Here is a 56,420-nt window from a genome sequence, read left to right as displayed (position 1 = left end):
ACCTATGAAGTTTCAAGTTGATAACTTAAATACTTTTAGAGATATGCTCCGGACAAAAATTTCGGACGGAAGGACGGACGGAAGGTCGGACGGACGGAGACTATTACTATATCCTCCGCCGAAAATTTTCGGCGGGGGATAACAAGTACATGGTATATAGGTCACTTTTAAAGATAAGAGTGATAATTGATTACACTATTTCTGAAATTGCATTTTAGAAAGATAAAACTAGAAATGTGTCATCACCCCATGGATGCTCACGCATGCAGACAAAATTGTAATGTTGATAATAATATTAGTAGTATAATAGTTCCAAATTTGTTTACACAAACCATTAATTTTCATTCTAATAGTTCCAATTTTGTTTGCATACATGATTATTTTTCATTCTAAGTTAAAGGCCCTTAAACTATTCAATGTGAAGATGAAATTTAGTTCAAGGCCTTGAAATTACAAAATTTTCATGTCCAAAGCTTTTACACTTTAGGAGAAATAACCTGAAAATCAATAAAGGGCAATAACTCAATAACTAAAAAAATAAGAAGTGCAGAGTACCAGTTTTTTTTGCACTTTACTTCTTTACTATAAGATCTATCATCCTATGGCCAGGACAAAATTAAAGTATGAAAATTGACAAAGGGCAATTACTAAACAATAGGAAGTGATGAGTACCGGTTTTTGTGCACTGCACTTCTTCTTAATGAGAGCTATCATCCTCAGAAGTTTCAAGTCCATACCTTTTATTATATGTGAGAAATGGTCCACAGACACTTGGGATGTAGAGCTCAAAACGCCTTTAACATCCAAATAAAAAACATATTTGTCAATCCCAGCACATGTACTGATCATATATATCAGACAATTTAATATAAGCCGTTTTGAAAAAAAATCATATAGTACATGTGCTGGGATTGACAAATATGCTTTTTATTTGGATTTTAAAGGCGTTTTGAGCTCCATACCCCAAGTGTCTGTAAAATGGTTTAGACAAAAATAAAGAATGAAAATTAACTAAGGGCATTAACTGAAAAATTATAAAGTGGTAAGTACCGGTGCTTTTGCACTGCACTACTTCTTAATGAGATCTATCATCCAATGAAGTTTCAAGTCAATAGCTTTATTTCTCTATGTTTTATTTATGAGAAATGGCCTGTAAAAAACTTAAGTATTATTGTTAACAAAGGGCAATAACTGAAAATAAAAGAGGTGCAGTGTACTGGTTCTTGTGCACTACAATTTTTCTTAATGAGATTTATCATCCTCTGAAGTTTCAAGTCCATAGCTTTTGTTATATATGAGAAATGGCCCGGACAAAAATTAACTATATAACAAATGAAAATTAACAAAGGGCAATAACTCAAAAATAAAGAAGTGATGAGTACTGTTTCAGTGATGAGTACCGTTTCTTATGCACTGCATTTCTCCTTAATGAGATCTATCATCCTGTGAAGTTTCAAGTTAATAGCTTTTATTGTTTAGGAGAAATGGCCCAGACAAAAAAATATGATAATAAACAAAGGGCAATAACTAAAAAAATAAGAAGTGCAGACTTCTGGTTCTAGTGAAATGTACTTCTTCTTAATAATGTCTATCATCCTATGAAGTTTCAAGTCAATAGCTTTTATTGTTTAAGAGAAATGGCCTGTACAAAAATATAGTATTATTGTTAACAAAGTGCACTAACTCAAAATAAAAGAAGTGCAAAGTAAGGGGTTCTTGTGCACTGCAATTTTTCTTAATAAGATCTATCATCCTACGAAGTTCTAATTTGATTTTGGAATTGGGCTAAAATTCATTCAGATATTGATTTATTTTTGATTGGTAAGGTAATATTATTCGTATGCAAAAAAAGATTATTGATAAAGTTTCAGTTACGACCCTTTCACACAAAAATATAGGAAATTTTGAGCAAACACTGATGCCAGGAGTCAAGTATGCTAGGAGTCAAGTATGCTTGATGTCAAAATAGATGCAATTTTCAAACAGTGCAGGTACATGTACATCTTTATTATATAATGATAAGTAATTATACATGTATATTATTATGCTATAGTAATAGATTGGTAAATATGGTATATAGGTCACTTTTAAAGATAAGAGTGATAATTGATTACACTATTTCTGAAATTGCATTTTAGAAAGATAAAACTAGAAATGTGTCATCACCCCATGGATGCTCACGCATGCAGACAAAATTGTAATGTTGATAATAATATTAATATCTAGTTCCAAATTTGTTTACACAAACCATTAATTTTCATTCTAATAGTTCCAATTTTGTTTGCATACATGATTATTTTTCATTCTAAGTTAAAGGCCCTTAAACTATTCAATGTGAAGATGAAATTTAGTTCAAGGCCTTGAAATTACAAAATTTTCATGTCCAAAGCTTTTACACTTTAGGAGAAATAACCTGAAAATCAATAAAGGGCAATAACTCAATAACTAAAAAAATAAGAAGTGCAGAGTACCAGTTTTTTTTGCACTTTACTTCTTTACTATAAGATCTATCATCCTATGGCCAGGACAAAATTAAAGTATGAAAATTGACAAAGGGCAATTACTAAACAATAGGAAAAATTGACACTGAATATGTACAACAACAAGATCTGTCACAGGAGACAGAGAAGCTCGACTAATTAAATACTGGATGCAGTAAGGAAGACAAAACTATGATAGGAAAATCAATTATAATATAAAATTATTTCTTCTTATGACAAGCAGTTATATTTGTTTACATAAATTCCAAGTTCAAGGGGAAATAATTCTTGAAATAGTCACACTAGAGTTATTGACCTTGCCACAACATGTGTGATAAGAAAAACATTTTTGAAGTTTGAAGAAGATACCTTAACAAGAGGGCAATGATAGCCCTGAAATCGCTCACCTGTATATAGGCCTCACGAGCCAGGCAAATTTTAACCCAAGGGATTTTACAATAAGACACCCATTAGAAGATGTTTCATGCTAAATATCTAAGCCCTAGCCCTTTGAGTTTATTAAAAGAAGAAATTTTTAATTTTTAATATACCCATATAGGGAAAAACAATGACCCCACCCCCCCATCGGAGCAGGGATAATTTTGTACCACAGGGCTTTTATTTGAACAAAATTGGTATAGACACTCACTAGAAGATATCTAAACTCTAGCTCTTTGGGGTTTTTATAAGATTTTTTACACATATTAGGAAAATCAATGACCCGTAACCCCAGAGCCCTTATTTCAACAAACTTGGTAGACACCCATTACAATATTACAATATCTTAGCTCTAGCTCCTTGGGTTTATTAAAGAAGTTTTTACTATACACATGTAGGGAAAAACAATGAACCCCTGGGGCAGGCAAAATTTTGACCCCAGGGCTTTTATTTGAACAAACTTGGTAGACACTCACTAGAAGATGGTTCATTCTTAATACCCTAGCTCTACCTCTTCGTTTTTTTTAAAAGAAGATTTTATAAGTTTTTGCTATACATATATAAGGAAAATTAATGACCCCCAGGGCGGGCCAATTTAAATCCAAGGCCTCTTATTTGAACAAACTTGGTAGACACCCATTAGAAGATGTTTCATGCTAAACATATAAGGTTTAGCTCTTTCGGTTTTTTTTATAGAAGATTTTTTAAGTTTTAACTATACACATATAGGGAAAATCAATGACCCCCTGGGGTGGGGCCAAATTTGATCCCAGGGCTTTTATTTGAACAAACTTGGTAGACACGCACTAGAAGATGAATTGTGCCAAATATCTAAGGTCTACCTCTTTGGGTTTTTCAGAAGAAGAAATTTAAATCTTTTGATTGCCATTGCAACCAGAGTTCTGCATGGAATTTAGTTCTTTGAGGAATTTTTAAAGGTGACCACCAAAGGAACATTCCTGTGAAGTTTGGACGAAATTGGCTCAGTGATTTATGAGATGTCGTGACAGGTGAGCTAAAAAGTAAAGAAGTTATGATATTTCTTAAAAGAAATTCTAAGTTCAAAGGGAGATAAATCTGAAAATATTGCTTTAAGAGTTATGAACCTTGTCACATAAGATTTGGTTGATGATAAGGAATATGTATTTGAAGTTTGAGGTAGATATCTATAAAACTAAAGAAGTTATGGTAAAAAATAACATTTTTCAAGAAAAAAAACTAAGTTAATGGGGAGATAATTCTTGCAATATTGGTGCTAGAGTTATGAACCTTGTCACATAAGCTGTGGTTGATGATAAGGAACATGCATTTGAAGTATGAAGTTGATCACTTATGAAATAAAGAAGTAACAGTCAAAAATATTTTACTGATAAGGAACATATATTTGAAGTTTGAAGTTGATACCTGAATAAACTAGAAATATGTCCATAGGACACGGGTGCCCGCACACTCCACCGATTTGTCAATCTTATGTCTCTATGTCAAATTTTTTTTTGGGCTACATGTGCCCAAGTTGAAAACTAAAAATCTTTTATTAAGTAAAGGGCAAATACTACAAATACTGAATAAATCCACAAAAAAACCCCAAGGTACACATGCTGACCAACATTCTTGTAAACTTTCAGGCCTACAGGTCAAATAAATTTTGATTTACGTGCAACACAAATTGAATAGTGTAAATTGTTACTAAGTCAAGGGCAATAACAATAAAATTACTAAAAATATCCACACAAAAATACCCAGGTGCACAACTACACATGCTGATCAACATTCTTGTAAGGTTTCATGACTCTAGGTCAAATACTTTTTAGCAATGTGCGACACAAGTTGAAAATTGGAAATTTTTACTAAGTCAAGGGCAATAACTCTAAAAATACTAACTATATCCACACAAAAATACCCAGGTGAACAACTACACATGCTAATAAACATTCCAGTAAGGTTTCATGCCTCTAGGTAAAATATTATTTGAGTTACTTGCGACACAAGTAACTGTTGAAACTTGCAAATTTTTACTAAGTCAAGGGCAATAACTCTAAAGATACTAAATAATATATTCACATGAAAATACCCAGGTGCACAACTTCACATGCTGATCAACATTCCTGTAAGGTTTCATGACTCTAGATCAATTACTTTTTGAGTTACGTGTGACACAAAAAGAGAATGGACGGATGGATGGACGTTCTAACAGGAGAGTAATAATGTGGCTACTTTATTGTTCTCTCTATTGTTCTTTTTAGCCACACAAAAGAAAATAGCCACATAAAAGCATAACGAAATGAATGACATCAAAGAGAAAGAACAGTTACCTATTGTCCCTCTAGCCACATAATTACTGTCCTGTGAGTGCGGATAGACGGACAAGGGTAAATCTAAATGCCCCCACCCACCTATAGTGGGGGCACAATAAAAAGTTACAGTCCAAAATATTTTACTGCACCAAAACTTTAATCTGAAATCTTGACACAGACGCCGGGGTGAGTAGGACAGCTCTCTATATACTTCATATAGTCAAGCTAATAAGGAATTCTAAAATGCAGGGAGTTACACTTTATGTCACAGGTTTACTCAAAAATAGCAAAATATACCTTAAAAGTTCTCAGCATCACTTCATCTCCACTTCACATGCTTCTAGGTACTGCAAACAAAAAGAATATATTTTAAAGTTATTCAACTTAACCGACTCACAGACAGCTATGCCTTTTTTGTACATTATCTCCCGACGTATAGATACGCCTTTCTTGTACCTTACCAACTTAATACCTAGAGTGGTTTCAGATATACTGAATATTAATTAGTTTAGATGTTTATTTAATCAAATTCTTTCAGAGACCAAGCTCCACTTTTCACAAGTTCTAGATAGTTAGAAGCAACACAGGAGTTCTAAGCAGGCCTAATTCTAGAAAAGTGCTTGGCAGACTAACCTTTCCTTGATAGTCAAGAAATATTTAATGTTTGTCAGATTAACTTTTGATAGTTTTTGAGAAAAAAAGACAAATATTCTGTCACCATTTTAGGGAACAAAAATGGCTTTCATGTTTTGTTGCCCCTTATTATAAATTAAACAACTGTCAATGTCATCTAAAGATCAAGGTCATATCTAAATCATTGAACATGTATGTTTGGTAACATGTGTTGTTTTGTCCAAATGCAAACAAATTAAAATTTAAAGTTTTAAAGAAATGTTAAAACAGAAATTTTAGAAAAAAGTAAAAAAAAAGCCAAAGTATGCCAATAGTTCAAAATCTAGGAAATCTGATATTTGACAAAAACTGAAATTCAATAATATATCTGAAACTGTGCACACTGACAGGGTCCAAATCTCTTAGCTGTAGTCATCAAAGGACAAGAAGATAGATGACTAGGTCAAAATATAGGTCAGCTGATAACAAAGTTCAATTTTACATCTTAAACTGTGCACATGGTCCAAATTTCATAGCTGTACATTAAAGGACAAGAAAGTAGGTAACTATGTAAAAAAAAAAGGATGGCTGATATTTTACATCTAAAACTGTGCTTGTGGTCCAAATTTCATAGCTGTACATCAAAGGCCAAGAAATTGATCTAGGCCAGCTGATATTGAAGTTCAATTTTACATCTTAATCTGTGCACTTATGATTGAAGGTCAAGGTTAGTCTGGTATACTTGAAGGTCTTGTCCCAAGGGTTGTTGTGGCCAGGTATTAAGACATTTAATTAATGCACCAAGAACTTAAAAAATTATGATCAAGTAAATTTGCGAACGACAATGGCAACCCGACATGACTGTTACTATATACCTCTACTTATCTTTTTTTTTTAAAAGTCGAGCTAAAAATGAAGATTAAAAGGAAAAGTATAATTAATTTTTAATGGACTGTTCTAATTTCAAAACAATAATGTACATGTATTCCAATAATTCAGAAAGGTTACATTATTGTTTACCAAAATAAAATTTAAAGACTTGGATAGTTTTATATAAACTTAAAAGGAAAAAAACACTTACTTATTGATTTCCATTTCTCTATGAAATCACTTCTGGATATCTTGTCTTTATAAGCCCAGCTAGTAAAGTCAAGTTCAAGACAAATATTGTAGCTTCACCTGCAAAAATATAAAATTATTCATTCATGAAAAAAAAAACATGACCATAATTTAAGTACTGTGCTGCTATGAGAATGTGAGAATGACGTTGCATTTTTTTGTGTACACAAAAGTTTACAATCTTTGTCTGAAGGGGTATAACAGGTTCTGTAGAAGAAAATATAGTACAAGATAAACAAGAACTGTCGGAGGACAGTATTGGCTCGACTATTCAAAAAGTTGTCACAAGGGTGTTTTATTAAGTATAATAATGCTAATTACCTATGAATACATAAAATTGACGTTGAAAATGGGGAGAAAAATCAGCCTAAATGCAAGATAGAATTATGGATCTTGGTCAGTGACCTACAATTATGATTCTAAATGCATATATGTGAAGTTTTAAATAAATATCTTTAATAGTTATTGAGATATGTAAAACTTGCATGTAAACATTAACCAAGTGACTAAGTAGAAAAGGGAAGAATTGAATCAGCCTAAATGCGAGTAGAGTTATGGAACTTGGTCAGTGACATACAATTATGACTCTCCAATTATGACCCTAAGTACATGTGTAAAGTTTCAAGTAAATATCTTTGAAGACCTTTAACCTTTAACCAAAATTTCTAAGTTTCAAAGGGGCAAATAATTCTGTAAATATTGCAGGCAGAGTTATGCAATTTTGCACACTGATGTACATGGTTACTATAATAAAGGATTGTAAATTTCAAATGAATATCTCAAGCAATAATTTTACAAAAAAACTTTAGCCAAAATTTCTATGTTATAAAGGGGCATAATTCTGTCAATATTATAGACAGAGTTATCTAACTTGTCAATCTGATGTACATTGTTACTATAAATAAGTATTGTAAGTTTCAAATGAATATCTCAAGCAATAATTGAGATATTTGACTTTACAAAAAACTTTAACCAAAATTTCTTAGTTAAAAAGGGTCAGAATTCTGTAAATATTGTAGACAGAGTAATCCAACTTGTCAATCTGATGTACATTGTTACTATAAATAAGTAGTGTAAGTTTCAATTGAATATCTCAAGCAATAATTGAGATATTTGACTTAACAAAAAACTTTAACCAAAATTTCTAAGTTAAAAAGGGGCATAATTTTGTCAATATTGTAGGCAGAGTTATCCAACTTGTCAATCTGATGTACATTGTTACTATAAATAAGTATTGTAAGTTTCAACTGAATATCTAAAGCAATAATTGAGATATTTGAATTTACAAAAAACTTTAACCAACATAGACGCGGACGCCGGGGCGACTACAATAGCTCTCATATTCTTCGAATAGTCAAGCTAAAAATAGAATTTTAAATGTCTTAATGGCAAATTTTGTAAAATCATTAGGATGCAATTAAACCGACATCTTTAGGAGTTCGAGTATCACAAGTTGTCTAACTTAGAATTGGAAAATAAAAGTAATTTGTAATAGTATCTAATAATTTAAATATACCGGAAAATTATTTTTATCCTGTGTAGTATGCAGTGAGTCAAAGTACTTGTGCAGTGCACAAGTATTTTGTGCCAGGTGAAACAATTTGTGTACATTTATTCATTCCGTTTAGTATTCAGTATAATTTTTAGGTTGTACCAACTTGCCAGATATTACTTTGAAAATAAAGTGAAATGAGAAGTTTATAGAAATTAACACAACACAAATCATTAAAGGAACTCCACTGAGGTTTATAAGCGTAAAACATGAAATTTTAATTTTTTCACAGTCATATACATGAGCACTTAAAACATCAATATTTATAAAATATAACCAAAATTTTTAAAGAAATACATTAAAAATCATATGTTTGCAGGGAATTCCCCAGGAATTTTTTTAAGCGCTACATTTTTTTAATAAGACGGGGGTGGGTGCGGGAGGGGGTTTTGACCCCCATACCGCGTGTCGAAAATTTTTGCCATTTAAGGTGTCAAGATACTGCTGTGGGCTGTTTTAAAACAAATAATGAAAGCTTTTCACTTGATAAACATTTTCTTAATTTTTATTATTTACTTTTTCCATTTCCAACAATTCAAATAAATAAACAATTATATATAAACACAAGTTCACAACATGTGATCAACATTTATATGTATGTGTGTGTCCCATTTAAATGAGTATATTTCAGTTGTTTTTTCTTCATTAACATCATTAAAAGTGGGCCTGTCTTCTAGGTTTGTTGTCATTCCATGCCTTGACTGCCTTCTCAAAGTTGAAAGATTCTAATGGGGGTCCTTAAAGGGAGACGGCAAGAAGATAGTTTAGAACTTTAACAGAGAGACAATTCCTGTTTTCAGTCTTAACTCTCTTCAGACAGCTGAATCCTCGCTCAAAATCTGAAATTAATAAATAAAAGTAATCATTTATGTTAACCTCATGTCGTTTATTTATATTGTTTGTTTGATGTGAATATTTGAAAATTTAAAACTTCCAGCCTGTTTAAACTTTACTAAGTAAAAAAATCATATTTGAAATGTTGAAAAACTTCTAGCAAAGTGTTACACATCTGCAACTGTCATTGGAATTTCATTAATGTTCAAGAATGAATGAATTTAATAATGCTTACCTGCAGTAGAGGTTGGGAGGAGGAGACCCACAGCAGCAATTCTGTAAAGAGCTGGATGACTGGTAGAAAGGTTGCCAGTAATCCAGGTCATGGTCTGGTCGGCTGACTGATCAGTCCCCTCTAGACTGGCATGTACCTGGTGCCAGTGGCTGCTGCACTGCTCCATATCTACACCAAAGTGCCTGGCCAGCTCCTGTATGTCCTGACAAACCAATGCTAAGGGGTAGGACACTAGATTGCACTTCACAAAGCTGTCCATCAGGCTCGATTAAAGAGGGCCTGCAAAGTTAATATTTTTTTTTCATTTTGGGGATTCACTGAACAGAAACAGATTACAAGACATTTTTAATTAAAAAAGAAAATGACCAATTGGCTGTCACTAAGTGGGATTGTTGATGTAAAGTTTTTGTTGTTGTTTTCACTCATTTGCAAGTTGATAATGAACAGTCGTAAATGTTTTCAATGTTAAAGTAGCCATCAACCAAATTTATTTCTGAATATCTATGCAGTTTAACCCAAGAGTAAAAAAAGAAAAAAAAAAGCAAAATGATCCTGAGACAGTTTCAACGACATTGCTCACCAAAAAAAAAATTGATAGTGAACTAGGCTTCCCTTATTCATGTTAGACATATTATTTTTTGAAATCTTAATACTACAGTACTGCTTTAGACGTAACGATCATAAGAAAGTGAAAGATGAAATTGAACATTACACTTATATCAAGACAATTAACCCATTCATCCCTAAATATCAAACTGTTATATCGCATGTCAATTAATGCCAATTATATTATCAAAGCAATAAAAGTTATTACACCTACCTGAAACATGTAAATATCACACATGCCGCGGTTAAATTGCACCCATCTCAATACACGGTAATTGACAACTGGAAGCACAATTCAATTATATTTTTCGCTAGTATGTTAATTAACTGCTATTTGAGCCTCATTATACTTTATTCATGTTTATTACTCCATTATGTCATGTTTGTACATGGAATGAGAGAATTAAATGTTTTTTGACTTGACTTGACTTGACTTGACAACACCTGAAAGTGCACCAGCAGTCGTCTGCAGACATCGATGACAGGTGTCTGTGACGTCACACAGTCTAAAGGCAATCAGTGTATCGGATTGTGTATACGCCTCGGGTAATTATCTACACAGGACATGTATATTGGCTTGTTTATTTGGCTAATTGGGGTTAACTTATAGACACAAAAGAAAGGGATATCGGTCATTTTTTAAAGCGCTATGATAATTTTAAGCGCATCGGGATTTCTTGTTCTGAAATTTTAGCGCATCGGTGCCGATGCGCTAAAAGCGCCTGGGGAATTCCCTGGTTTGTGCTATTCTCAGTCCGATTTATGTGTAAAGCGTTTAAACGCTTTTCAATTTTGGGTCATTTTTCACTATTATAATAATTATTCTGGAAAAATGGAGCAAGCTAAGAATCTGAAATTTTGCACATGTAAGTAATTAGTATAGATCTGCATCAAATAGAGTAATAATCTCAAAAAAATATTTCCAGTTCCGTCATGTCAAAAAACCTCAGTGGAGCCCCTTTAACCCATTACTTCATATGCACGCCTTTTAACGCCTTTTTCCACCCCCCCCCCCCTTTTTGTTGTCTCAAATGATGAAAAAATGCCTTATTTAGGCCCCAAACACTTGTTTTTGTTTGAGAAATGTTGTTAAAAAAAGTGACCTCTTTTTCGGCGCGGCCCCCCAACCAAAAGATACATCAGGGGGTTGCCAGAAGGGGGATGTGCCCCCTTCTGTTTGGGGGGTTTGAAGGGGGGCGGAGTCCCCCTCATCGCCAAGAAAAATTTTGGACTTGTGAGAGGCTGTAAATGACCCCAGATTGATCATAAGGTAACGTGTAACCAACGCTGAAAAGCATTTGACTCTATCTCAATCCATTGAGAAAGTGCAGCACTTTGAAATCAATTTTGATGGAAAAAATCAACGCAAAATAGTGATTTTTGACAATTTTGAGATGTCCCCTCGTTGTCATGGTAACAGAAAATTTAAGCCTGAGCATGTTGTTGCAAGTGCAATGGTCCAGTCAACATTTGTGCCAAGTTTGATTAGTGTTGAAGCAGTTTTTATAGTATTATAGCAATTTGAACTTGTAACGGGAGACTTTTCAATGAAAACAGCCATTTTTCACAAAATGCTCATGAAGTAATGGGTTAATAGTCTTTTGAAATTAACACAACACTAAATATTTCTTTAGGTGAAGACAAAAATAACATGTTTATTTACAGAAACTATTTTTCGCGAGAAAAAAAAAAAAAAAGAGTACAATTCGGACCAGTCTTGCATTGATATTTAACTAGAACATTAACTGGCAACCTTACCTAGTACGTTACGCTGACAGGTGATTAATTTGTCAATATTTTAATTTATATCGCAAGCCTGCATGCCTTACGATGGAAAATCACAATTTGATAACTGTTTTACTGTTATAGTTGACTTGCCTGCTGCGTAACTAAATACTTATCCTAAACACAAGTGTCTTTAAAAAGATACTTGAACTATGTCAAAAAGCTTTTACCTGAACAGGTTATTTTGAATTTTATTGTAGCAGTTAATTTGTAGATATAGGGAACACTGCAAATGGAACTGTAACTGCATGTTGTGTTCCAGTAAGTATTATATCTACTGTAGAAGATGCAGATAATATACTGTGTGTACCAGAAAAATTTGAAAATTTACCATTTTTATTTGGTGTCTAATTTGGTATGCACATGACTGTTACCGGGATCATTATATACATGTGTAACATTATTGTTGTAAATCTCATCGCTTTGGAAAAAACTTATTGAATGTATATTCCGTACAGACTGCAGAATAGTCAGAATGAATGAAAAAATGTGGTAGTTATTATAACAGGGTGGGCATTTAATTATTAAAGAAATAGTGTTCCACCAGAATACCTTAGTTAAGTACAGGACATTATTATTGTTATGCCTTAAAATTACATTTAAAGTGATATTATGCTAATCCTTATAAATGTTAATGTTGAGTGCTGTAACGTGGAAAAAGTCGTAATAACTTTACATTTTGTCACAATGTTTTCAATAGCCCATTTCACTACGATTTCTCACGTAAATTAGCGAAGTGCTACGATCAGATTCTGAGTATATAATCAACTGACCAATCAAATGCTGGTGGATGCATGTACAATCTATTACTAATAATAGTAACATAAAAATAAACAAAGGAAATTTACATGGCGGATTCTTATCACAAAGTTGAAATATTTCGAGAAATATGCCGTTATACTGCACGGTTAACTCATTGACCCCTCACGTCACGATAATGCGTCAGTTTAAACTTCTCGCCTATACCTAACGCCACGATAACGAGTCGATATCGACTTTACACCTGTCCTGCATGCCACATATATGCGGCTAGATAAGACTTGCTTTACTTCCCGGTCGCCACGTTGTAGCGTCGTAAATCATCGGTTGTTTTCAAGGTATTTCCCGAGAATATTTAAATATTAGCCAATCAGAAATCGGGTTACATTTTGAATAGAAAAACCGTAATTTGAGACCGATGCGGAGGATAATCCATTGGATTCTGATAATGAAATGTTTAAATTTGACATCAGAAAGTAGTTTAAAAAATGAAAGTAGGGATTTTGACTGAAGGGGATTATGTCCGTACACCAAAATGAAAGTGTTTGTGGGAGTTTACCAGAAGAATAAGCATTTTTTAATTCAATAAACACTCGCTCGTCAGCCGCTGAATCACACGCCATTATCGTAAATATAAACAATACATGTACACTCGAGAACCAGTATTTCATTGGTCAAACATATTAGCACTTAACCTCCCACGTGATGCGTGTCTACGAATGTTTCCAATAAATTACGAAAGGCTGGTGAAATGGGCTATTGATCATTTTGATATAATCATAATCAGTAATGAGGTTGACACTAAATATGTTAGTATTCATCCGTAGCTGTTCTAACAGAAATTAGAAACATTCTACGGTCGCTATTGCTCCCGTCAAACTCGAAGTTTCTAATTTCTGTAGAACAGCACGGATGTCACATAAAAGTTGGGCAGTCTTTTTTATATTAAGCAATTTTAATTTCACCCTTATCATTTTGTTTGTCATTATAAATTATTGGTCAATCCATGTTTCATTAATTGATCATTTAGAGATTGTAACATTGAATATCGCTAATTCAGCTCAACTTCGACATTAAAAAATGAGCATACTGTCACAGGTCTAAATGTGTTTCCTAGAAAAGTTGGGATTATGTTTGATCTGCAAATTAAGTCATTGAATAAAATGAGTGATTTAGAGTATAATCAATCAATAGTATCTTGACCAGTTGCCCTTATCTGGAACTGATTATAAAGTTTTCCTGACTGACCACCCACTGTTATAAATATTAAATCATATCACAACAAATCCTTTAAATACAATGCAGCTTGTTAACTCAAGCAGGGATTTTTGGCTTATTTTATAGTCGTTATTGGGTCATATTCCCAATTGAAAATAGTATATTATTTTCCCAATCCACATAAAAAATTCCCAATTAAAAGTTACAAAATTAAAGTATTGAATCTTTGCAAATAAGGGCTCCTTCACTGTAATAGTGCTTAAATAATTGAAGATGCCACCATAGACAGAAATTGTTTGCATCCATTTATTTTAATCACTTTAAAATTTCAGTCATGCTTTTTTTCACCATGTGTTGTGTTCCTAAAATCCTGGAAAAAATCCCTGTAACTTTTGTCTCTTTTGTGTGCATTCCATTAATGATCAATAAATTCACTCCTGCTGCATGCACAGTCTAAATAATCTGTATGATTATAATCATTAAAGTATACTTTTTAATACAAATTAGTGTTTGAAATTATTTTCTTTAAAGATTAATTTTCATTATATTTCATCTTTGCCAAATTCCTTAAAGTTTTTATTTAAAGCTAAACCTTTTCTATATAAAACTATTTTTTTTTCCACACTGGTTTGAGGCTAAAATAGGCATGAACGAAGCCAAAAAAAATGAGAATTTTATAGAAAGATAGACTTTTCAGTAGTTTCAGTAATTGCAATTAATTTATTAAATGTTAATTTCCCGTGATATTATGTAATGAAGAAACAGTTACATACCAGCCACTTACCTTCAAAAAATGAAGATCTTCTTCAAGGCGGACACAGACCTGTAGGGCCTACTAGCGCCGATTTCCTCATCGTTATTGTACAAAGTATCCGAATCAATATCTTCTTTCAAACGCCACATCATCTTCACGTTTTAATTTCAAAATTTTTAAAATAAAATATGACCTATACATACTGTTATTGAGTGCGTATCACATCCGAGGCGAGTGTGATCAGTACATTAGCAGACGATGACCCAGATTACTGGACGATTCAATGTTTACGTTTTTATTGGGGTGTTAGCTCTACAACTTTTAAATCATTGTACAGTTTGATTACAATTTTAGGAACATCTAGTGTATTTTTATGAATGAATACATTTGAAGTTTTTATTTTAGTACTTAAATGTTCAATTATGATATAAATGGCGGGAATTTACTGATGAGTTTGCCGTGTATGGTGACTACCCCTAAATTATCGTGTCGATTCGTCCGTCGCCGCATAAACGCTTTGAACTTTTAGCGGGTGCCAAGTAATTAGTGCCTGCATGAGATGAAAGCGGTTTGGAGACCCAATCATACAGCAGTTAATTTTCAACAAATTTTCAAAATATCTGCTTGTTTTATATACTAGTAGACAAGTGAAGTTTATTCTCGTGCATGATGTCCTTTATGCAGTAGATCTATGTGGCGGGCAGTTTGTTGGTAAGTGTTTCTTTTTGCTTTTAACTCTAGTTGTTATTGTACATGTGATTTGACCTCAATTTGAATTTGAAACTAAAGGTCAAATTTGTGAATTTCTCAGCAATAAAATGGCAGTCTATGCCTGCTGCACATGAGTAAATAAATGGGCCAAATATATTAGCATCTAAGTCAAATAATCAAGTTAAACAAGACGATATTTGCTTTTTAATGTACCTTAGGGAAGGTGCCTGTAACATTATTGTTTTAAAACAAGGATAACTTTGGATACTTTTATTTTCAAAATATTATATTACATTGATCTTTGGGGTTAAAGTCTGCATATCTTAAAGTTTATTATAAGGAAATTATTATTTCTCTTTAAAAAAAAAAAAAAAAAAAATTATGTATTCTGATAAATGTTACAAAAAGAAAATTTTGGAAAATTCATCTTAGATATAAAAATATTTGCTTTCTAATTTTCACTATTTTCCCTTGCAAAAATGAAATTTTCAAACATGTTAGAAACGAAGAGAAAAAAACAAGGATAGGTACACCAAATCATTATACTAACTTAAATCAAATAACATGCAAACACATTTCTTGTAAAACAGTAAAATTTATAGGGCTTTCTTATAAATGTATGTTTATTGCCATATAATACAGAACTGAACTGTATCAGGGGGACGAATGTTAGATAATTGGGGGGGGGGGGGGGGGGAACGGATGTTAGTTTGTTACACTAGACGTTCATAGTTTATGCTTGCCTGTTTTTTTTGTTTTAAAATATCAAAATTTCTAAGAGTAAATAAATATGCTTTGTACAGTACTATAAATGTAAAATAATTGGACAAAGAATAAGAAAAATGTATAAATATACCCGACAATTAAAGCTGCGGTATCACTTACACCAGGCAGAGCCCAGGACCACCCCAGTAAGTTACTGGGATGATCGGGGGTAAAATTATTGTTGTGGTCACACTTAACCTGGCAGCACTACGGTAATTTCCAACTAACCACCCAGGATGCGTTCAGACAGAGCCTAGGTGACACTACGGTTTATGCCGGTGCTTTCCCTGATGATGCTGGGAGAGCCCCAGTTGACCTTAGGCACTGAGCCCGGGTCAATCCAGACAGAGCCCATGACAATCCCGATAGAACCCCGGTGGATTGAAAGCACGTGAAAATAATTACGTTGATATATAATTTTCATTTAATATAATATCTATTGTTCCAGAATAGTAATTCATGATGATTTTCGAATAGTCCTAAATATGCAAGATTGGACAGAAGGGAAATGGGGAAGGGTTTTAATACAAACAAGTGCTATAATCATCGCAATTTGTTGTGTTTCTTTTTAATTGAACCGGGCTTTGCCGGGGCTCTGCTTGGATCAATCATAGATCTATCGTTATCCTCTGGGGCTCTGCAGGCATTCACCAGGGCTCTACCGTACCACCCCAGTGATATTAAATATTTTTTTCCATCCGGGCTCGACCCCCTGCGAAAGCATGTTCATCAATTCATGAATTTTCATGAACAGTTCATGAATATTCATGAACATCTTTCAATTGTTCATCATCTTGGCAGAAATGTTCATGAACAAATATTCATGAACATTCAAGTTCATGAATATGTATGTCTGTTCACGATCATGTTGATGTGTTCATGAACATTTTGGCATCATTCTTGCTCTGTTCATGAACATTTTGGTATGTTCATGAACAAGCTGACAATAATCATGAACTTTAAAAACAAATTTAATGTCTTTACAATTTTAACCCATGTGAATACTTTTTAGTGTTAGAAAAAATTTCAGTTCATGAACTGAAAAATTTCAGTTCATGAACTCTCGTGAGTTCATGAACTCACTGATCATCAACAAGAGTTGACTGACCTTGGTAACACCCATAATGCAAAAGTCAACATGGCTGCCAGAAACAAAGCTCTACATGTGTTTTAACAAACTTTCGGTGCAAACTTACTTAAAAATGGAATAAATAACAATGACTTAGCAAAATGAAGAAAAAGTGATGTATTTACATAATGGACTATATAAAATCTTATGGAAAATTGTGTCAAAGAAATAAATTGAAGAGCAAACTGGCAAGTCGTGAATTCTAATGACAATTCAATTTGTACATGGGGAATCAATGAGCACAGTGTTTAACAAGTTTCATTACCTGTGTAATGGGCTTTTGTGTTTTGTATTTGTACTAAAACACTGTCTATTGTGCATTTTATGGCTGGTACAAATCAGCAGTCTTAGAATTAAATGAAAATTGATTGTGATGTCACATTATTATGACCCCTGGGAGAAGTTTTTGAATTGTTCGTGAACATATTCATGAACAATTTCATGAATGTGCATTTGAACAAGTTCATGAATGTGCATGAACAACAAATGAGACTTTTTTTTCTTTCATGGACAATTCATGAATCGATATATTCATGAATGTTAACGAACATATATTCATGAACATGTTCATGAATATCTTGATTCATGAATTGTCCGTGAACAAAAAAAAGTCTCATTTGTTGTTCATGCACATTCATGAACTTGTCCATGAATATGTTCATGAACAGTTCATGAATTATTCATGGAATTCTCGCAGGGGCAATGCCTGATGTACCCAGATCATTCCGGACGTTGCTGGCAGAGTTACGGATGTACTCTGGTTGTTCCAAATTGTACCCTGGTCGTTCCTGGATCAGCCTGGACGTTTTCCGGGCACTGCCAGGATGTAAGTGAGACTGCAGCCGAAGGAGTTTCTTACTTTTCGTGTTTCACAATGAAAAGTTGTATTGGCTTAGTTTTCTTCCCGTTATTTTATATTTGAATGAACATTGAAATGTTTAGTTTTCTTCCAGTTATCTTACATTTAAAGGAACTTAGAAATGTTTGGAATAAAATAAGAACAAAATTGCTAAAAGAATGGTTGTTCCTAGATAATGCATTTACACTGTGTTAAAGATAAAATGTCATACCAGCGGTACCTTTCTATACATGAAATCATTTTCAAAATACTATAGTTATAGGATAAGATTTATCTTTGCAAATGATATGATACAGTACTGTGAAGTAAATGAGAATTTTTCAGATTGAAACATATGCAAGCGTGATTTTCTCATTACTTAATGCACATTAATTATTAACAATTAAAAATTTACATGAAAAAATCAAGATGTTTAATTATTGAAATTAATTTCTATTGATTTGATGAAATTTTAAGTTTATTTATGTGGAATGTCAGCAACATAATCCAAAGATTCATTATGATTCACTGTGTCATAAGCTCATTATTTCTAACTTTAAATAGTTCTCTGTGTAAATATTTCAGTGAAAATGAACTGCTTAACTGTGAATTCATTTGTCATTCAATAAAACTTATAGATTCAAAAACATTTACAGACAAATTGTCACAATTATTCCAACTTTTTCAGTACAGGAATCCTAACCATATCCTTTTCATCCACTTTATTAATAATGTTTAAATGGGTCAAATGGTAAGAATTTTGAAAAGAACAACAACTTGAGTCAGGGTGTTGAATTAAATTTTTTGCTTCTTTTTTTAAATTGACTACATCTTTAGCCAATAAAATTTAAGTTCGATAAATACTGTGACTTAATTGATCTACAGGCGTTCTGTAACACTGATATGGTAGTCCTTCCCAATTTTTTAATGAAGTATATATGTATAACACCCTTTATTGGCACCTCTACTGTTCTGTAATATATTACACTTCCCAATATACAGCTCCCAATAAACAGCTCATTAACTTCCAATAAAGTGCCAGCCCCATCTGTGTGTATATAGTTTAATGGATCCATATCCCATTGTTTTATGAGGGGCTTGGATAGATGATTAGTTTACCTAGTATCTTTTAACAATTGACTAATTTTAATTAAAAAGATACTTTCAAGTTCTCTAACCTATGAAACTCTTTTATATTAAAAAAATTATCCTGTTTTGGATTTTGTATTTGTTTCTTCTAGTTCTTATATTTTTATCAGTATTTAATGTTATGAAACATTCCTAAACAGTTGCAAATTGAGAAAATAAGAACCCCTAAAGAAAGTCAAAAACAGCAAAATTGAAAATGTTGCAGGCTCGGTTTGTCTTTGTGCCTGTTCATGGACGGTACTGGAAAGTGCAAGATAACGTCCATGCCCCGGCTTAAGCAGAATTCAGCACTTAAACATAAGCATACTTCTTCTCTTTCATGCATCATAAGAACAAGATGAGTGTAGGACAAAAGCCCCCCCCCGGACGAAAGCCCCCGTCTAAAAATGACAAGGTGGACAAAAGCCCCCCCCCATGAAATTTTCACATAGGACAAAAGCCCCCCCCCCATCAAAAATACAGGTAGGACAAAAGCCCCCCCCCCCATCTTTTTTCACTGCACAGGTGCTCAAATTCATCAAATTTCACACAAACTTTTAAATAAAAATGAAAAGAATTTGTTTTAATGTTTATTTATAATGTATATATTGAAGTGATAACAAAGTTTATGATAAAAAATTAAATAATGTATGCATGCGATACCAAATTCATAGCTTTTCATATACACAACAAGTGTCAGAAGAGTTAAGTAATGTTTAATCACTTTTGTAAAGGGATCAAATTAATATCCTAAGCACTATGTCACCTACATGTGATGTCCAAACATATCTTTTAAACACATAAAAAACACAACTTTAATACACTTAGTTATATGTAAATTTGATTGACTATGGGGGGGGGGGGGGGCTTTTGTCCTACCTTTACTTTTTTATGGGGGGGCTTTTGTCCTATGTGAAATTTCATACGGGGGCTTTTGTCCATATGTGAAATTTTCAATCGGGGGGCTTTTGTCCACCTTGTCATTTTAAGATGGGGGGGGGGGCTTTTGTCCGTATCCCGAACAAGATAAGTTTAGTATTATTGTAAAAAGAATCATTGGTTATTTCTGTAACATCCGTCACCTTTTGTACCCTTATTTTGAAAACACAGAATAACAAAAGATTATATTAATTTTGTTCAAAATTCCTATAAGCATAAATATTATCCTAATAAACTTAAAGGTCCACTTGATGTTAAAAAATAACATATTAATTTTATTTCAAAATAAATAATTTTGTTTTCATATTAGAAAAATACAGTTTTTTTTCAAAATTAAGGAATTGGTGGTCATAAGTTATAATTTTTTATATAAATACATGATTTTAATACTTTATTTCTTCATTTTTCATTGTAACTTTGGTATCTTCAGGGCTTTTTTTCCTTCTATAACAGGGGCTATTATAAGGCCCCTTCACAATTCAAAATTGCACCTTCCGGTAAAATTAAATTGATTTATGCCAATTGCAATAACACAGAAATAGTTTTAATCAAGTTTAATGATTTTTGCGCATGTTCACCGGGTTAAAGTATCGACTTGAAGCAGATTTTACACAGGTCAGAAATTATAATCAACTGTTTCCAGTTTCAAAATGTTGCCAAATGCCAGGAAATATGTCATTTTGTTTCACAAAATGAACAGGCCCAGGCCCCTCCACAATTTTGACAAAAAATGCCCTGGTCTTAGCTTTAAATTCCCTTTCCAGTTACAGTTTATGTGAGATTTAGTGAGCATCTTAAATAGTTTGATGGAATAATTGTTACAGGGACTTGTGTTTCCTACAACTTTTACATTATTGTATTTTTTCCTCATAAACATATTAATTTTTAATAGCAATTTTTGTAACATTTTCATAGTAAGACTATCAACAAGCACCAGAAACATTATATTTTGGGTAATGCTATCATAAAAAAACTTTTGGGCAAATTTGCTTTATTTTAAGTTCTTTGTAAATACACAAAAATGTAATTGCGAATTCAATATATTTTTTGAAAAGAAAAAAGCCTGCATTACATGAACTTTTGAAAAATAAGAAAGTACTGTGCAGCAGGCACATAACTTTTTTATTAATTCATGGATTTGATTTATACTCGGGCAAAAGAACTCTCATAACAAAACCGACATGTTGAGTATTTAAGATTTAACCTTGATCTTTATTTGACCATGAATGTCAAGGTTAAAATATTGACCTTATCTTAGATTGTCATCACTCTTATTTATTCAAGGATTTGATTTATACCGGGAAAAAAAATCTTATGACAAAACACATATTTTCCATGATTTTTATTTGACCTTGACCATCATAATTTGTCCTTGACTGTCAAGGTTAAGTTATTGAAATTTGCTTTAATTTTTTATATTTTTTTTGTACAGATTTTGTTCATACATGTACTTGGACAAAACGAGCATTTTGAATTATTTAAAAATGACCTAGTCCTTTGAAATTTGCCTAAATTGTATTAACTCTCGATGAATCTCATGTTAAATATGATATTTGTCAGAATTATATTTTGTTTAACACAGTTACATTTTCTAGGAGTATTATGTATGTACTAAATTTTTTTTCCAGCGTGTTTATAATGCTGCAAAATTAAATATAAGAAGAGATGATAGACACACTAACCATAGTGTTTGCAGAAGCGGTTGGTCCATCTCAGCCGTGGTGGTGGAGTATTCGTCGCAGAAGCGGTGGATAAAATATGGCCGTTTGCTGTTGTCAGTAAGTATAGGACTGAATTTTGTTCTATGTTTTAGTGTTCTACTGGAAACACTTAGTGCGACTGGAGCCCACATGTGTACTCTTTCAACTTATAACACGCACACGGTGCAATACATTGCCGTTTATGCAAACACTTCTGTACAGTTTGACGTGGGGACGCCACTTTTGCCTAATTTTGGTTATAACATGTACAAATGTGTGCAAAACGACCCCATAATACAACGGCATCACATCGTATGAATGATACTTTCACAAAATAACCATATATTTTTGGAAATTTGGGAAACTATTTTTGCCTGTTTATAAAAGAAATGGCAAAAATGATTTCAACGCAGACAGCGGTGGATTCGAATAAAACGCAGTGTGGTGGGCCCGATACCATTTATTTATATTTTGAGGGTTTAACTTGACGTATCGCACTTTTCAATTGAGTACAACCCTTTTCTTACTTTGACATCTGAGAAACATGTTTATTTGATGTTATAAACAATATCAATTATTATGCTCCCCGAAAAATTTCGGGGGAGCATATAGTCGGCGCCTTGTCCGTCTGTACGTACGTCCGTCTGTCTGTCCGCACTCACAAGACAGTAATTATGTGGCTAGAGGGACAATAGGTAACTGTTCTTTCTCTTTGATGTCATTCATTCCGTAATTCTTTTATGTGGCTATTTTCTTTTGTGTGGCTAAAAAGAACAATAGAGAGAACAATAGAGTAGCCACATTATTACTCTCCTGTTAGAATGGACATCCGTTCGTCTGTCCGTCCGTTGTTTTGTCCGGAGCATAACTTGAAAACCTTTGGAGATAATTTGTTGAAACTTCATACAGTGGTAGAGGGCATTGAGGGGGAGTGCAGTGTCAAAGAATCATAACTCTATATTGCCTGGTTTTTGAATTATCTCCCCTTATAGAAAAATCTTGTCCGGGGCATAACTCTAAAACTATAAGAGATATTAACATGAAACTTTGTAGGTGAATAGATCTCAATGGGTAGATGTGCATAGCATAAGAACAATAACTCTTTTTGTCCTAATTTTGGAGTTATTGCCCTTTGTTAATTTTATCTCTCTGAACTTTGTCCGGAACATAACTCTAAGACTATAAGAGATATCAAGATGAAACATTATAGGTAGATAGATCTTATTGAGTAGAGGTGCAGTGCAAAAGAACCATAACTCTGATAAGCCTCATTTTTGAATTATCTCCCCTTTTAGAAAAATCTTGTCCAGGACATAGCTGTAAAACTATAAGAGATATCAACATGAAACTTTGTAGGTAGATATATCTCAATGGGTAGATGTGCAGTGCACAAGAATTATAACTATGCCTTGTCTAATTCTAGAATTATTGCCCTTTGTTTATTTTTACTTTTTGAAGTTGTCCGGGACATAACTTGGAAATCATAAGAGATATCATCAAGAAACTTTGTAGGTTGATAGATCACATTGATTAGAAGTGCAGTGCATAGAACAGTAACTCTGTTATGCCTAATTTTGGAATTATTGCAATTTCCTTGTCCAGAGCATAACTTGAAGACAAATGGTTGGAATTCAATACAACTTCATACAATGGTCAAGAACATTCAGAGGAAGTGCAGTGCACAAGAATCAGACTCCATCTTCACTATTTACAGAGTTATTGCCCTTTGTTACTTTTCCTTGTCGAGAGCATAACTTGAAAACTATTGGTTGGAATTCAAAACAACTTCATACAATGGTCAAGCACAATAAGGGGAAGTGCAGTGCACAAAACCATAACTTCATCTATACTAATTACAGAGTTATTGCCCTTTGTTACTTTTTCTTGTCCGGAGTATAACTTGAAAACTACTGGTTGGAATTCAAAACAACTTCATACAATGGTCAAGCACAATAAGGGGAAGTGCAGTGCACAAAAACCATAACTCCATCTTCACTAATAACAGAGTTATTGCCCTTTGTTACTTTTCCTTGTCTGGGGCATAACTTGAAAACTACAAGCTGGAATTCAAAACAACTTCATACAATGGTCAAGCACAATAAGGGGAAGTGCCGTGCACAAAAACCATAACTCTACCTAAAGTTATTACAGTTATTGCCCTTTGTTACTTTTCCATTGCTTCAATTCTTTTGTCCGGACCGTAACTTGAAGACTTATGGTTGGAATTCAATATAACTTCATACAATTGTCAAGCACATTGAGAGGAAGTGTAGTGCATAAGAACCTTAACTCCATCTTCACTAATTACAGAATTATTGCCCTTTGTTACTTTTCCTTGTCCGATGGACCCACAGCTATGCGAAAGCTGTGGCCAGTGTGATAGATAACCTAATTCATATCATTTGTGTGGGTTTTTTTTCAGATCTACCTATCATTTTTACCAGTCGGGCATAAGCATGAAGATAAGATACCTCCTTAAACAAGAAACTTCACTCTACGGATTGTGAGACAAGGCCAGATCTTAAAGTTATTGAAGGATGCACAAATGATAGATGCAATGGCCAACTAAAAAGAATGGATGAACAAAATTTATCATTTGAGGCTTCTCTACTGGACATTTTGCTTGGGTTAGGGCTTTGGGCCTTATATTTAGCGTATGTAGCGAAGACCTACAAAAATAATAGTAATACAAAAACAAATCTGCAACAGAATCACACAAATGTTGTTAAAACTATTTAATAGAGAAAATAGTTCTTTTTAAGAAATTGTGTACATTTTATACAAAGAAAGAACTAATGGAAGGACTAAAAAATGAACATGCCACATGCATATCTCCCAGGTGTTTTGCTTGGGTTAGGGCTTAAATTAATCTTACATTGCTGTAAAAAAGACCTACCAAACTATTGCAATAACAAATCTGGACTCAGACAAATAGTGTTTAAATGATTGGCTGGAGAAAATGGTGCTTTTTACAAAAAATTATACATTATAAACATGTACAGAGCTCAACAAGTAAACCTGACTTAGCACTACAAATTTGTAAAAAGTTATTTGAATATTGTTTTCACAAAGGCAGACTTGGGAAAAAGTAAGCGACACCTGCCCTGATTTAAAGCGGATTCTCTTTTTGGCAGATTTTAGATTGTTGATATTTCAAGAATAGAAAAACGGAAACAAACAGTGAGTTATTTATTATCTGGAAATGAAGATGCAGTGGTATTTTGGAGAAAAACAATATCAAATGAATTATATGTGTTAATTAAAGAGAAAAAACTGATTGATAAGATCTTGCAAGGTTGTTCAGAATTTGTTATACTTCATCGTGCAATAAGTTAAATTTTTGCCAGCAGAACAGAATCATTTATGATTATACATGTATATTTTAACAAGTAAATCAAGAGAAGGAGAGAACACATGTCAAACATCTGGATGGTTTGTAACTGGTACGTTTATTCAAGGATTTACCGGTTTCGGTCTTTCAAGACCTTCATGAGGATAATTTCAATAATAAATGATTATACTGAAGTACTAAAAAAGAGGGAACAGAATGTGACATATGTTACTATAACTAGACATATAAAAGAGTTTTCTTGGCAAAATGCCAAGTTATTGTCCATATAAAATGTTTCAAATGTTGGTTAACCACAGATCATATCTATCATCAATGACCAATTTTACGTCATGGTTAAAGTGTTCATATTCACCTAAAATGATTGTGTCGCAAAAATGTAGTTGAGACTAAGCTTCGCAGTCTTAAAAAGGGACTCCACTGAGGTTTAAAAGCCTAAAAACATAACATTTGAATTTCTTACATAATTGAGCTGGGACACTTTAAACAGAAATATATGCAAAGATAGTTAAGAAATATACTTTGAAATAAATAGAAAATCGTATTATTATGCTTTCCTTAGCCCGAATTGAGTGAAAAGGGTTTAAAACGCTTTTCATTTTGGGTCATTTTTTACAATTTGAATACATTTGTTTTGTTATTATTCTGGAAAAACTAAGTGCGCGAATGATCGGAAATTTTGCACAAAGATTAGTGGTCTAAACCTACATCAAATGGTACATTTTACTGGAAAAATTATTTCCAGTCCAATCATGTCAAAAAACCTCAGTGGAGTGACCCTTTAAGTTGATTGTAGTTACTTAGGAGAAAATTAGTTGGATTCTGTATTAATTTAACAAACTAAATTTCTTTTTTTTTTGTGAGTAAATATATAGATGCTAGTTGTTAGTTGAGACTTCCTTCTGAAGTTGTTTCCTTTATGTAATATTGTAACAAATTTTATCTTAAAATCTAGTATGGTATTTTAGCTGCTGGTTCTTGCAGAAAAGAATCACTTATGGTTATATCCTATGTTTAAATTGTTGTTATCAAACTTATGTTCCGCCAGCAGAACAATTTCAAATTGATTTTATTAAATGATATTCTTTCTGAATTATATTTTTGATTAAACCTAAAAAGGTTAAGAATTTTCTTGTAATAATAAATGTTCCGCCGGCAGAACAGAATCACTTATGGTTATATCCTATGTTAAAATTGATGTTATCATACTTATGTTCCGCCAGCAGAACAATTTTAAAATTAATTTTATTAAATGATATTCTTTCTGAGTTATATTTTTGATTAAACCTAAAAAGGTTGTTAAGAATTTTCTTGTAATAATAAATGTTCCGCCGGCAGAACAGAATCACTTATGGTTATATCCTATGTTTAAATTGATGTTATCAAACTTATGTTCCGCCGGCAGAACAATTTCAAATCAATTTTATTAAATGATATTCTTTCTGAGTTATATTTTTGATTAAACCTAAAAGGTTGTTAAGATTTTTCTTGTAATAAATAAATGTTCCGCCGGCAGAACAGAATCACTTATGGTTATATCCTATGTTAAAATTGATGTTATCATACTAATGTTCCGCCGGCAGAACAATTTCAAATCAATTTTATTAAATGATATTCTTTCTGAGTTATATTTTTGATTAAACCTAAAAGGTTGTTAAGATTTTTCTTGTAATAAATAAATGTTCCGCCGGCAGAACAGAATCACTTATGGTTATATCCTATGTTAAAATTGATGTTATCATACTAATGTTCCGCCGGCAGAACAATTTCAAATCAATTTTATTAAATGATATTCTTTCTGAGTTATATTTTTGATTAAACCTAAAAGGTTGTTAAGATTTTTCTTGTAATAAATAAATGTTCCGCCGGCAGAACAGAATCACTTATGGTTATATCCTATGTTAAAATTGATGTTATCATACTAATGTTCCGCTGGCAGAACAATTTCAAATCAATTTTATTAAATGATATTCTTTCTGAGTTATATTTTTGATTAAACCTAAAAGGTTGTTAAGATTTTTCTTGTAATAAATAAAATAAATGTTCCGCCGGCAGAACAGAATCACTTATGGTTATATACTATGTTAAAATTGATGTTATCATACTAATGTTCCGCCGGCAGAACAATTTCAAATCTATTTTATTAAATGATTTTCTTTCTGAGTTATATTTTTGATTAAACCTAAAAGGTTGTTAAGATTTTTCTTGTAATAAATAAATGTTCCGCCGGCAGAACAGAATCACTTATGGTTATGTCCTATGTTAAAATTGATGTTATACTAATGTTCCGCCGGCAGAACAATTTCAAATCAATTTTATTAAATGATATTTTTTCTGAGTTATATTTTTGATTAAACCTAAAAGGTTGTTAAGATTTTTCTTGTAATAAATAAATGTTCCGCCGGCAGAACAGAATACTTTATGGTTATATCCTATGTTAAAATTGATGTTATCATACTTTTGTTCCGCCGGCAGAACAATTTCAAATCAATTTTATTAAATGATATCCTTTCTGAATTATATTTTTGATTAAACCTAAAAAGGTTAAGATTTTTTTTTTGTAATAAATAAATGTTCCGCCGGCAGAACAGAATACTTTATGGTTATATCCTATGTTAAAATTGATGTTATCATACTTATGTTCCGCCGGCAGAACAATTTCAAATCAATTTTATTAAATGATATTCTTTCTGAGTTATATTTTTTATTAAACCTTTAAAGGTTGTTAAGAATTTTGATATGTTGTTATAAGTAAATGTTCCGGCGGCGGAACAGGATTTTTTATGGTTCTATCTTATTTTTGCATTCATATGGACTGGAATCATATTTTTGTTCTGCTGGCGGAACAATTCCAATGAGTTCTTTTATTTGATTTTTACTTTAAGAAATGCATTTGTTACAAAATCTTGCAAAGGTTGTTTAGAATTGTGGTATGTTGTAATTAATAAATGTTCCGCCGGTAGAACAGAATCACTTATGTGTATAACCTAGTACGTTTTAATACATGTTTTCATACTTATGTTCCGCTGGCGGAACAATTTAAGACTGAACTATTTTGTAAAATAGCTTAATTTATTTTTTATTTAATGTTCCGCCGGCAGAACATTTTAGCATTTTTGGATTCTTGCTATCTCGCAGAAAGAACTGCTAAATGTTCTGCTGGCGGAACAAATCATGATTTATTTGTGATAATATGCTGTATTTTTATAACAAAATGAAATAAATTTTGTGTTAAATATATTTTCAGATGTACTTTTTGTTGTTTTTCCCTTAAAATACATCTTAAAATATCCACTAAAATAGCTGAAAATGGCATTTTTAATTGGGAATCTGTGGATAATCCCTTTTTAAAATGGATGGAGTTCTTTCAAAATCACACAAAACCGCAACCTTAACGTCGTTATTTCGCATTTGAAAAATATTCAAGTGAAAAGTCTATGGTCTACCGATGTGTCTTGAAGTATACACTGTGAAGCACGTAAAATTGTGTTGAAGATGTTTTTTCTAACAGGGTGGTTATGCTTAAAAGGGTGTAATGAAATATAATCAATAAAAAAGTATGTTTTAATGACTCAAATGGTACATAATTTCTTGATAATCAGCTGTGTCTCAATTGCCACAATGACAAGTTGGCATTGGGTTTAAAGGATCTTGTTATACATTATCCATTTATAGTCAAAATTGAAATATGCATTTAATAAATTTCATTTAAAAACTGTTAGATGCATTTAGTAATTTAAAAGTGGATTGGTCTACGATAGGAAGATTTTCTTTAACTATTTCAAATATTAATAAAGAAGAAATAGCAATGTAATATATTGGTATTTTTATAAAATATTTCTGTATTTAAAAATGTTGATAAAGTTCTAAATGATTTAGTATGATAGAAGTAAAAATGAAAGAGATGGAAGAGAAAATATATCAATAAAGCCAATCAATGTTGAAACAACAATGCCTTTTAAATGTGAACAAGCGGCAAAACACAAAGCTGAACCAACAAAGCAATTAACAAATAATAGACAGACACTTTGGCCTGAAACATAACTATGAAATTCGGACGCATTCGTAGTAAAGTCATTCTGGAAACAGTTAGTTAATAATTATCTACTACACAAACTTTTCTATCTCCAACGTTTCGAGGGGTTAAACACCTCTGTTTCAAGGTTTCTGTTTCTTTTTCTTTTTATAAATCACATATTTATCTTATTACATGTCTTATCTTACACTATGTTATCATAGTAAAGTAAAACGGAATGTACAACATGTACCAGAACTAAAACATTTGTTACATTAATGAAAACAGTACAATAAGTTGTTTTGATGAAGTGCAAAAGAAGTTGGCTTAGTGCAAAATTCATATCAATTGCATACTCCGTTTGATACTGTTGATACTGGTACATTTGCTGCTACAACTTCTACATCGTTTACATCGTTTACTACCTCAACTGCTTATGATGCTGCTCCCATTTTTTCACAACTATTTCTTCTAGTGGTATTACACGTTAATTATAGCTGCACTTATTGCTACTACTGCTGTTTTTACTACTGCTATTGCTACTACTATTACTACTACAGTCCGAATTGAACTGCTAATGCTATTAATTTCTTTTTTGCTGCTAAGATATCCTCTTTTGACGAAACCTCTACTTTTGCTGCAGTTAAAACTTTTTTCATTGCTACTTCATCGGTTTCTGTTGTTGTTGTTGCTGCTGCTGCCGTTTGTGCAATAACACATTATCTTGTTTCAACTGCTACTAACATTATTACAATTATTGCTCTACATCTGTTGATTGTTAAAGCAACTGCTACTTTCAACTACTTCTGATTTTAACGATGAAGCCTTAAGTGGTTTCGAACAAACTTACACATTAAATTATAACAATGGACTGATGTATCAGTTTGAGTGGACCAACCAGAATCAGAATAACTAACTTAAAGTTTAACTATTATATACATATTAGGAAAACTGATGACCACCCCGGGGTGGGACGAATTTAAATCAAAACTCTATAATATAAACAAACTTGGTAGAGGTCTACTAGACGATGTTTCATGCCACATGTCTAAGTTTACCTCAAAGGTTTTTAGAGAAAAAGTTTTTTTTAGGTTTTTCTTAATATTTATAAGTAAAATTCCATGACCCACGTGTGGGGCAAAATCAGATCCCATGGCTATATTAAACAAACTTGTCAGAAGTTCACTAGGCAATGTTTCGTGCTAACTAAGTTTTTGCCTCCATGGTAATAGAGAAGAATACCTTTTAAAGTTTTTACCATATAGATGTTGAGAGAAGAAGAGTTTAGAAGAATTGTTAAGATTTCATCTTTAAAAGCTATTTTTCAGCCCTTTTGACCCAAATGTTTAATGTAGCAGTATCATTTGAACGATTTTAGTAGATCGTCATGCTAGGAACATTCCAGGAAATTTTCATCAAATTTTACCATGGACGCTTTCTTGTGTACAAAACTCTGCTTGAAATTGTCTCATAATTAATTTTACTATTCATCTATGTTTGTAGAAGTTCCGAAATGGACGAGTGTTTTCCTCTGACTTCTAAGTACGACTGTGACCTTTCAACTCATTAGTGCAGCGGTACATTTTCAAATAATATTTAGTTTGGGAAAAATCCCTGTATTTAATCATCTATAGTAAACATGGATTTTCAGAGCTTTACACTATGAGTATTGATAAGGGACGTAAATTTCATATAAACAATCTTGTTTCCATTGTTAACACATATGTCATCTACTCATACAAAATATAATTTCTAAAGATGTAAATGTTGTTTTAAAGAAATGGAAAGAATGTTTTAGTACTTTTTATAATGCTTGATCCAATTAAACATATGAATTTTGTGTATTATATTTGTAAATGTGATAAGGAGGCATGACTAAACGAGTATTCATATCCATCCTTATCAGGATATTCTTGGTGCAAATACATTATTGTAGGAAATAAATGCTGGTTACAAAGTCGATACAAATATGAATTATTACAAGCTTCTATAATTATCATTTACGTCTGAATCTGCAATTTATAATTGCACGTTATGTTTTCCCAGTTGGGAGACGCCAGCTTTTATATCGCATAATATAAAAAAACATGTCTGTGTGTTGTTCCCACAAACAAATAACATGAATAGAAAATACATATCAGATGTGAGAATTAATGAGTTCTCGTAGCTTATCGGTACCTTTCGAGCAAATTCGGGATTTATAAACAATAAATACATTCATCACATTAGTGTAAAAACTTTAAATATTTAAGAGTAATTGCTGACTAACAGAACTTTGGTTATCATAGTATGGAACGATTAATTCACAGTTACTTTGATGTTTAAATAAAAAAATACTTTATATTATTACGACGATTCTTACTAATATTTTGTATTATTTGACAGAATCTTGTTGGCAATATTGCAATATTTATATAATAACCGAAGGTGGAAAAAAAGACAAAAAAACAAAAACAAAAGAAAAACAAACAAACAGACAAAAAAAGATGAAAGAGTACATCTTATTACACGTTTAATTTTTGGTCGGAATATTTGAATTTAGAATAATATTTCGATTCTTATTTTTTATAATTTAATCAAATAAGTTTTGATTTGGAGCTTGAACTATGACACATTAATACTTTGAATACACGGTGTACTGAAAGATACCGTTGGTATACAAAGTGAACTTTCAAAACATTTCATATAGCTAAATATTCATGTGTGACTCAATATTCATGTCTGACTCAATATAGACTATAAATATGTAGATTGGATTAAAGATAATGATAACGTTTTGAATATAACTTTTTACATCTATTCAACAAGAGAGATCATATTTAAATTACTATAAACATGTCAGTTTTGTTATAAGTGTTATTTTTCCCAGGTATAAATCAAATCCAGATATGAATAACAAATATATGACAAGCTATAGCAAACTGAAACAAAATTCAAACATTTTACATTGAAGGTCAAGGTCTTTTATGAGAGCAGTAAATATACATTTAGCCTGTGTATAATTGCGTATTTATAAAATTTCTGTAAGTTTGCTGTTAACATCACATAAACTACTGAATTTATCCATAAATATTATAGTTTATTCCAGTAACTCATATAAAATTCTCCTTTATGCTGCTACACACATACAGCTCTGTTCGCGATTATGTGTACGTAATAACCTATTTCTTTTTCTATTATAACATCAAAAATCTTCAGCTTCGTTGCTTAAAGTACATCTTTATTCAATAAAATGTTTTCTTGTTAATTTCACGGTACAAAATAATGAAATTGTTATAGTCGTTTCGGTTTAATTGAGACAGTTTCGAATTGTATTGGTTTATGAACAAGTCCAAGAACAGGCTCAATCAACCCGAGCCTGCAACATTTTCAATTTTGCCGTGTTGGGCTTTATTTAGTGATTCTTGTTTACTCTATTTTATCCAAATTACCATCTACACAACGTGAAACTGGTTAAGAAATAATAGGCATTTAAATGTGAACATTGACATTGTGTAATTTAGTGTACAAATAACATCCGCAGCCTATTAAAAAGGGACTTACAAGGTTTTTGACGTGACGGGTCTAAAATAATGTTTACGATTTGTGAACCAGTTTTTGTTGATCTGGACCAATAACGAGTGTGCAAACTTTCAGATCATTCGCTGACTCCGTTTTCCAGATTAATCATTTTAATTGCGCAAAATAACACATATATGAAAAGCATTTAAATGACTTTATCTAAAAATAGGGGTAACAATCGCTTGCTAATACTAAGTACATGTTTTATTTTTCATTCAATATGTTTGCATTTTGTGTGCCCCTGTTTATCTAAGTAATAATGTTTTTTTATCTTTTGGACCTCAGTGGGTTCCTTTAAAGTACAAAAGAACAAAAACACATTATCTGTGTGATTTTGCTGTAAAACAAGGATAAAAAATGCTTTGATATCATAAGCATACTTTAGGGACAAATATTGGATGGAAATTAAAGTAAAGCAAAATGAAAAAATGAAAAATATGTCTGTGCAATATCATTTGCATAATATTTCTGGCAAGATCATAAGGCACAGAGCAATATCAAATTTTAGGTTTCCCTATAGACAACAATATTTTATTCATATTTCTTGTAGGTGATGCAACCGTTATCTTTTTTTTCAAAGCCATCGATACAAATATTTCAAGATAGTTTGTTAACAGACTAAAACAGATTTACATGTTTACCAAAACTGTATACGCAAGTTTGAATATTTCTGGTGTATTTAGTACATTCACGAAAAACTCATTATATTTATGGAACCATACTGGTATGGGGATTACAATAAAACATGAATGTTTTTTGTTATTTCTAGAAATTTTGATTTTGCTGTTTGAGTATTGAAAACAACATGCAACGGTGTGTCTCTTCATATGTTCAATGTTGAGTAAAGTTCAATTTTCAAATCTAAATCAATACCGTTTTATTTAGTAAATATGCCGACATTTATGATATCAAGTTAGTGGGTGATGAACACGTCTAGATAATGTTGACATATCGTGGAATGAAATTGATATCCAATCAACCTCATTAATAAAATTCCCAATTCCCAAGGCTACACAAGTGGTCTAGATAGATATTGACAGTTATTGTATCAAAAAGATATATAGTGTAAGTTTCTTTTGTAAAATAATTTCTGACTAGGTCATTTCCTAAAAGATAATTAATATTCATTTTCATTGTTTATAAAAACATCTCTCTGCATCTTTTTAATAAAGGAATCAGTAAAAAACATATATATTTGTATATATGGTACAATGTAGTTAATCTAGATGTTAAGGTTTCATAATACTATTCTACTTTCTTTACAATGAAAATATTTCTTAATGACAATGCAATTTTCTATCTTCCCGGCTCCACATCCATTTTCCTATTATAAACTTACATTGAAATAACCTAACGTTGCTATGTTCCTTTAAACTATCATTTAATTTTCAATCTACGTGTGGTATTTGTACCAAATGACAGTCTGAACTACTTCCCAGAGAAATCATCTCCAAACTTTACAAGAAGAGAAGTATCATTAAATCTTCAGCAAAGTGACTACGTATAACAGTAGCAATATAAACGAGACTTTACTTTATCATTATTTACTGCAGACAACTATTACGGTTAATATATGCACGTTGGAAATATAAAATGTTCTTGACATAATAGGGTCTATGTAATAGAAAGAGCATCGGAACACGAGGCTATCTGATTTGTACGAGTGTTTTGATGTTCTTTCTCTTTAGTACCATAGTCAAAAATAAAAACGCGTTCCCTGTTGTCACAATATAAAACCCAAGAAAAAAGTAACCAGATGAACGAGCATCTGAATATGATATTTCTGTTGTTTTCCCTTTAACAATAAGTAAACCCTAGCAAAAATGAGCAAATAAATGGGCATGCTCTAGAGTGCGGGTAACTTATACCTGCACTCCAGTTAACGCACTGTACATGTATATGTATACGATTTAACTCTGACACATTTTCAACAGAAAGGTCCCCAAACTATGACACAATTAATAATTAGTATGTTTTATAGATATATAATTATACTGAAGAATCGAACAAATTAAGGCATTTGTAAACTAAAAGAATCATATCAAACAAACTGATTACTTAAGAAATGAAACATATTGTATAATGCTTCTTAGTTAATTGATAAAAAGATATAAACCTTTTATATGTATATAGCGATAATGAGCTGTTTTAATAATTTTTGAAATATTTTTTTATTTGTAGATACTGCTTATATGAAGTTTACAGCTTATTGCAAGTCATTCTTTATATTTCTATTCTAAGCTTTGCCGCCCAGTGTTTGTTTTCGGTAATGACTGAATGTAATTATATTAACACTCAAGTGCACACTTTTAAACAAAGTGAACACAAAAGGTTAGTGTAACAATAGCTTGATGAAGCAAACACATTTTCGTGCGGACGAATCTTTGAACTATCATTCAACCTAATTTTCGATGGATATCTTATTTATGAAGTATCACATATAAACACATTTTGTCAAGAAGTTTCTTCACAAAAGGCGTCTCGCATTATATAAATTGAATATATCAATTTCAATGTTAGACATTCAGCAAATAAAAAAGTCAATATACCAGTATTATTGCATTAAATAAAACAACTTCTAATTGATGTAGTACGTATAGCATTATCTTAAAAGCAAACGAACTTATCAACAAATCATACAGCAAATAACATAAATGCTAAGTTTTTATTGCATTTTAATAACAACATTTAGCAAAATAATCTGCAAAAAACTAGTTTTATGTTAAGTGTTTAAAAAGCTTCCGCTTCCGGTTTGGTCAAGTGCTGAAAATTAAAGTGAAGGAAAAAAATCTGTTAACATCTTTGTTATAAAACATTGGCGAAGGAAAATATGTGACAACATTAATTATATTGATGACTTTTATGTGTAGAAATATTTATTATTGGTGACACAGTGTTTTTTGTAACCAAAATCTGAAGATTGTAAGTTGTATTACCCCACCCATCTGCTTTGTAGTAGCCATGCCGCCAAAAAAGAGCATGGCTTCGAGTCCAGTAAACGCTAAGAAGTCTAAACAGCAAGATACAGTATCTTGTACTGACTGTGAAAATGACTTAGAAAGTAGGAAATCTATTGAATGTGATTTATGTGGAGCCTGGTACTGTCAAAAGTGCAGTAAACTGAGAAATGGAATCTTTGAGGAGGTCGGAAGATATTCGTCTGTGTTGTGGACTTGTCAACATTGTAATATTGCCCTCACAGGACTAAAGAGAATACTAGCACAACTGACTTCAGTTGAGGAGAAAATTAAAAATATCGAAGAAAGGTTAGATTTGGCAACATCCCCTACTTCTAGGGATAAAGAACAGGCTGATAGTAATATTCAAGAGGCAGTGCACGAGGCATTACAGGAAGAGAGAGAAATCCAAAGTAGAAAGCTCAATGTTATCTTTTTAGGTTTGCCAGAAAGTAGTGCTGAAGAACTGAATGAAAAAAAGAGACAGGATAGTGAGAGTATATCAGAAATAGTTAATGATAAATTGAGTTGTAATGTACAGATGGGGGAATGTACTCGTCTTGGCAGAATATTTGAAGGAAGACAGAAAGCGAGGCCGCTAAGTTTAACGGTAAAAGATTTTGATACCAAAAGAAGGATTCTTGAAGCGGCACGTAGACTTAAAAATGATGCCAAATACTCAAATATCTATGTGATACCGGATCTAACAAAAAATCAAAGGAAATTGGCCTTTGAATTAAGGCAAGAAAGGCGTAAAAGGGAGAATGAAGGGGAGACTGGCCTTGTAATTCGTAGAGGGAAAATAGTGAAAACAGTGGTAAATAATGGATTGGATCACTCATATACATCATTTCAAGGTAGAGGACGTGGTCGTGGTGGTAACTCGTCACGGGGTGGAAACTCTGGGACATCAGTTCAGAATAGTTTCGCGGCGTTAGGAAGGGAAATGGATAGGGAGATCCAGCCATTTCGGCTCTGAAGTGAATAGTGCAGACAGTGACTGTACAAATAGTTTTGTTAACAGTTCAAGTTTCAACAGTTCCATAAGTAGTTTCAACAGTTCCTATAGTTTAAACAGTTTAGAAGAGAGTCCTGATTCTTTAAACTCTTCAAATATGGAGGACAGTTTTGTAAGTTTAAATTACAATGTTCAGGGAGAACAGCATAATGTAAATAAGTTAAAAGTATATTATACAAATGCAGATGGACTATTGAATAAATTAAATGAATTAGTTGTCGTAATATCAATACACGAACCGGACATTATAGTAATTTCTGAAATGTGTCCAAAAAATGGGGATCAAACAAATATACACCCATGTGAATTTAAAATACCAGGTTATAGTACATTTGTTGGGAATATTACAAAAAATTGTAGGGGAGTTGTTATTTATGTAAAAGATGTTATATCGGCTGAGAAGTGTGAAAACTTAAATGAGATGCCTATGAAAGAATCCTCTTGGTGCGAAATAAGAATAAATAAGAAAGAAAAATTGTTGATTGGTGGCATATACAGAAGCCCAAATAGTGACAATGTAAACAATGACTTATTGTTAAATTTATTTACTCATGATTATATAAAGACACATAAAAACTTGGTAATTGTCGGAGATTTTAACTTCCCGGACATAAATTGGGACTCCTGGTCGACAATACATAATGAAAACCATATATCGTATAAATTTATTGAAACATTGAGAGATAATTATTTGTTTCAACATGTATATGAAAATACACGTTATAGAATTGGGTACAATCCTAGTTTGTTAGATTTGTTATTGACTAATTCAGAGGGACTAGTCAACAACGTTAGATACGGTGATAAGTTTGGAGCAATCGATCATATCAGTATAACATTTGACATTATGTGTAACATTGATTTTGAAGTATCGTTAAAACCTCGAAAAAATTATTTTAAGGGTGACTATAACTTGTGTAGAAAATATTTGAGTGATGTGGATTGGGAAGTTATGCACAACTTTAATGTTTGTGAATGTTTGGAATATTTTTTGAAACAGATTAATTATGTAACAGACAAGTTTATTCCTTTTAAAAAGGTTAGCATACAGTCGTTCATACCAAGCATATGAAGAATATTGTAAAATTAGAAATAAAGTTTCAAAGGCAGTGAGATACGCAAAGAGGAAACATGAGAAAGGAATAGCAGATAATATTAAGACAAATGTAAAAAACTTCTGGGGTTATGTAAAAGAACAGACTAAATCAAAAACGGGAATTGGAGATTTGAAAGATGTAAATGGAGACATAATAACAGATGATAGTAGCAAAGCTGAAGTTTTAAATGACTTTTTTACATCCGTTTTTACAAAGGAAGGTGATTCAAATATGCCAGTTTTTGAGAGCAGAATTGATTCAAATGAGTATATTGATATGGTTAATCTAAACTCTGAGAACATTTTGAAACAGTTGAATTCTCTAAATACTTCAAAAGCCGCAGGCGCAGATAATTGCCATCCTAAGTTTTTAAAAGAATGTGCTTATCAACTATACATGCCTCTACACACGTTATTCTCAAAATCATTACAAGAAGGAAATATTCCGAATGATTGGAAACTGGCAAATGTGACTTGTATTTATAACAAGAGCACCGCTAGGCGGAGCATTATATGCCCGAAAGTATTTTTTTTCTTAGTAAGGATGACCTTAACCGTTGACCTTTTGACCCCAAAATCAATAGGGGTCTTCTACCCAATATGGACAATCATCCTATGAAGTTTGAACATTGTGGGCCAAATGGAACTTAACATATGCTCCGGCAACTGTTTTCAGTATCAAGGTAATAGTGACCTTCACCTTTGACCTTTTGACCCCAAAATCAACAGGGGTCTTCTACCCAATATGGACAATCATCCTATGAAGTTTGAACATTGTGGGTCAAATGGAACTTAAGTTATGCTCCGGAAACTGTTTTCAGTATCAAGGTAATAGTGACCTTGACCTTTGACCTTGTGACCCCAAAATCAATAGGGGTCTTCTACCCAATATGGACAATCATCCTATGAAGTTTGAACATTGTGGGTCGAATGGAACTTAAGTTATGCTCCGGAAACTGTTTTCAGTTATAAGGTCATAGTGACCTTGACCTATGACCATTTGACCCCAAAATCAATAGGGGTCTTCTACCCAATATGGACAATCATCCTATGAAGTTTGAACATTGTGGGCCAATTGGAACTTAAGTTATGCTCCGGAAACTGTTTTCAGTATCAAGGTCATAGTGACCTTGACCTTTGACCTTGTGACCCCAAAATCAATAGGGGTCTTCTTCCCAATATGGACAATCATCCTATGAAGTTTGAACATTGTGGGTCGAATGGAACTTAAGTTATGCTCCGGAAACTGTTTTCAGTTTTAAGGTAATAGTGACCTTGACCTTTGACCTTTTGACCCCAAAATCAATAGGGGTCTTCTACCCAATATGGACAATCATCCTATGAAGTTTGAACATTGTGGGCCAATTGGAACTTAAGTTATGCTCCGGAAACTGTTTTCAGTATCAAGGTAATAGTGACCTTGACCTTTGACCTTGTGACCCCAAAATCAATAGGGGTCTTCTTCCCAATATGGACAATCATCCTATGAAGTTTGAACACTTTGGGTCGAATGGAACTTAAGTTATGCTCCGGAAACCGTTTTCAGTTTTAAGGTAATAGTGACCTTGACCTTTGACCTTTTGACCCCAAAATCAATAGGGGTCTTCTACCCAATATGGACAATCATCCTATGAAGTTTTAACATTGTGGGCCAAATGGAACTTAAGTTATGCTCCGGAAACCAAATTGCTAACGGACGGCCGGACGGACGGACGGACGGACGGACAGACAGACAGACGGACGCCAGGGGGTATAACATAATATGCCCTTTCGGGCATATAAAAAAGGACAAAAATCTGATCCTGGTAACTACCGTCCTGTTTCATTAACTTCTATTGTATGTAAAATGCTGGAGCGAAATGTTAGACAGGGAATTATTGAACATTTGAAAATGTATGATATGTTGTCGGATAGTCAGTTTGGATTTAGGGACCATAGAAGCACCATTTTACAGCTATTATCAGTATTGGATGATTGGACTGAAGCTTTGGATGAAAATTTACAAGTTGATTCTGTTTATTTTGATTTTGCTAAGGCATTTGATACGGTTCCCCATAAACGTTTACTTCATAAACTTTCAGCATATGGCATTACAGGGAAATTGCATCAATGGATTCAAAGTTTTCTTTTAGATAGAAAACAGCGTGTTGTAATTAATGGTAATATATCCAAGTGGAGTAATGTTATTTCTGGTGTACCACAAGGATCAGTATTAGGTCCATTATTGTTTGTTATCTTTGTGAATGATATTCCTGAAGCCGTAAAATGTGTTTGTAGACTCTTTGCTGATGATACAAAATTATATCGAATTATGAGAAATATGTCTGATCAACAAGTACTTCAAAATGACATTAATACACTATGTAAATGGAGTGACGACTGGTTACTCAGATTCAACTCTAGCAAATGTAAGATAATGCGGATTGGAAACAGCAATTTTGATACAAAATACAAAATGAAAGACAACACTGGTATTGATGTTGATATTGAAATCATTGACAAGGAAAAAGACCTAGGTATTAATTTTACGTCTAATTTGAAATTCGATGAGCACATCGGTCGCACTGTTAATAAAGTAAACTCACATATCGGGTTGCTGAAAAGAAATTTTGTTCACATGGATAAGAAGCAATTTTTGTTATTGTATAAAGGTCTTATAAGACCAATCACTGATTATGGAAATATCATTTATTACCCTGTAACAAAGAAAAATAAACAACTAGTGGAAAATACCCAAAGAAGAGCTACAAGAATCATCCCTGAACTAAGAGGACTCACATATGAACAAAGATTAAGGGCTTTGAATTTACCAACTCTTGAATACAGACGTCAACGTGGAGATATGATACAAGTTTTTAAACTTATTCACAAAATAGACGGTTTTGACTATGAAAAGTTATTCAAATTATCTGTTACTAATCATGAAATCCGAGGACATATTTATAAATTAGGAAAGTTAAGACCACTAAAGGCAATAAGACAAAATTCCTTCACTTATAGAGTCGTAAACGAATGGAACCTACTTCCCAGTGAAATAGTTCTATCAAAGAATGTTAATGAGTTCAAATCTAAGTTAGATAAACACTGGCAATGGAAGAGATTTAAAATGGACAATATATATTAGATAGACCAATACCGGAGCGGACGACACTGAAAATGGAACTCGAGGGGAATGATAGTCCGTTAGGGGACTAATAAAGTTTCCCAAACATCACAAGGTATCACAAGGTATACTTCAACATAAATATGACTTTGAAATTTGTCTATACATGTCTATACATGTCTATTCATGTTAATTTCATCTAATAAGGAATGAAACGGCGAATACAGTAGACATGTTATAGCGTTTACCGATATAGAAGAGAAAATGTACTCTTTTTCGAAAAATTTTATCGATATTTGACCTTTAATTAACAAAAATATTTTACGTACTTAAAGGAGTTAGTGCTGCAAATTTGATAATATTTGGAACACCTAACTGGTCCTAGAATAAAGGGTTTCATAAATCTAAATGTTTGGATTTGTCTCTAGATTACGGAAAGATATCTTATTTTTCAGGGAGTGCTGAGGAGACTAAGAAATACAAGATGGCGTGAGAGATGGCTGCAAAAATAAAAATTTCGGAATAAGGTGAATATTGAGTGGGGCAAAATAAAACGTTTATCGAAATTCAAAATGCTGGAAGTTAATTTATTTTTTGACCACTTTAAAAACTGACATATCCATTGCTAATTACAAATTTCAGAGGCATTGCTAAATAAACAATGTAATAATTGTGAAATATGAGGATAAAATCATAATCATGTATATTTAAAACCGCTTAAATTTCTAAACAGTCAATATGCTTATTCTTCAATTAATTTTATACATTTTTTTAAAAATTATTTTCAAATAATTAATGTTATAACACGGCACATCACTAACAAGAAGAAAAAACAGTCCTTTTAAGTAAACATTTATTACAAGGTACAGTAAACCATTTCAGGGATATTCTTTTCCGTGTACTATAATTCATAATTAAATTGTCTCCTTTGCTCTTGAGACTCTCAGGAACATATCGTTTTTTTATCGTAATTGTGTCCTCAACTTTGATAATAATCATGTGGGCGACAAATCCCATTTATGCAACATGCATATGTCGTGAGATTGTCTTTTTCGTTAAAGTATGAATTTGCAGGCATTTTGTTACACACTTTCTGGTAAAATCTTGACATTAAAGTTTGATAAACTAATTATGAACATCCTTCCTGCTAATAATTAACCACGTTATCTTTAAAAGTTATTTCTTGTTGGCACCTTATACAGGGAATAGAATGTATAAGAATACATTTAAGTATCATAATGTTGTTTTGGTACCTTACATTAAACAATTGTTGTTTACCTACTTTGGTTGGCATTTGCACCAAATGACAGTCTGGTTAACTTCTCTGAGAATTTATCTCGAAAATTTACGAATAATGAACCATCATTAGACCAAAAGCAAATATATCAGCTGTATTGTTATTTGTCTCACAATTTTACCGCCACTTAATGTGACATGCACATTATAATTATTATTATATACTAGTTTGTACCGGTTTCATTACAGAATGGCTTTTCTACGTTAACGTTAAAGTACATGTATTTAGTGCGATCGATTGATTGTTGTCCGATTTTGTCAGATGTTTTAACACAAATCAGCTATTTTATCATAAAGACTTTATACTATAAGCTAATCACTTTTCTAAAAATGCTTAAAGTTACATGTCTAGGCGAATTTTTGTGAAAAACACAAATGTTTTGCAATAGACGAAATACTCTTTCATTAAACAAAAACTTCAAGCATTATAAATAAACTACATGTATTTCTTTTCAATCTTTGTGAATAAAATTAATTGATTTGTGTTAAAACTTCTAATTAAATCGGAATAAAATCAGTCGAATTACGCTTTGAAACATGAAGGGGAATGCAAGTTCACAATACCTTTAGGTACGTTTACACTACTTATGAAGCACAAAAACGGTTGATTTTTGTTGACAATATTTTTGTCTTGTTACTGGACATATCTTCGTTAAGTCATGGAAAGGTACAATGTATGTTAATTTTAACGAGCTATTATTGAATGCAAGAATATAATTGAATGCCAAGTTACATTGATTTTTGAAAAGGTTTTGGCTGTGTGTCTATTCGTTTATTAATGTCTAAAGTTATAATAACATTTCATTTTAGAACAGCCTAAGTAAGGTAAAGTAAGAATATCTGGAAAATAGTGATCCATCGGAAGCATTAAAAACATCACAATTACATGAAAATTGCAGACTCAGACTGAGTCTGTACATGACGGATAATGAAAAGGCCAAAACACTTGTCACTCAAATCGGAATAGGTATAGACAGAACATGCGAGTTTTGATTTTTTTCTGAGTATATTTCGTAATCATCTTTGGGGAATGTGTCCATTTTAACAGACACGTGTTATTGTTTTGTAAGAAATTTAAATTTATGATTTTATGCTTTTGGACCTCAATGAAGCTCCTTTAATACATTAGTATAATATGTTTAGATAGAAATCTTATTTTGGTAATGACGTGTCAGGTTTAAAATTGTGACATATGTATTCTATAATTTTCCCAAAATTCCTTAAAAGATAATATTAAACCATTTTATATCGTTTCGTTAATAACCATATTACAATAATTTTAGAAATAACCGATAATTTATTGCACCAATAGTTTACTTCAGGGACCAAGTAGAACATGAAATTTTAAGATAGCAAATTTAAAATGAAAGGCGAAATGTCTATTATATATACTTTTGGCAAGATTCAAGAATATTTTATGCATAAAGCTATAATCGTCACATAAAGGATATCCATTGGGGTCTAAAAGCCACAAACATCACATTCAGACATAGATCAACCGGCGCATTTATACAGAACATATACCCAGAAAAAAATGTTTAATAGTGTGATTCTAATCCCAATTACAGCTAAACATGTTTAACAGTTTTTCTTTTTTTTTTTGGCCATTTTACACAATTAAAATGACTTTTTCCGGAGTCATTGAAATGTTTCACGCAAGTCAATTTCTCAGATTTATAAAAAAATCTGGAATGAAGTATTTCCATGAAAGAAACCCCCAGTGAGCCAATTTAAAGTTTATTTTCCCTATATCTAACACACGGAACATTTTACAAAAAGTCGTTGAAATAGTATTTTGATACCCTCATACTTCAATATTGTTAATTGAAATAGTATGGAAGTGAATTTAAGACAATCATCCGGAGCATTAGAAACAAACACACAGTGACATAATTATATTATAGGTTGTCTATTCACAGCGCGTTCATTGACATTTTTCTGACGAAAGACAGCCCAGCCCGTTAATTGATGCATTATAAAATATCTAAAACATCTTAAAACTACAAATGCACAGCAATAAAAATGAGATGTTACATCTCAGTTATAAAATAGGATTTTTCACTAGCAAAATATTACCATCCTTTTATATAAAAATATCGGTATATTTATCACTTTGTACAGTAAGACATATCACGGATGTTCTTTGTCAGTTCTGTGTAATCAATGTAATAATTCATTATTTAATTGTCTCGACTGCTCTTGAGATTTTCAAGAACATTTCGTTTTTTTATTGTAAATATGCCTTCAATTTATATCACAATTGAGTGGGCGATGTATTTCAATGATGAAATAGTCTATGTAACTTCAATAAACCCTTTCTAATCGTTATCATATGTCATTGACGCCATACTCAGTCAAACTAAAAAAACAACAGATGTCAATATCATTCAAATTGAGTTTGATATAAGAAATGCAATAATTATGCTTATAAAAACAGTAGAAAATTCATTTAATTGATTTGTAATTTAAACACTTAGCGATATGCATACTTGTTAAGTGTTTTTATGAGCCTCATTCTAATCGAGTTCAAATATTTATTTTCACTAATTAAATAATGTAATTGATCTGTAATTTTAGCAACATGCATATGTTTTAATTGCTGTGAGTGTCATTTTAATTTAGTTCAAGTATTTAGTATCACATGATCACGTTGAAAGCTTAAAGATGATTCATACCTTTTGAAGTCGGCTTTCAAAAACATACTAGTACTAGTATTACACGAGGAATCATGGCCGTTGTCCTAATAGAACTAGAACCTATTATCCATGGTTTGTACAAAGGTTGTCCTGTACGTTTGAAGTGTTATGTAGAGAATACATTTCCAGGCATTGCATAATATACTTCATGGCGAAATATTGACTTTATGGTTTGATAAACTTATTATAAAATTTCATTTTGCTAGTATCTTTAAGTTTCCTTATAGTAAGAGTAAATAGAGAGGATAAGCATACTTTTATTTAATATAATGTTGCTCCCTTCCCTTCCATTAACTTATTGTTGTTTATTTTTCAACCTACTGTTGGCATTTACACTGAATGTCTACTTAACTTTCTCGAGAAATAATCCAGAAAATTTGCGAATAAAGAACCATCATTAGACCTAAATGCAAAAAAGTAAGCTGTATTGACATTTTTCTTTACACATGAACGGAACATTGAATGTGACATGCACATTGATTATTATTGTGCACTAGTTTATTCTGTTTCATTGAAACATTTTTCTTCTTTCTCCGTTACATTGCACGAAAATTGATATGCAGCGTGTATATTTAACAGAATTTTATATGAGTAAATAATAGTTTTTAGATTGCACACATTTAACTAAATAGATCTTTAATTGGAATATTTTCCACAAATATTTCAAATATTGATTTTAAAAAAAAAAGGTATCACCTAGATATACTTACTAAAGATTGCTTAAAAAGTGATTTAGTATTTTATTTGAGAACATTTTATTTTATTACCCCTCACTTTTTTCGTAATGCTAATTTCCCATAGGCCTCTGGGAGTTATTTTAACTGTTAATGTACCACGTGACTAAGAATTTTGTACTGTTACATAGGTAACAGTATTTTTAACAGTATAAAATCTGGTCACGGGGTCTATTTTCTAAATAAAATGAAATAAAATGGCCGCCATTTTTTTCTCTCGATTCATTCTTATTTTCAACGTTAAACCCCGATAGGACATCAATTTCTTCTCTGGAGTAACTATGACACTCATAAAATTTAGTTGTTTGCAACCTGGTGTGCTTTCCGCGTATAAAATATCTTTTTGTTGAATAGTCAAAAAATGAACATCCGTTTTCAACGGAAGTACTTGCAATGTAAATACAGTAATTATGTGTCAAACTGGAACATGCAGACGATTTAAGCATGCAACAAAGATTATTTAACAATTTTAATCAGTGAAACGTTACAGATATGGTGGACAGACACAATCATCGTTATTTTGTCAAAAACCATGCTAAGAATATGCTGGAAACAGAAGGATCAGATTTCACAGGTCATAACCGTGTAAATGGGTTAGTGTTTTGTTTCCTAAATAAAACCTAGCTTATTGTATGTTTATGATTTGTAGATATAATCACTTGCTTAATCAAATAAAAATTATAACAAGCACGCTTTTTTCACAATGATTTGCTTTCCTAAAAAAAGAGGAAAGGGAATTTTCGGCTTAATTTCTAATTCTTTCGATAAATTCTTTGGGTCAAAAATTCCATTCGCAAATCTTAATTTATTAACCAAAGTATTTTGCATTCAGAAAGACATGTTACTTTAAGGATCAGTTGTAAATATAAACTTTTTCCATTGCAAGATCTTAAGAAAATCAAACATAATTTATCATATTATATTTTGTTCATTCAGAATTGTTTCCTTCAATATATGTCTTACGGTTGCGTAATATACGTTTTTCGATATGATACTACCAACTGATGCTAACAATTAACAATTAATTGCTCACATGTGCATCTAACATTTTTTATGAATGAGGTAACAGGTGTGCTCTCAAACTTATTTTACGTTCATTGCATATATAAATGTTAATATTAGTATTTTTTAGCTTTCACAAACATTATCAAAACGTGATTTAATCAATGGGTACCTTATCTATAATTCAAAATAGTGTATATATAGGTATTTTAAAGAGAAAATACCATGATTAAATAATATGATTTCTTGCTAATGTACATCCCCAGACTTAAAACAAAATAAAAGACCCAATTATTTTAACATTATACAAGATTGATACAACGGCTGTTGATGTCCCCGAGCATTCAAATGCTTAATCAAAAAAGATATAAAAAAATGTTGACCTCAAATTAATTTTATCCCATATGCGCAAAGTTTTCATATTTAACATACCCTTGTGTTTTATAATCTCAGAAATCTTTAAATCATGACCTAAGTCTAAGTATTTGTCACTTTACATATCTCTTTATATCCTGTTTTCTTTGAAAAAATCACCACCGCCTTGTATTTTGTTTTAAAGATATCTATTTTTTCAAAAGTTTATTTTTAAAACGTCAATATGTGTCATCAAAGAGGAATACAGTACAGTCTTTTTTAAATCTGAGTTTATCAATAACGGTAAAAAATCGATTAAATGTATGGTCATAATTTTGTTGTAGCAGTGGCTGTGGCTGTACATCGCACGCATCACACTTGTACAAAATCGAAATCGTAACGGAATCGGACGGTGATGGTATTAAAGCAGACAAAACATGGTTATGCCAAGGCAAGGTTGGTGAGATAATTTATCAAGTAAATTCACTGACAGAAGTTTTTGACAAAACACTGATCTATTTCTTAAATGAAATGAATTATTGTTCTACAACTTAACTAACTTATTTTATAAAGACCTACTCACCAAGTAAGTGTTCGGCGCGACATGACCAATTACGTCTAAATGTGCCGTTTAACCTGAACAAATATTTTTATTTAATGCATGGACTTGAATAATAATAAATAAAACACTTTTGCGTACGAGTTGTATGTAAGATGTTATGTCAGTTATGTTCTTTTGATTTGTTAACTGAGATCATATGTCTAATACATTCACATTGACATTGATTCATTTGTTTGTAGAATATGTAGACTTGAATCTTTTATAATAAAGCACTTTTGACTGTTGGGAAATAAATGTGTTGTGAAAATCTAACGACGACATTATGTTATGTCCGATGCACTGAAACCGACACATTAATGTGATTGTGTTTAGGGTATGCAAATTTCAGTACTATAACATGCCGTGAGCCTTGTTCTGTTTTTGAAGATAACGTGAGTTGCGCCAGATGAGGGTAATGTTTTATGCCCCCACAATGTGGGAGCATATAGCGTTGCACTTGTCCGTCCGTCCGTCAGTCAGTCAGTCCGTCCGTCCGTACGTCCCGAAATCTTGTGAACGCAACTCCTCTTAAACCGGATGGCAGATTTTGCTTAAACTTACAGGGATGAACAACCTTAATGTGTAGATGGTAGTAAAGGAAGGAATTTTTGCTGCGACCAAATTTAACAGAATTATGGCCCTTTGTTGATTTTTAGTTTTCAACTTGTAGCACATGTTGTCCAAAAAATATTTGACCTAGAGTCATAAGATTGACAGAACAGTGGCGTGTGGGAGCATCCGTGTCCTATGGACACATTTCTAGTTTTCTATATTGTCTTGAATAATAAAAGTTCAATGATTTTTTATACAAACAGTAAAAATTAAGTTTTGAGACTTGTTTGATCAGCTAAATGTTTTCCTGTTCGAGGGCTTCATTTTTAGCTCACCTGACCACGAAGTGGTCAAGGTGAGATATAGTGATAGGGCTATGTCCGGCGTCCGTCATCGTGCGTCGTGCGTCGTTCGTCGCAAACAATTGGGCTGTTAACAGTCTAGCAGTCACAGTTTTGATTGGATCATCATCAAACTTTGTCAGAATGTTTGTCTCAATGAAATACAGATCGAGTTCGAAGATGGGTTATCTCGGGTTAAAAACTAGGTCACAGGAGCTAAAAATAGAAAAAGCTTGTTAACACTCTATCAGGAAGGTTGTTTTAATGATTTCTAGGTCAAGTTCGAAGATGGGTTATCCCCGGTCAAAAACTAGGACACAGGAGCTAAAAATAGAAAAAGATTGTTTACACTCTAGAGGCTGCAGTTTTCATCGAAATATTCTAGAAATTTGTCAGGAAGGTTGTTTTAATGATATCTAGGTCAAAAACTAGGTCACAGGAGCTAAAAATACAAAAAGCTTGTTAACACTCTAACAATTGGGTTGTTAACAGTCTAGCAGTCACAGTTTTGATTGGATAGTCATCAACCTTTGTCTGAATGTTTGTATCAACGAAATACAGATCGAGTTCGAAGATTGGTCATCTCGGGTCAAAAACTAGGTCACAGGAGCTAAAAATAGAAAAAGCTTGTACACACTCTAGTGGCTGCAGTTTTTGTCCAAATATTCTGGAAATTTGTCAGGAAGGTTGTTTCGATGATATCTAGGTCAAGTTCAAAGATGGGTCATCTCCGGTCAAAAACTAGGTCACAGGAGCTAAAAATAGAAAAAGCCTGTTAACACTCTAGTGGCTGCAGTTTTCATCCAAATATTCTGGAAATTTGTCAGGAAGATTATTTTCTTGATACCTAGATCAAGTTTGAAGATGGGTCATCTCCAGTCAAAAACTAGGTCACAGGAGCTAAAAATAGAAAAAGCTTGTTAACACTCTAGTGGCTGCAGTTTTAATCCAATTATTCTGGAAATTTGTCAGGAAGGTTGTTTTGATGATTTCTAAGTCAAGGTTAAAGATGGGTCATCTCCGGTCAAAAACTAGGTCACAGGAACTAAAAATAGAAAAGCTTGTTAACACATAAGTGGCTGCAGTTTTCATCCAAATATTCTGGAAATTTGTCAGGAAGGTTGTTTTGATGATTTCTAGGTCAAGTTTGAAGATGGGTTATCTCCGGTCAAAATCTAGGTCACAGGAGCTAGAAATAGAAAAAGCTTGTAAACACTCTAGTGGCTGCAGTATTGATTCAAATATTCTGGAAATTGGTCAGGAAGGTTGTTTTGATGATTTCTAGGTCACGTTCGAAGATGGGTTATCCCCGGTCAAAAACTAGGTCACAGGAGCTTAAAATAGAAAACGCTTGTAAACACTCTAGTGGCTGCAGTATTGATTCAAATATTCTGGAAATTTGTATGGAAGGTTGTTTTGATGATTTCTGGGTCAAGTTCGAAGATGGGTCATCTCAGGTCAAAAACTAGGTCACAGGAGCTAAAAATAGAAAAACCTTGTTTACACTCTAGTGGCTGCAGTTTTGATTCAAATATTCTGGAAATTTGTCAGGAAGGTTGTTTTGATGATTTTTTGGTCAAGTGCTAAGATTGGTCATATCTGGTCAAAAACTATGTCACAGGAGCTAAAAATAGAAAAATATTTTTAACACTCTAGTGGCTGCAGTTTTTGCAAATTCCTGGAAATTGGTCAGGAAGGTTGTTTTGATGATTTCTAGGTCAAGTTTGAATATGGGTCGTGTCCGGTCAAAAATTAGGTCACATTGCCCAAATATGGAAAAATCTTTATAACACACTAGAGGTCACTTGTTTGACTCAGTTGTCATCAACTTGGCCATGATGCTTGTTTAAGACATTGCTTGGATGCGGTTGTGTCAGGTGAGCGATCCAGGGCCATCATGGCCCTCTTGTTTATTCAAGAATTAGATTTCCGTCTTTCTATTTGATTTTTATTCATGTATTTATGTATTTCTTTTCTATTACAGTGTTTTTGTCTTTAATCAAAATTATTTTTTTGTTATAGTCGTTATTCATCCTTGTTTATATAATTTCATATTAATTAATTAATTTGTTTTAATAACGTTTGATGATTTATGTACTTTGCGTAAAAAAATAAGACAATTATATGATTCATTATTCTGATATATGTCATTGTACTGACTGAAATTTTCTTTAATTCATTTTTTGAATATGTCTTTCTTTACTTTCTTCTTGCCCAAACCGTGTTTTATCTCATTATCTTTTCTTTAAAATGACTCGTAAAAACACATTATGTTAATAACGTCATTTCCTACTTTTCACGGATTCAATCTGTCAAAGAAGTATTATATATGAATAAAAGTAAACTTATTCTTATGAAATTACGTTTCGATATTTGTGTGCCTCCTTTGAAAATCTTATTATTAACTTATGACAGGAAACTACGTTATCATTTCTATTTTTGATTTGAGTTTAAAATACGGAAAAAAACAAGATCAACTTCAATGAAAGTATCACTTTTATCACTCAAAGGTCACCTTATCTGTAATATAGCTGATGATCAGCAAGTTGACAAAGATCCGAGCTAACGTTTTCTTTTGTCTTAAAGATCCTGTTTGTTGTAATTAAGGTTGTTACCACACTTTTGTGAAATTTTATTTATGAATACAATTATGCTTCTAAAACAAATTTCAAACATCGAATAATATAAAGAAAATATGTACTGCAAATATTTGTCCACATTATACGTAATCATTAAAACATATGCATTCATTTCTTATTTGAAAAATTTGATTAAGACTTTATAGAAAAAAATATTTTAATTACCTGCCTTTATAAACATGAAATGTAAATCCGGTAAGATCTTTACAAATTATGCTTTTTGGAACTTACAATATTGATAAATCTTCATTTGTGCATTATATTTATGATATAAAATCATTAAAAAGTATGTCACAGAATCCTTATAAGCTCATTATGTCTCATTTATACTATCATTTTTATTCCCAAAATTTTTTATTTTCTTTTTTACAGTTTCCAAAACAATACTCATTATATATGGCGATAATTAGTTTAATCAAGGCTATTTTGTATTGAAGTCAAAGTACTTATTTGTTTACATTTGGCTACATTTACGACATATTACAGCACATTCAGCGCTATTTTCTTTAGTTATTAAACATCTAACATGTTCTCAATCCTGTATTAGAACACAAATAAACACATGTTTGACGTTTCTAAAGAATTTAAAAAAATGAATTTCTGAAGCATAATGTACCCATATATATATAGGGCATACAATGACAAATTAGGAGACATATATTGATTCTCATTAATAAGAAACAGCGTCTATGTCCTTACTCTAATAAGATAACAACTTTGACTTGACTCCTCATATAACATTAGTTCAAGTTAGTTTCCGGAATCGGATTTGAAAATAGTACGAAGTTACTCTAAGCTTTCAGCACAATCTAGCCAAACTTGTTAGTAGAACAAAATGAAAAGGAACAGTTATTAAATATATACATGCCGCTAGGGTAAAAAATACCCATCAATTGGATAACTGCTTCTTATTTAGTTTAAATACCTGGCATAAAGATTTCAGTTCTTATATCAAACCACATTTGAAATATTTAGACAATTTTGTAATCTTTGGAATTTCACTAATGGGATCGACTGACAATTACTCATTAGACAAATAACATAGGTTAACGCTTAGCGAGGATTTCATTATTGACGGTACGTAGACTATTCATAAATAGGATTCATCAAAATTGTGGACACATTTACGACAAAAATGACATATGCTTTTGAGATTCTCAAGAGTTGAGACAATTAAATATTGAATCTTTTCCATTTGTTGCACAGAAATGACAAAGAATGTCCGTGATAAGTTTTACTGTACAAAGTAATAAATGACATTAAAGGATTATTACCAACTCCTGCTATCATTACATTTTTTTTTTCTATTTCATGTGAGTGTTGTGCACATTTAGTTTTATGATGTTTGTTAATATTAGATAATTCTATAGAGCATCATTTTGAGATTGTTAGGACGGTGTTATGTCATTAGTATGTCAATGGAATCTTTGTGAACGAACAAACTAGAATAGGTATTTGTATGTTTGATATTAATGTTTGATATGTGTCTCAAATTAGTGTCATACTAGTATAAGTTGTTAGTCATTCTACATATTTTCAAAAAATAATAAAGTACTGCAGTGAAAGATTACGTTTCAAAGGACTATTTTGTACAATTTTCAATTCCTAGATATGCAGAGTTTTCTTCGATAAGGGAATAGTGAACAATAAAGTGACCCAAGTGACAGGGTATCAACATGAAGGAACTGTGAATATTTCTTTTCAGAATTGTGTATCAATTCACGAAGTTCTGGGCTAATAACTTGTGTGCAAAATTTTAGATCATTTAATGGCTCCATTTATCCTGAATAGAAATTTTCTTATTCTGGGTATATTTCTTTTCTATCATTTGCAAATTTTTTCGTGCAATGTGTGCCAGTTGATTTGTTAAATTGTCAAGTCTTTTATACCTAAATGGATATCACTTAAGACTTATATATTTATTCCTTCGTATATGAAATGGTTTGTTCTTAGCTCTTGCCAAAAATGATATGGAATGATATTTAACACATATTTCTCATTTCATTTTAAAATTTGCTATCTGGAAATTCCATGTTCTACCAAGTCCCTGTTGTAAGCTTTTGGTGCAATAAATAAATATAGTTATTTCTAACATAATTCCTAGATGATTATTTACAAAACGATATAAATATGATTTAGTGTATTTCTAAATGATTTAGTACATTTTAGAAAACTATACATATTTGTCTCAATTTTGAAAATGTCACGGCATTATTCATTGACCTTTTATGGTAGGTGCTTTCTTAAATTTCTTAATAATAGACGCTCTAATTTCCAGGATTTCCCATATTACTATCAGTCAAACAGCCAAATATTTGCTAATCATTTCTTTTGAATTTCTGTTAAAAAAATATGTACATTTTTATTTCATAAAATTAAAGTAACAGCATGTCTCAACACTTTTTCGAAAATTATTTAGAATCCTAGAACTGCGTCATATATGCGAAGTTCGATGGCTCACGGTCTTTACATGAAGTAAAATTTTAACAAGATTTAGGTACACTAAGTCACTATATCGAACTGAAAGATTGACAACATAGGTAAGTTATTAACATTTGTTTAGACGCAATATTTTCAGAAATATAAGTATATTCAGTTGTCAAAGAAAAGGGATAACTAGACATTGTGCTAATGGTACATGTAAAAGTGACTTGAGATACCCTGTCAGGCCAGAAATTAAACTTTTGTATCATACGATTTCCGCAAAATAAAAGGATGCCGGAGAAATACACTTCCTTGGCCAAAAAAATAAAAACAAACAAAAAACAACAACAACAAAAAACCCAACAGTTTAGTTATTAACGAAATAACTACACCATAATTTGCCGATGAATTTAGGGACCTAGTTTTTTTATGTTAATTAAGTATTTGAACGGAAGTCAAAATACTATTATCACATTTTGCTACTTTTATGACTTATCATTTCACATTCATCACAACTTTCTGCAAGTAACATAGACTTATTCCTTTCCATTTAACCAATTCCTTCGCAGCCATTTTACGCTTGCGTAAAACCTCACTTGTATTATATTTTACATTATAAAGGCTTGAGTAAAAGGATCTTGCAAGAATAAGACGACTGTAAGGGGATGGCAGTTACAAATGTTTTTTCACAATCCGCAGTAAATCGATTATATAACTAGTCAATTAAACTTTTCTATGCTAAATGTGAACTTATAAATTACTTTATACTTATAAATAAAGCACTATATTGCCTGTTTGTTTTATAGAAAATGTTATGTAAATAGTGTCCATAGTAGTTGGTTAACTGAGATGATGCTATAATATGTCTCATGCGATCACATCGACACATTGGTTAATTTGTTTGTAAAATGTGTAAACTTGAGTGTTTTATAAATAAAGCATTGTTGACTTTTGAGAAATATATGCGTTATGTAAATCCAAACGACGTCGTTATGTGAGACGACATTATCGTATGTCTAATGCTATGAAACCGACACATTGATGTATTTGTTTGCAGAATATGCAAACATTAATAACACAATATGCAACATGGGAGATGAAGAGAGGTGAATGAACCTCGTGCTGTTTTCTGAGGACTGCTTTTAATACCTCAAGTATTTCACCAGATATTTGTAACATTTTTGTCATTTAATGCAAATTATCAAATAAATTTTCAATTGCAAACATTTATATAAATAGTTTAATTTTCTATAGAAACGGTGATATATATTGTTGCAAATTTAGAAAAATGTTTGATCAGCTTAATTTTTTCCTGTCCCAAGTAAGGTTATATTATAAACTGTATTACTTATGTAGCATCAAAAGTGTTCTTATCAACAGTATTTAACAGTATATAAATAACACATGGGTTTGTGGGTAACAGTAAAAATATCATCCCGAGGAAAATACTGTTACCCGAGGCGGAGCCGAGGGTAACAGTATTTTACGAGAGATGATATTTTTACTGTTACTCACAAACACATGTGTTATTTATTTTATTACCCCGAACAAAAATACTGCGATGATCTGAAATTGTCAACTAAATCTTGAACTGTAACAAAAATAAACCAAGAGTAACAATAACTTAACTGTCCTTACCTTTTAAGTTTTAAGTGTACTTTAGGCCTACTTGAGAAGTTTTCTTTTTCTTTTATTCTTTATGCAAGTGATGATATCTACAAATCATAAACATACAATAAGCTAGGTTTTATTCAGAAAACAAAACACTAACCCATTTACACGGTTATGATCTGTGAAATCTGATCCTTCTGTTTCCCGAATATTCTTAGCATGGTTTTTGACAAAATAACGATTAAATCCTATGTTTATCCACCATATCTGTAACGTTTCACTGATTAAAATTGTTAAATAATCCTTTGTTGCATGCTTAAATCGTCTGCATGTTCCAGTTTGACACATATTTTTTTACATTGCAAGTACTTCCGTTGAAAACGGATGTTCACTTTTTGACTATTCAACAAAAAGATATTTTATACACGAAAAGCACACCAGGGTGCGAACAACTAAATTTTATGGGTGTCATAGTTACTCCAGAGAAGAAATTTATGTTCTATCGGGGTTTAACGTCGAAAAAAAAAACAGAATGAATCGAGAAAAATGGTGGCCATTTTATTTCATTTTATTTAGAAAATAGACCATATGACCAGATTTTATACTGTTAAAAATATTGTTACCTAGTATGTAACAGTACAAAATTTTGAGTCACATGGTACACTTGCATTAACAGTTAAAATAACTCCCAGAGGCCTATGGGAAATTAGCATTACGAAAAAAGAGGGGTAATAATTTAAGCAATAACAATAATGCTATTAATACTTGCAATGTTGAATATTTATCGATTAACTTGAAATGACAGTAATTGTTTCTAAAATTAAATGTAATATATAGAACAAATGTAAATAAAATTATTAGATAAGAATGTCTGAAAAATTACCATTTTAACTACATTGCTTCTTCCTAAATAGCATACTAATAGACAACTTACATTGACACCGATTTTGTATGTTTTTAAGGCTGACAAGTAAAACAGACAAGTAAATAGCTCATGCGATACTGGTGACAATAAATATTTTACTTGACTGTTTAAAAGAAAGCTTTACGAATCATTTCACATGATTGTGAAAGTATGTGTGTTTTGTCATTATTATGCAATGATGATATTTCATTTTCGACATAAATATAGTAGAATTATGTTGTTTTGTAGCAAAATGGTCGTTTAAATTTTT

The 56,420-nt window shown here is 32.0% G+C and overlaps 1 protein-coding gene and 2 long non-coding RNA genes across 3 annotated transcripts; 1 reads left to right on the top strand and 2 right to left on the bottom strand.

Annotated features, from left to right (window-relative positions):
- Positions 1–4,988: 4,988 nt before the first annotated feature.
- On the bottom strand, positions 4,989–14,852 carry LOC132752210 (uncharacterized). The gene is made up of 3 exons (XR_009628782.1): positions 14,717–14,852; positions 6,906–7,003; positions 4,989–5,559 (listed from the first exon to the last, which is right to left on the bottom strand). It is a non-coding gene; the product is annotated as an uncharacterized LOC132752210 (long non-coding RNA).
- LOC132752208 (uncharacterized) lies at positions 8,985–10,453 on the bottom strand. The gene is made up of 3 exons (XM_060742518.1): positions 10,385–10,453; positions 9,565–9,843; positions 8,985–9,334 (listed from the first exon to the last, which is right to left on the bottom strand). Exons 2-3 carry the CDS (start codon positions 9,821–9,823, stop codon positions 9,234–9,236), a joined length of 360 nt encoding a protein of 119 aa, XP_060598501.1. The 5' UTR covers positions 9,824–9,843; positions 10,385–10,453; the 3' UTR covers positions 8,985–9,233.
- Positions 14,853–15,014: 162 nt separating the features above from the next.
- On the top strand, positions 15,015–28,485 carry LOC132752209 (uncharacterized). Its single transcript, XR_009628781.1, has 3 exons — positions 15,015–15,397; positions 21,825–21,974; positions 24,319–28,485. It is a non-coding gene; the product is annotated as an uncharacterized LOC132752209 (long non-coding RNA).
- The last annotated feature ends 27,935 nt before the right edge of the window (positions 28,486–56,420 follow it).

This window comes from Ruditapes philippinarum, unplaced genomic scaffold, assembly GCF_026571515.1.
Source record: "Ruditapes philippinarum isolate M1 unplaced genomic scaffold, ASM2657151v2 ctg11939_1_1_1_1, whole genome shotgun sequence".
Lineage (NCBI taxonomy): Eukaryota > Metazoa > Mollusca > Bivalvia > Venerida > Veneridae > Ruditapes > Ruditapes philippinarum.
This window is presented reverse-complemented; position numbering and strand designations above follow the sequence as displayed.

Excerpts from the sequence above, each read along its gene's own strand:
- LOC132752208 (XM_060742518.1), bottom strand. The coding sequence starts at position 9,823 with ATGGACAGCTTTGTGAAGTGCAATCTAGTGTCCTACCCCTTAGCATTG. Across the intron at positions 9,335-9,564 it reads CCTCCCAACCTCTACTGCAG|ATTTTGAGCGAGGATTCAGC; the intron begins GTAAGCATTATT and ends TATTAATTTCAG.